Consider the following 72089-nt stretch of genomic DNA (forward strand, 5'->3'; position numbering starts at 1 on the left):
GAAATAGTTGTTTTCATATTGTCCTTCCATGTACTGAATATTTCTTTCGAAACCTGAATGATAAAAAAATCAGTTTTGTTTTTTCTTAGAGACAGTTTCTGCAACTGTTGCGTGGCGTTACTTCCCAATTATAACTTTATGATTTCACATCTGTATTGTTCAGACGTGCGTAGCACGTGCATGATGCTAGTTAATAAAGAAAAAAGTACACTGATTACTGAGGTGGGAGATATCTATGAGTCCTTAGAGCATTCCCAATGTAGGTGGATATGGTGGGTTTGTGACTTTATTCACCTCTTTTTTGTTCAAAATATTTGCTCAATGCAAAGGTGAATATGGTGGTGACTATTTTCCCAAGTCAAAACGAAGATGAAACTTTCAACCGATATAGTGGCTGAGTTGTGAACTTCGGACGGGATGTTAGATTCCATCTCGTGTGTTTTTTTAAAAAAAAATGGGGTTTTTTTTTTTCAAACTTGCATGATTTTTCGACTTTTTTTTCGATTTTTTTTTAAATTTCAAACGGGATGTTTCATTATGTCCGAGCGTTTTTTCGATTTTTACACCCAGACATAATCTAACATCCCGTCTGAGATTAATATTCACCTTTGCACTGGGCAGCCTCACCTTGTTTTTCACCAAAACGGTAGAAAAGAGGGAAAATACTGCCTACGTGGAGGTGAATAATAGTCGACTGCATTGGGAATGCTCTGATAAGGAGAGATCCTTCTCTCCTGAAATTAGAGCGCTACTTTTCCCAAACTGTCAAAATAGAGAGTGTAGTATCTCAAGATTCCACGTAGCTTAAAAAAACTAGAAGAGTTTGACGAGGCTTTTGAATGCTGACTTTTGAGTTTTGAATACACACTGAGAAAACAACCGAAGCCTTCTCTCGTCTCTATTCGTTAGCTTTGTGAACTCTCTGAGTCTTCTCTCCTCTATCTATCTTTTCATGGCGAACTGTAAATTGTTTTCATTGGTCGGAAATCTTGTCGTTGTGTATCACCGCAAATTACGAAGAAATCGAACAAAAAAAACACAACAAAATTTGCTTTGTCGTCAATTTGGCGAATTTAGATCAAATTTGAGAGTTAAAATGGTATCCGACACAGTGATGTGACAAATGATACATGTCTTGTATCATCGTGCTATAAATCATGTATCATTATGATACATGTCATGTATCTTTGTGTAAGAGAGTGATACATATCATATATCATATTGATACATGACTTATATCATCCACCACGTCACTGTGTCGGATGAATGTGTCAATTTTCTGTGTCGGTGTAGAATTATTGGTGATTGGTTTGCCCACTCTATTTTGTTGGGTTTGGCTCGTCACATATCTTTTTAGTTTTAAGTCCTCCGGGTATGAACTGTCCATTTGGACGGCTATAACCAAAGTGCGCACTAATTCAATGATCTCTCCTTATCAGTTGCCAATATCTATTTAGACATTACTGTTGCATAAATTTCTAAGAAGTTATGATTTTCTCAATAAAGAGTAAACTAATTATTTTAAGAGAAGGTGACATAAACTTCTCAATACATATCTATTGGTAAAAAAAATTCGATTGCTAGCATTGCGGCTCGACCTGTGTACATCTCTAGCTCTGCCTAGTGCCAACATGAGACAAATGTGTAATCTGGCTCCAAACCATAAGCAATCAATGTTCTGGTCCTTGAATTTTAAAATTGGTAAGGAAAAATATCTAAAATTGATTAGAATATACAAAATTAATTCCAATCGCAGGTGCCTTAAGAACCCTAGAGGTGGATATATATAACACAATTGAAATTGAAGATAACTTTAACATTATATTGCAGTTTGCTCTAGCTTATCTTAGCGGTAAGGTAGTATTAAATGAACGCAAGAAAGAAACAAGTTTAGTAATGGAATTATCTTTTACCGAACAATAAAAACACAACTAATTAAAACTCGACATGTGTTTGAAGAAACCATTTTACAAAACCACTTTTGAATTCTAAATCTGGGCCTCCTAGGGTGTCAACTGTCCGGTTCTTAGTGTTGTAATAACTAAGAACTATTTAATTTTACAGTTCCGGTTTTGGTTCTGATTATTTACAGTTCTTAAAATAGTTGAACAATATCCATAACTATCGGTTCCTAGCGGATATTTCCAGTTCCGGTTTTTCATTTCGGTTATTAAAAGATTCATTATTTACACATATTTTTTATTAGTTTTATTAAAAAAAAATGTACTAAAAATATAAAAATACTGCACGAACGAGTTGCTTTTTAAATGTTGATATAAGTAATGATGTCATTCAATAATAAGTTAAATAAAACCATATATTTCATTTTGTAAACTATATTTTTATATTATTTATAACATTAAATACTATGAAAAATATATATTATACTAATAAATAAAATTTAGTAATATATAAATGAACGTTTTGAGTTATACTATGAAAAATATATATTATACTAATAAATAAAATTTAGTAATATATAAATGAACGTTTTGAGTTTTTATATTCTTTATTTCAATATTTTTTATGTTAAAAGTATAATAACGTTCGGTTCCGGTTCTGGTCCAGTTTTTTTGTTTAAAAAATCATTCTGTTCCGGTTCTATATGGTCCGGTTTTTTTAGTATCCATTTTTAAACGGTTCCTAAAAATAGGAACTGTAACCATTATTTTTTCTACAGTTTCGGTTCCGGTTAAACGGGTACCCATCGACACCCTTAATTGAGCCAATGACCCAACTAGAAATGAAATGACCAATGCAAAGGGGTGATCTTGGACACACCCATAAAAACACTCCCCTACCCCAACTTTAAAATAAATAAATAAAATTATTTTAGACACATTTAGGTTCCTAAATTACTATTTGTTTATTAGGCATACCCAACACAAAACAAGTCATTTATTATAATATACATCATTAGACTATTAAGTACCCCATACTAAATCCTAGATACTCTACGTTCTCCACTTGAAAACTAAAAAAGAACATGTTCTTTCTTCTTCCTAAAAAAAATGCTCTTGATTTATTTTCTAATAATTTACCTCTCTAGCAACATTTCTCTCATCAATAAGTATGAGCATCTACTTTTGATTTTTTTTTTTTTTAATTTTTATTTAACACGGCTTGATCCCATGACCAAACTAGCTTTTGATTTGAATCAACTTTACCAAAGTAGTGACAATAAATACCAACCTAATGAGGAAAAAAAAAATCAAAATCAAATTTTGACGAATGAGATAACTCAAAAAATTATTATACTTTGGATTACTACAATATATAGACAAGTACAAATACCCACTATTTTTGTCCAGCCTAAGTCTCGATCAACAACTAATTATTTTGAATTCTAAAGTGCAGTGCAAGATTACAAGGTCGTGTGTTGTTTCACTTTTTTTTTTACCCCTATTGGAAATACCCTAAATAAATTTGGGAAATATTATTAGATTGAGGCCAGTGGCGGAGCCAGGTGGTCCCAATGTACGCCCTGGGCACCCTCAAATTTTCTTGAAATTTTTTATATACTTCTAAACCTGCTCATTGTCTCGTTAAAGAGGAAGATGATGGTGAGGTCATCTTTCTTTAAATCAAGTCTTACGTCCATACATTTTAAGTCTAAGCCCATACATTTGTTAAAAGTACATGACCCTTCACCTGCCCACGTAATTTTAGATCATACGAGGCTTATTTCTTCTCGACTAATAACACTCAAGTTTATTAACTGTCCAACCCATTAACTGGGACAAGGGGTACACACACACACAAAAGCCAAAACCCTCTCTCCTTTTTAGTGATCTAGTCTCAACTAATTCTTTGTCAATAAGGAGAAAAATAAAAGAAAAAAAAATCTAATTACTAATTACTCTACTTAAAGATATACCATGGACGAAGCATAAAAGCATATATGTATTGTATTGAACTATCGCGAGACCAGAAGTTATACGCTAAGTTCAGCAAATGTCACTTATGGGAGAATTAGGTCCAATCTCGCCTCATGCTTCTAGATTTGTAGGACCTGAATAACGTGGAAATAGAGTAAAATTTGTTTGTTGTCAATTTGGATTTTATAAAAAATTGGGGCGTGACATTTACTCCTACGAAGTTCAATAGATGTGAGTTTTCATCTAACACTTCCAAATTTAAAATTTTTGTTACCTAAGCTATAATATTAATTTTGATTTTCGAAAAATTGAAAACATACACTAAAAAAACATTGTTTGTTTGTATAACAGTATTTAATAAAAAATAAAATGATAGACTTAAATTTTAAACTTAAGAAAAAAAAAACAAGTGTATGTGTTAAATTCCATGTTAGTGGTGATGCTATGAGAGTTGTGACATCGATATATATTGAGAGAAACCGAGAAGAAAAATAATGGAGAAGAATAAAGATTGATTGATTGATTGATTAGGGTTAGAGTTCAGAGTGAGTTATTATTCTCTACTTAGAGTTACATATTTATACTAACCTACCTTGGGTGTAAAGTAACAAAAAATATGAGAATGGAAACTACTAGATATGAATGTCCACACTTATAAAAACGTGGGACTTTACATATAGGACATATTCTAATACCATGTTAAATTCCATGTTAGTGGTGATGCTAGGAGAGTTGTGACATTGATATATTGAGATAAACCAAGAAGAAGAACAATGGAGAAGAAAAGAGATTGATTGATTGATTGATTGATTGATTTATTAGGGTTAGAGTTCAGAGTGAGTTATTATTGTTTTCTACCCAGAGTTACATATTTATACTAACCTACCTTGGGTGTGAAGTAACCCAAAATATGATAATGGAAACTACTAGATATGGATGTCCACACTTATAGAAACGTGGGACTTTACATATATGACATATTCTAATACTCCCCCTCAAGCTGTAATGCCGCAAACTATGCAAATTACAACTTGAATGACAAAAAAATAAAAAAAAAAAAATACAGCTCTGGATATCCCCTTCGCATAGAACTGCCTTTAGTTGAAGAACTCAAACAACTGTTGAAACAAGACGTTCTGGAAAGTGAAATTATCGGTATAGACAATGGCCTAACCTGAAAACTGAAGTTGTACCACAAACACAAACTGGAAATATAACACCTGTGTGATGACTGCAACCTGAGAGATGAATCTGAATAGTGCAGTGATGATGTAACTGCAACCTGAGAGATCGATGAAAACTGAATAGGGCAGTGATGATGTGACTGCAACTTGAGAGATTAATACTGAGTACCTGGCACCACTGCGACATAAAAGGAATCAAAACCTGAAAAGTTGAACCATTAACAACAGCGTAAGATATGAGAAGCTCCTCAATAAGAAGGCTAAAACAGAAAGCCGGTGAAAACACCATAGAACTCAGAACCATGACATGAAAGGGAGTCAAATCCTTACAAACAAAAGAACTCATCAACCAACTAATAATTAGGAATTCTACCAAATCATATTAGTTGAGACGAGGAGAAACTGCTGAAGAATACGGAAAACTGGACCTAAGATATAGAGACGAATAGTCTAGAGCGCGCGCCTAGCAGCAGAAGGCTAAAACTGAGGGCGTGCGCGCCTTCCACTAGACAAACTTTGAATACTGAAGAGGGCGTGTGCGCCTGTATGAAGAAAATCTTGAGCGCGTGCGCGCCTTGATCAATTCGGAAATAGAGAGATTATGGAACCTTGAATACTAACTTCGAACCATAGTGAATAATGAGACAAAGAGATTGCGGAACCTTGAACAATACCGTGAAAACAGTAATGATGAATAGTTGTTATGAACAGTGACAATGAATAGTATTGTGAACAGGAGTGATGGACAGTACCGATGAATAGTGCTAGTGAACAGTAAATCTATCCAGAGAAAGATTGAAACTTGAATCGAGATAGAAGAACTTCATATTGTGAGAAAGATTGAAACTTGACTTGAATTGAATACTGAAAATTGAAAAAAAAAATGATTTTGATTTTGAAATTTTTGAATATTGATTTTGAGAGATTCCTCTCCTAGCATACCACTAAACTTTGATTTGAACCTGACGCTCCCCATGCTACTCACTCTGCGTTGAGGTGCCTCCACTGGCTCGGATGCTTCATTTGGGCCCAGGTATGAATCTGCGTAAGTATCTCTATCTGCATAATTGACTGCTTCAACCACTCGATCAACTGGCTCTGCTACTTGCTCAGATGTTGCTTTGAAGGGAATAATGAAGAATGCATATGTTCCCAGTGCGAAGAATGCATTGTAACATAACAGATATGTATATTGAATCTCAGTGATCCAACAATTGAGCCCACCAAGTGCTACGAGTGCTTCATACTATAGAGAAAGATGCGCATTTCTCCTTCCCTAAATGAAAGATAGATCGATTCCTTTCCTAACCCGAAGTAACCTTACCTCTCTTGCTATTGCCTTTCATATTAGGCGTGGACCTTTGCAGATATCAACCAACCTATTAAATTAATTAACTAAACTAGACCACTTGACGGAAGGATTCCTGGACTGGACTGACTTATCTAAAGCAAGGAAGGCAAGGACGGATAGGAACAAGAATAGGTTTTACTAAAGCAAAGGACAGGCAAGTCAAGACGCAGCGACAAGGCGGTTGTTAAGAGCTCGGCACTTTTTAGGAAAGGGAGGAGCTTATTGCCTTCGACAACGGAGAGGAGTGAAGCTCGCTTGAGGCGAGTAAGTGTTTCTAGTCTAAGAAGGGGTGTCCCTATATGGTCCGGCCGTGTTCATGCCATAAATAACCTTTCTACTTTTGTTATCCGCTTTATTGCACTTCTCTACTTTCTACTTTTTGTTCCTTTCCCTCTCTTTTCAAGGCGTAGGGCTGTCATATCTATTTGTTACTTATGCCGTTAACAAGCCGCTAATATCTCGACTTCGGCTTGGGAGCTCTTTCATCTTGCTTTGAAACTAGAACTCGATATCCCTTCGGCTCCTCGGACACTAGTGCTAGCTTCTTGACTTCGGCTTGGGAGCTCGATGAAAAGAGTGGTTAAGGTCCGGTTAGTTGACTTACTCGGCGGATTCCCCTTCATCGGTCGGTGCTCATCTTATCTACGTTAGGATTCGAGCTATCAATTTCAATCATAATTTAAAAATAGCAGCCAACGAGAAAACGGAAGCACGCCTCCGCGCGACACTATGGAAATTGAATTGATTGATTGATATGAAGCCGAAGTTAGAACCGAGAAGAGAAGCGTGCAAACCCAAAACCCCGCTCTGTCTTTTCTTTAACTAATAAAAGGTGCCTCAAAGGGTCGGATCCGCATTAGTCTAAGATGCTTACTCCTTTGAGTTGGACTTAAAGAAGAGAAATGCACCTCTCTTTCAAGACTTTTCAACAATCTTTCTTGAGGACTCGACTGTCTATATCTATACGGACTCTATAGTGAAATCTCGAGTTGAAACGATCTTAGAGGAGGAAAGAGTATAGGCACGGAAGGTATTGCTAAAATATTTTCTTGGGATGTAATTACACTTTTTTTCTATATAAGTATAAGTAGTCCTTATGCCAAGAAACTTCGATTTTGAAGGCAAAAAGAAATCGAAGTCGGGGATGAAACTATTTGCTTCAAAGAAAATCCATTCTTGGTATTGGAGTTTGGGAAAGCATTTATGGTAGGCTAGTTGATGCCCTCCCTTTCATTCGAGGCTGGCGATAGCAGGCTATAGGAAGGCAATAGGGGGCAATAAGGGCATAGGTCGATGGGGGCTCAAGGAAGATCATATAGAAGAGCTAAGATGCTAGTATTCCATATAGTTAGGGTGGCCGACCAGCGGAAGAGCTCTCGTATCACCTAAAAGACTACAATTAGCCTATCGGATAGAACTCTTTATGAGGATGTGACTACAATAAAGAATTCATTGAGAAAACATTCACACATTGGTAGGTCGGCTCACCGTTTTCGTTTTTTTTCTTTCTTACCAATTAGAAGGAAAAAGATGGAGCCGCCTCTCATTCAAGACCTTTGGAAAGCTGCCGCAGCCTCAAGCTTAGTAGCTATTTGGAAAAACAGGAAGAAAGTTCTCTATGATGGTGGAGCGGCAAGTTTCTCCTTCTTCGTATCTGAGGAGTTAGAAAATCGGTGTATAGAGCTTTTAGGTTAGTGGACACCACTATGGACAACTCTACCACGGGATCTTGCTACCCTTCATGCTTTCGGACTTCAAATAAAACTCGGAAAAGAACCCCTAAGATCATAGAGTGCTCTTTGGAATGCTCCACCTGCGGGAGTAATCAAAGCCAATACAAATGGATCCTCTCATGGCAATCCGGGGAACTTCGGGTTGGGGCGATCTTTAGGAAGAGTGATGGGGATGTTGTTGGTGTATACATAGGAGGTATTGGTGTAGATACTTGCTATGTTGTGGAATCTCAAGCAATTGCTCATAGTATAACTAAAGCAATTGAGATGTCATGGTCCTGCAAATGTTGATGGAAGTTCCGCTTCTAAGTGAAGTCCGGATAAAGTTGAGTTGTTAATATGTTTTGTTAAAGGTATGAACAACAACAAATAATTTCGAATAATGGCTTATTTTCGTTTGTCATTCCACCCCATGTCGCCCTCCACTCACATACTTCGATCGTCAACAAACCTCTCCGGCCAAGAGTTCACATTCGGGTGGCACTAGTACTAGACTAATGGATTACGCTATTATGAAACTCCACAATGGAGGGGGACCCTTTCTTCTTTATCGGATGGGACAACGATGCCGTTCAAACAATGATAGTTCTCTAACCCCCTTCCCGAAAATGCTAAACAACACTTTTCCGCCTTTCGGGGAAAGGGTACCTTAATGTCTATTTCCGATAGTGAGAATAGACCACTTTCGAACAAGAGCTTTGCCCTTTCTTTATCCGCCCTCTCTTCGGGTTGAGTGCTTTCACGATTGGACCTCTTCAACACGGTCGAAGTCCGACCTAGCGATCGAGTAATAAGCTCGACCGGATCCGAAATGGATCCGAAATGGACTATGGGTCTCGATCCATTGGTCTATCGCGGGATTCGCCCCCTCTCCGGTTCGGTTATGGTTCGAAAGCGGATCCTTTTCGCCTTTGAATTAGCAACTACTACTACGGATGAATGAACCTTCGCTGCACTCGGCCGACAGAGATGGGGGAAGGGTATTTCTTTGCCGTGATCCCCACGTTCAGCTGTTAATCCGTACCTATCCACCCGTTGTCATAGAGCGATACTCTGTTTGATTATCCTTTGATCCGATTCAAATTAAAGAAGAGTTGTGATATTGATATATTGAGAGAAACCAAGAAGAAGAACAATGGAGAATAATAGAGATTGATTGATTGATTGATTAGGATTAGGATTAGAGTATAGAGTTAGTTATTATTTTCTACCCAGAGTTACATATTTATACTAATCTACATTGAGTGTGAAGTAATCCAAACTATGCTAATGAAAACCACTAGATATGGATGTCCACACTTATAAAAACGTGAAACTTTACATATAGGACATATTCTACTAGTATGCGCTAATTGAATTTGCGCTGAAAGTTTGTAGTCCTAATCGGCTCACCCTGAAATAAATTTCTGGCTAAGATCACCCACGCAAAGTCTTAAGATATTTATTTTAGGGTTAACTAGTATTACCCCCACTAGATGATTTTTTCTAATTAGATGGGAAATTTCCCCACACAAAAAAGTCAAAGTGGTGGGTTGACCAAATTTTTAAATATTTACAAAATCTTTTTTTTGTCAATACTAGTTCACCATTTATTTTATTAACACACAGAAAGTATAAGCCCAATAGTTGCTCACCATGCTTCTGACAACTCCTCCACGTTTCACTCACTCATTGGTTCAAAATGTACTCGTATTCTGTGTACCCAATCAAAACTAGACAAACACAGATAGAGAAAAAGGCTAACCAGAAATAGAAAACTTAAGGAATAGCCAAAACTTTGGAATCTATCTTTATATGCTTTCTCATACCCTCATTTAGAAAATCTTCATTTCCTTGTTCTACTTCCACTTTTGTCAAGTCTTCTTTTATAGTTTTGCTTGCAAGATAATTTTAGTTTTATCCCTTCAAGGGTTTGGGTGTTCAAGAAATAATGGGGAGAGGTAGAGTTCAGCTGAAAAGGATTGAAAACAAGATCAATCGAGAAGTTACGTTCTCGAAAAGGAGGTCAGGGCTGATGAAGAAAGCTCATGAAATTTCTGTTCTTTGTGACGCTGATGTCGCGTTGATTGTTTTCTCAATCAAAGGGAAATTGTTTGAGTATAGCACTAATGACAGGTACTAATTATGTCCGACTTTTGGTTTTCAGTAGTTGTAAATATTTGTTTCCAATTTGAGTACGATGATTCAAATGAGGAAATTTGCTGAAGTCTATGATGTTTTCCGGTTTACTTCTGTTTTGGGTAAAAATACATTTTTTCCATTCTTGGGAATCGGTTGTTCCGTACTATTAACGATGAATGTAACTAAGTAAGGGTCATAGTAAGTGTGGGGTGCAGCGCGTGTTTTAAAGCGCGGTGACTGCGGTCCTTTCACTATCGGGGATTAAGTCGACTAGATTCGGTGATATACATAGTAAACCGTGCGTACGTTAAGGTTTAATTGTTTTCCATTCAACACAAATAATGACCACGTTAATATTGTATGTACTATGTATATGCAGTATTGTAGGTACTATGTAGTACACTGACAGTATTATACTTAATAAATAAATAAATTAGTTACTATTAGTAATAGTAATAATTATAATATGTTTTTTAAATATTATTATGCAGTATTGTAGGTACTATGTAGTACACTGACAGTATTATACTTAATAAATAAATAAATTAGTTACTATTAGTAATAGTAATAATTATAATATGTTTTTTAAATATTATTTTTTCAATTAATTAATTATTTCTTTTTAATGTGAAATTGCTATCATTTTTTTATTTTTTTTTATTTTGACCATTGTCATATCTTATCTACTACAGGGCTTTGTTAGTACATTTTATCTCATAGCTGGGTTGGCCTATGATACTATCGTTTACGATATATATATATATATATATATATATATATATATATATATATATATATATATATATATATATATATATATGTGTGTGTGTCAAATTTTTAAAGGAGTCGGTTAAGAATTGTTTGAACTTCAAAACCATAGGCATAATATTTTTAGTTTCTACACCAAAACCATATTAATTTGACACATGCTAACCCATTTTCAATAGCTATTGACAAAAATACATTTTTTTAATTATTTGCACCCATGGAACAACTATATTTCCTCTCCCATAATTTCTAAAATTTCATAAATTTTAAAATGCATTTGAAAGCATAGTTCAGGATTTCAGAATTATCAAAATTCCGACAAATCTAAAAACTGAAATTCATAGTATTTCGATCCATGTTATATTTGGAATTCCGACAAATTTTAGAATTATCAATATTTCGACTCTACTATTTTTTCGATTTTTTAGAAAACCGAAATATTGGGCAAAATTCCGATATTCCGTTCGGAATAATGAACACTGTTTGAAAGTAAACATTTAGTATTGCATTTTAACTCAACATTTTAAAATTTACTAAGTTATTTTGATCTCAATATTTTACAATGCATTTTAAAGTATTAGAATTCACTTATAACCAACCACCTGCTTTGCATTTTAAAATACATATGGTGTATCACAAATTAAACTTGTCGACACTAGACCCTAACACTAGACCCTAAACTTCTAAACTCTAAAACTAGACCCTAAGAATAAAATTTAAACTCTAAACCCCTGAACCCTAAAACTAGACCCTAAGAATAAAATTTAAACCCCAATAGACTAGACCCTAAGCCTGAACCCTAAAAACCTCTAGACACTAAGCCTTAAGTACATAAATCCTAAACCTCAAGACATTGAATCCTAAACTCCTATAAACTAGACCCTAAGCTTAAACCCTAAACCTCTAGACACTAAACCCTAAACCAACTCATTGCATTTCATAGTAGTTGGTCGAAATTACTAAATAATAAAATACATTTTGAGTATGTACTTTAAAATGCATATCATTATGCACAGTGGCGGAGCCAGGAAATTGAGTGAGGGTGAGCCAACCTTGACTCGCCCCATTTACATCCCTTGTCTAACACAATCTCACCCAGAGAACCATATATATGACTAATAAAAAAAAAAAATGGGAATTCTAATATGATCAATATTATCAACCTTTAAAAAAATGATATTATTACTTCTCAAGACCAAATAAGCTTAATTTGCTATACACGGATGCACGAAATCCTAATTTCAAAAGTTAAGTTTCTGATACAGCTCATTGCATGTAATATCTAATATGCTTCACCTGCCTACACAAGCAACAATAATGAAATTCAGTTCCGTTTTCACTTTAAATGAAAATAACTTTAGTGTTGAAGTTGTACGTATAGTAAGTACTTTGGAGGAATCTAAGTATCCAACTGGAAAAATTAAACTGACAGCAGGTAAGCTTGGATTAATACAAGTTGAGGTTATATACACCAAACTCGAGATCACCTGAGAATAATAATCATGCATATGGATTAAAAAAATTTACATATGAAACGCCACGACCAACACATCCAAATATGATTGATTCTAATTAAAACAGACTTCAAAACCTGAAACCGTTTTCACAAATATAGTATATATACTAATAGATTGTGGCCCTATTAGTTATTACGTGTTGTAATGACCTCTTCAGTACGAATATAATTCACGTCAGGAAAACCTTGACTGAGAGGAAAGAAAATTGAAAATAAAACCATGTAAGGATGTTAATTGTTTGAAAAAAAACACCCAAGTAGGCTAGTGGCTTAGGGGGGAAATCTAGAGTGATCAATGACAAATTGATGTGTGTGTGTGTGTGTGTGGGTGTGGGTGTGGGTGATAATAACTATTTTATATTTTTTTTGTATAAAATGTTGAGGGTACGCCAGGGCATACCCTAGGACCCCCCTGGCTCCGGCACTGATTATGCTTATACATTTTAAAATGCATTAGTATTTTAAAATAAATTTACTACGTTGGTGGTTTATATTTGTGCATATGCATTTAAAAATACAAAATAGGTGGTTATAATTGAATTATATTGTTTTTAGTGAAAATATTTAATTTGGTAGTTATATAAAGGTAAAAAAGAGAATAAAATGGTTACAAATCTCAATAACTAAATTGTCCACCTTTTAATCTTTGTTTTTTCCCGTGTACAAGTAGTTTCCACTATATAAAAAAAATAAATAGTAGTGAATCTACAAAATAGTATTCTTCAATCTTTTAAGTGTAAACTTTTCTAAAAGAAGCTCCCTAACCCAATTTCTTGATAAATAGATTTTTTCTTGTTTTTTCAATGTTTTAGCAACTCTTTGAGGGTGGCCCAGGTACTCTACCTTCTCCTTTAGATTTTGGTGTGGGATGTTCCCATAGTTTGTGAAAGCTTGTGCGCGGGGTGTGATATATAGCGACTCCCCGACCTGCTTGTGGAATCTTGTGCGCGGGGTGGATATATTGACTCCCCGACCTGTGTTGTTAGAATGTATTTTGATCTCCATTCTTGGTGTGGCTGCAACCAAGTGCGAAGGTGATGCCAGCTAGAGTGGCCTATGATACTATCGTTTACCATATATATGTTGCTATTGACCATAATTCTAATGCACCGTGTTGCTCTCTTTGCAACATAGATATACTGTTACTTTCTTGTCTTCTTGTTTCTTCAATGTTTTAGCAACTCTTTGAGGGTGGCCCAGGTACTCTACCTTCTCCTTTAGATTTTGGTGTGGGATGTTCCCACAGCTTGTGGAAGCTTGTGCGCGGGGTGTGATATATAGTGACTCCCCGACCTGCTTGTGGAATCTTGTGCGCGGGGTGGATATATTGACTCCCCGAACTGTGTTGTTAGAATGTATTTTGATCTCCATTCTTGGTGTGGCTGCAACCAAGTGCGAAGGTGATGCCAGCTAGAGTAATTCCTAAGCGTCATGGGTACTGTACACGTCCTTAATTAGAATCTTTTCTCGTGCTTTTTGCTAGTGTAAGGGTTGGAACCCCTGAAGTTTCTGTATAAATGTTACAATTAAGTTAATTAAAAGAAATGTCAATTTTTTCCACCTCTCCCTTCTTGTTTATTATACAATAGTTTTCATAATTTTGTTGAACTGCTTTCTCGAGCATCATCCATGCATCCCATATTCTCATGTTTAACCTTAGTTTCGGACTGTACCTCTAAAAATCTCTAGTATCTCAACTAGGAAGGCCAGTCTAGACTCTAGATGTCAACCCAAGAGTACTTCAACCAAATGCACAGTACAGTGCGAATTTTGAGATTTTCCGACTTAAGTTGGATCTAAACTTTTCTGAAGGGTCTGGTTCTCGTCTAATTGTTTTTTAGGCTTTATCCCCTTGACTGTGAATTGACTTTGTTGACTTGTTTAATTTTTTTTTTCTTAAAGGCCAAATGCCCTTCACGTTCATGATTAGGAAGGAAGGGCCAAAGCCTGAAATACTGAAATACTGAAATAGCTTAAAGGTAAGTTTCTTTGGTTTTTGTGGTCGTAAGAGATCTCAAAAGTTCCCCCAGTCCTACAATTGTTTTACCCATGAATGTGTTTTTTCACACAACCAGTAGCAAAAATTAACTCGAAAAGTCAGAATTAGATCTCTATTTTCTATTATTATTACATTTTATAATTAAAACTAAAATCAGTAACTCAGGCACAACTTAGTTCTAGCTCGAAGAATCCATAGTAGCACTTATTGTGAAGTATATCTAATAGTGTATTTTTCATCCAACTTGAGAACAATTAGATTCAAAACTCCTAAAAGCAGATATGTAGATATCTGATTCTTTATTTAAACTCGGACTAACCAACAGACCAAGCTCAAGTCCCAAATTAACATTAACATAGTACCTAAGCAATTAAAGACTCTGACAAACCCCAACTAGGAGTTGAGCCTAGGCCTAAGCGACAGTAGGCACTCTAGGCACGTGCCTAGGACGCATTACTCAAGAGGCTACAGAGGTGAGCCTAGGTGAGCCTTTGAATGCATAATATAGCATGTTAGGACTCAGAAGTAGTAAATAAGAAAAATCAACATTGATCAAAGAAGAAATCAGCCCAAAAGAAGAAATTAAAAAAAATAAATAAATAAAAAAAGAGAAAAGTGAACTTTAAAAAAAAAATGAGTTTGATGAGTTCTGTTCTACATCCATTTGTGTCTCATTAAACCCGTGGATCAAGCCCAATACTTTGGTCAATCCCAAGTTTGATAAATTCATCTAATTAGCCCATTTAACAATGTCCATGTTCATCATTGAAATCAATAGAAACACAATTAGATAGAAGTTCTAAATTAAACATTAAATTTCTTGTGTGATTCAAACACACAACTTTACTCTCCCCATATTCATATAAAATCTAGTTTCTTCCGCAAAAGGGAATTACATGGAGATTTGATCTTGATGAAAACTGATCTTGGGCATAGGCAACCGTTCTTAGTTGAGTCTATTCTCCCATAGTCTTCTATTCTCCTGTGATTCCCAATCTGCTACTCTTATTTGTGATGAAGCCGATTGTTGCCAAAACTTGCATGTTTTTTTTTTTTTTTTTGCAACTTAGCTCTTACGTTGAGGTGCCTTATATGACAGTGGCCCAATTAGTTTAAAGCTCCTTGAATCTTTTACAGCTTCTCTCCAGAAATTTAGAAACCCAATGATGCACCATATGCACGCTTTTATAATTAGATGTCGTTATAGCTATTTGTAGCTAGGGTGTCATGTTATTTGAAGGACCACTAAATAAGTGGCATATGGTCTGCGCAAATGTTTATCTTAATATTGTTTAGTGAAACACATGAGTTGTTGTACGTGTGAGGAAATGAGTCAACTACAGTCGATTAATGGTAGCACTAAAACCTAATATATGATTGGAGAACTTAACTTAGGTGAGCCTTTGAATGCATAATATAGCATGTTAGCACTCTCAACTAGTAAATAAGAAAAATCAACATAACATCTTTGATCAAAAGAAGAAATCAGCCCAAAAAAAAAAAAAAAAAAAAGAAAAAAGAAAAAGAAAATGAGCTTAATTTTTTTTTAAAAAAAGTTGAGTTTGATGAGTTCTGTTGGGTATCCATTTGTGTTTCATAAAGCCCGGGATCAAGCCCAATACTTTGGTCAATCACAAGTTGGATAAATTCATCTAATTGGCCCATTTAAAAATGTCTATGTTCATCATTGAAATCAATAGAAACACAATCAGATAGAAGTTCTAAATTAAACATTAAATGTGATTAAACTCTCCCCATATTCATATAAAATTGTTTTTCCCCAATTCAAAAACTATTATTAAAATCTAGTTTGAAATCGGAATTGAAAATCTTGAATGAAAATTGAAACGTTCTTAATCAATACTTCCACAGTCTTCTACTCTCCTGTGATTCCCAATCCACTACCCTTATTTGTGATGAAGCAGATTGTTGCCAAACCTTGCATGTTTTTTTTTATTGGTAAAGAATTTTATTAAGATCAATCAAGGATGGACATATTGTTGCTGCTGATTAAAAGAGGGAGGCCGGTTCTCTCATCCACCAGAAAACAGCCAAATACATGCAACTTAGCTGCATTGTGTTACCTTGTATAATAGTGGCCTAATTAATTTGAAGCTGCGCTCCTCGGATCTTCTAAATCTTCTCTCCAGAAAGTTAGAAACCCAATATGCACCATAAGCACGCCTTTATAATTAGATGTCTCGTTATAGCTATTTGTAGCTAGGGTGTCATGTTAATTTAAGAACCACTAAATAAGTGACATGTGGTCTGCGCAAATGTTTATCTTAATATTGTTCAGTGAACACATGAGTTGTTGTGTGAGGGGCATTTTGGCTTTTAAGAAAGAAGAAATGAGTCAACTACAGTCGACTAATGGTAAAGCTACAACCTAATAGACGATTGGAGAACTCCCCTCCCCCCTTTTTGATTGAGTTGGATATCATTTTGTGTTTGAGGACATAAAGCTTAAAAAGAAGTAAATAAAATGTTTATATCAAAAGATTTTTGGTTAAAAAAAATGCGTATTTTGGTGAAATCTCAAGATCTTGCTTATTTGCTTAAATATGTCTAATGAGTGCAAAATCAGATAGTATGCACGGTCTTTAAGGAATTTATACCAAAAGAAATAGTTTGTTAGTAGATTTTCAGAACTATTTGAATAATATATATATAAATTAAATATTATGTTGTTTCATTCATGATTATATGCATACAAATTAGTCCAAGATAAAAGTCGATAGCATTGCGCAAATATTTATCTTAATATTGGTCAATGAAACGCTCAAGTTACTGTGTGAGGGGCATTTTAGTCAACTAATGATAAAAGCTAAATCATAATATACGATTAGAGAACTAACTTAACTTAGAATGTAGAAATACCCCGTTTTTATTTTTTATTTTTTTTTTAGTGTTGATCACTTTATTTTTTTATTTAGTAGGATCTCTTTTTGTGTTTGAGGACAAAAACTTAAAAAAGTGTACGCAAGTCCTCTATAGAGTAATAAAATGCTTATATTAAAATATTTTAGTCCATAAATAAATTTGTGCATTTTCTAACTCGAGTGAATTCCCTATATAGAAATTTCTTGCTTATTCACTTAAATATGTCGTAATTAAGTGTAAAATCAGATAGGATGCACAATCTTTAAGGGATTAATACCGAAAGAAAGAGTATGTTAGTTGATTTTTAGAACTATTTGAAGAAAAATATTATATGCTATTGTTTCATTCATGATTATATACATACAAATTCATGCTAGTAATATTCCGAATATTTCTTGTTTAATTCATGTATTGACCATTTTAGATGCCAAACAAATAAGAAATAAAGATCATAGTTTTAAAAGACAAATCGAATAATTCATGTTTTCTATGATCAGCCAATAGTTTACGTTTAATAAGGATAGTAAATTCTAATGATTATAAATCATGTTTTATTATAGGTAGAATATAGGTTTTAGTGTGTGCATGGGCAGTATGGTCTCGAATTATATACGACTGTTTGTGCAGGATCTCAAATTATACACAAATACTTTCTGCATCAAATTTATCAATTTTTTCATGTCGCATGCTTAATGAATGTTTGTGCATAACCTTGAATTATGCGCGAATACATTCTCTTACCGAATTTTTACCGTAACACGGATTGCCAACTATGAACATGAGCTGAGTTGGAGGCCCGTGGATCTTTTAGTATCTTACTACTGAAGAGCAAAAGCCTCGCGGAGTTTTCTACAATAACTAAAAATAAAATAAAAGAGTAATTTCGCCCATTCATCAAACATTACTATATGATTACCCAAAACACCCTTGCCAATTGGTTTATATTAATATTCACAAATTGTTTTTCTTTCAAAATAATAAAAATACCCATTTAGATTTTCTATTTCATTTCTCGATTCATATCTAATCGGCTAAGGACATGGAATGGAATTGTTTTTTCGGAAAATTACCTATGAGTTGAATTTTTGAATTTCTATGACTAAAAACCAAGTGGTCTAACTTTTAGAACCAGTTAAATGGTAATCTTCAATTTTCGTTACCATAAATCAGACTAACCAAGGAGCCCAGTTATATTAACGCCAATAAAGTGTTTTATTACATTTTTTCTTTTCAAATTTTAAAACGGTGCATGATTCTCTCCCTTCTATTCTCTGTCTTTGCCGCCATTAAGCCATTTCATTTGGAAATAAGAGATTAGAAGAAAAATGGTTTCTCTCCAGCTAACTTTCCATATATTTTAATTCAGTTCTTCAAATCTACACGTACCTGCTAATATTGTTTGTAGTTTCTACATACATGTAAAGGGTAAGGTTGTTAGTTGTTGCCAAAATAAAATAAAAGAAAGATTGGAAAAAAAAACTTGGAGAAGGATATTTATGGAAAACATAGTCTTACTCGGCTCCCCCTAATTACGTACTCTAGCTGGTTTTCGGTAACAAAAATTGTAGATTACCATTTGACTGGTCCTAAAAGTTAGACTACCTAGTTTTTTGTCATAGAAATTCGAAAGTTACACCCATAGACCTTGTTAGCAATTCGCCGAATTATTCGCGAATAATTCGCTAATCGAATTTTTGAAGGGCAATACATATAATACTTCCGAATGTTTCAAAGATTCGGAATAATTCACGATTTTTTGCTTTGAAACGAATAATTCGGTTTTTGGCGAATTTTTCAAAAATTCAGCTCAAAAAGAAAAAAAAAAAAAAAAAAAAAAAAAAAAAGGAATGAAAATTCAGTTGCGCTTTTGTTATTTTTTATATATTTTATATCCTCACTCTTACTTTAAGTGCCCCACTCTTACATTCTTAGTAATAAATTAATCCAAAAGTTTTGTTTTTATATTTTTTGGGCAATATTTAAATTGTCATGTCATGGTGTGTGTATTTTGAAGTTTGGACTGCAATTTCAATTCAAGAACAAATAAATGAAGGTATGTAGACCGTTCAATTGGTTTCAATGTTTTTATAGCTAAATTGCTTGAATATGTTTGTTATGTTGTAAAGAATGATAACTATTATTAATATTTATTAATATAATATCACGAATTTTTGCAACAAAACGTTTAAAACACGTATTAATTAAACACAACATAATTGCTGTATTGTAAATTTTTTATTGAATATTTGACCATACCGTTTTTTTGAGTCGCCAAATAATTCTTGAATTATTCCCTTACCGAATTTTTGCCGTATCCCGAATTGCTAACATGGCCAATAGGTAATTTTCCATTGTTTTTTACAACTCATAGTAAATAACTATGCTTTCCAATTGTTAAAATAATCTATTTAAATAGTTAGTTGATTATGATTCTTTCTATTTGTTACTCTTTTTTTTTTCAAAGTGGCGGCCATTTTTTTTTTTTTTTTTTTTTTCGGTAAAATATACATGGGTTACACTAATGTAACGATTCGCTGTATACTACGTGTTGATACTGTCCCCACTTAGTCACTGCAGACATTCGACAGTGTGGGATTTTGACTTTAGATAGGTACTTTCCAGGAGGTCATCCATATTGGATTACTCCTTTCGAAGCACGCTTAAAATGCAGAGTTCCTATGAAACCTGCTAAACGATCCGGAAAAGGTCTCAATGTTAGGATTTCGAGCAACTTCCAGATGGTAGAATGTATACTTGGCACAACCCTCTCCCCACGGGCTAGTTGCTTTTGTAGGTACATGATGCAACCTCTCCCCAGGGGTAAGCTGATATCATTCTATAACGAAGTGCCACATAGTACACTTCAATACTGTCCCCACTTAGTCACTGGGGCTATCTGACAGGTGTGGGGTTTTGACTCCAGACAACAACTTTCTAGGAGGTCATCCATTATTGGATTACTCCCGCCGAAGCACGCTTAACTGTAGAGTTCTCAAGGAACCTACAACCAAACGATTTGAAAATGGCATCGACATTAGGATTTAGTGGATCTCAAAAAGTTTCCAGGTGGTAAAATATATACCTTGCGTAACCATTACCCACCCCACATGATAGGCGTCTTTCTAGGAACCTAACGTAACCTATCCCCACGGGATAAGTGCATTTCAGTTTAGGGGTATTAAAATCAATTGTCTAAAGTAGGTTGTAAGGGATTGCGTTTCTACACACTACTTAGAGAAAAAAAAATATGTGAATAAATTAAAGATGCGTGAATCTTGGAATGACTGTTTTGGGTAGTAAAAAGTAGGTGTGAGTAGGGGGATTTTAAGAAAGTTGAACTTCGTGGGAGGATCTGTTATAAATGGAAACATCAGGGTTTTATGAGTAAATGACTCGATATAAAAAGTAAGAAAATGGTCCCACTTAATAAAAAAAAAAAGAAAAGAAATAGACAATACTTAAATGCCTGAAGTAATTTTCAAAGCAAGTGAGCTTCTTTCCTATTTCACAACCACCACTTTTATCATGCACCCACCATCTTGCTGCCAATAACACCACCTCTACTATGCGCCCATTATGTATTTCTTGATGCCACAATTGTATCTTATTCTCGGCCGCAAGATTTTCTCTTTCTTGTATCCTCTTCCCTTTTATTCTTCTATTTTGAACTTACTTTCACGAAATCAATTTAATTTTGTTGATTTGGTGGAAAAACACAATTTCATTTTGAAAGATTGAATTATATTGTTTGATTTGATATAAAACACAACCCAATTTAAAAATTGAAAAAACTTTTGGTTGATTTTACATTGTCTAGTAATATATATTAGAATAAGGCAAGAAACGAGAATTTTATTTAAGAGTATTATTTTATTTCTATTTTGCTTATTGAGTTTCTTACCACCTAAGTAGATTACATAGATGGGTGACTTTCTGGAAAGTATTGTCCAGATAAAACCCCACAATGCAGGAGGCCTACAGTGACTAAGTGAGGATAATATGGGTATGGTAGGAAGGTATGTATCGTTACGTATCCTAGGAAACAAATGCTCAAGGGATTAGTGTTTTACGGTATCAAAGGCAAAATCTTCTTTAAGAAATCCTGTCTCTGTGGGTGAATTTTTTTTTATCTATTTTTGTTGAGATGTTTAGTATAGTCACACATGAGTTGTTTAGAGCCTTGGATTATAGTGTAAAAGGTTTAGAGCCTCTTCACTCATCACTATTTGGTTGGTTTTGAGTTCGATGCTTTAAAATTGAATATGGTATCAGAACATACTAATGTGTTTGGCCCAGAAGAACCGTGTACTCCACCTCATCCAAAAATGTTGAGCTGTTGAGCATGTGTTAGGCTCAAGTAACGCCATATGTAAGGTGGCATATTGAGATGTTTAGTATAGTCATATATGGGATGATTTAAAGCCTTATAGTATAGTATGAAAGTTTCTAGGCCTCTCCACCCATCACCAATTGATTTTGAGTTGGATGTTCCAAAATTTAAGATTTGTCATTTTTGTGCCATGAGATTAGGGTTTGAGTTGAATTCCCAAATTAAACATTTTTTTATATATAAAGGACGTTACCTACATTTCAAACAACTAGGCGATAATAATTAACCATGGAAAATGTTAGACCACCTATTTAATCTAATTACCTCCTCCATGACAAACAAGCGAACCAACCTTTATGGAAATTTAGTTTCGGTTTGGTCTACCTAAGTAGTCGCCAACTTGTATAATGGCTATTGTCTCCAGTCTTGAAGGTTTAAATAATTACACGAGAAAGTACTCTATGGCAAGGTTAGTGAGTTTTGATCCCGCAACCTCGCCTATAATGGAAGGATGCACAACCCTTGAGCTACAAGCTAAAACACAACATTATTTTCATATAAAATGTTATTATCAAACTAATTCTATGTAGTCATAGATCGTTAGGGAAGTAATGACGAGTTATAATTTACATAGATAAGGATGCCAAATATTTTGAACTGAGTAAAGGGAGAGACTATAGTCCGTAAATCTATCATATTTTGTCCTTATCTAAGATACATCTTTTACTATATAATATTTATTTTGTCTAAAAATAATTGATCTTGGTCGAAACAAAATTCACTCTTACTTCTTAATTTTTAAATGTATTTAGTTGATTAGGAAATTGAATTTCTTTATAGTCGTTGTTTAGGGGGGAAAAAATTGAATGCTTAATATGCAAGAATTGTACTTGTGTATTTTGTGTTAGTTCACAGGAATATATATGTTATAAACTTAGGTTGGGTTTGAACATTGATTTTCACTTATCTGGTGCGATGTATATTGATATATCACTTATCTGGTTTGAACATTGATATATCGCTTATTTGGCTTATATCATTAGTTTTCATGATACATTTCCACTATTATTATTAGTACATTGCATGCCTATTTTTCTCAAGGTTCTTTGTTTGAATATATTATATATAGTTTATGTTTCCCATGAAATAATTATAAATATTTTAGGAAAATAACATCTAATTTGTGTAATTATACTTTATAAATATGTTAGGGGGGGGGGGGCACAAAGACATAGGAGCTCTGTGAAGCTGGAAATTTGGAACAATTGCATATATATCTTTTATAAGATTGGGCACTTCGTAGTTGAAAAACTTTCGACCACTAATATGTGAGGAGGAAGGCCCTATATCTCGAATCTTGAGATATAGGGCACCGTATGACAATGAGTGGAGCGGCCATAAGATGTATATATTGTTGTGTGAAGCTTTAGATACCAGATACGAGTAAATAATCTCAATGTGCCTCGTACATTAGTGTACGTCGTAGTAAAAAATGTTGACATTTCTAATTTATTTATGTATTATTTATTTTTTTAAATTTGTTAATTGGAGTAACTAGGTGGGTGAGGGACATAGCTTGATACAATATTAAATTTGGCATCCAACTCAAAACCAATTGGCTATATATATATATAAAAGTACCAATACGGGTTGGCTACGTCGACATACAGAAATGACATACGCAATTCTACCTACCTACATAATGAACTAAAAGCTGATTTTATGGGAATGTGATCTCCACAATATGGATATCATCTCCACAAAAACTCACTTTCTTTGAACATGTCTAACCCTACCAAAAATTGAGTTCAAATTATAAATTTATCTGACGGTCCATAATTTTAACACTATTTTGACAAGACTAGACACATCCGATTGAGCTGATTTTTTGTGGAGATACTATTTATGGTAGGAAGATAATATCTACAAAAAATCAGCCCTTAGAGCAATGTGCAAACCTACTTTAGGATTGGACATGTCAATTCCGTATGTCATTTTTGTATGTCGACGATATATAATATATATATATATATATATATATATATATATATATATATATTATATATCGTTGGCTCGTCGACATACGTAAAATGACATATGCAATTCTACCTACCTACATAATGAACTAAAAACTGATTTTATGGGAATGTGATCTCCACAACATAGATATCATCTCCTACAAAAATTAGTTCTTTTGAACATATCTAACCCTACCAAAAATTGAGTTCAAATTATAAATTTATCTGACGGTCCATAATTTTAACACTATTTTGACACTCTTTTGACAAGACTAGACACATCCGATTGAGCTGATTTTTTGTGGAGATACTATTCATGGTAGGAAGATAATATTTATCAAAAATCAGCCCTTAGAACAATGTGGAAACCTGCTTTTAGATTGGACATTTCTGTATGTCGATGTAGCCAGCGATATATATATATATATATATATATATATATATATATATATATATATATATATATATATATTTTGTGATTTCAATATTTTACTAGAGGATTTTATAATCTTAAGGCACATGTCCCTAGTCATAATTACTAAATTTGATATATATTTTTATTTATTTAAATTGACTCATAGATCTCTGACACATCTCTCCTTAGTAATTTTGGGTATTCAACTCAAAGTACAGTATGTTCGGTTCAGAGATTCCTGGAAAAAGTTGTCACATTAACCACTTGCCGTATCACTGTATGGATTAACACCCCGCGTTCCACTGGATTCGCACCCCCGGCTTTCCATGTTTTTCTCAAAACTGAAGCTTTTCGCACGTGCCAAAATCCTCGGATAGAATCGGGTGCGAATGATTATGAAATATAAAAAAAAAAAAAAAAATGGTCGGTGTTGTTCTTGCTTTCTTTTGTTTTAATTTTGTTTCTCTGTGTGTTTAAGTTTTCTTTCATCTATGTTTTCACTGATTATACTGATGAATTTCAACGTCTGTTTGGTCTTGCAACAGCATGGAAAACATCCTTGAACGCTATCAACGGTATTCTCATACCTCTAAGGACCTTGTTGCGACTGATCTGGAATCGCAGGTATTCTCGTACTATTGAACTATTCTCGTGTACATTGTCGTAAAATCATAGTCAGAATTGCACAGTGTACGTGTACACATGTTTATCCATTTGTGAGTCTCATGGGGTCTCTGGAAGCTGTTGAAATGAATGATATGATCGACCAAAACTTACTGTAACTTTTGGCAAACAAGCTGTTCTTGGGACAAGATCTTCGTTTTCTTTCCCCACTCCTATATTTGTTTGTATTTTGGATAGATTTTGTTTGGGAAAACAGTTGGCTCTAAAAGGATCCACATTATTCTATCATTAATTCTATGAACTCTTTTACTCCGCAGGGAAGCCTTTCTTTTGAGTACAACAAACTCAAGTCTAGGCTTGAGACTTTACAGAAAAGCCAAAGGTATGTGCGTGTTATATAATAATCTGGAATAACTGATTCTGACACAATTCTCTATTTGCAGGTATTTCATGGGAGAAGAGATTGCTACCTTGAGTTTTAAAGAGCTTCAACAATTAGAGCAACGGCTTGATAATGCTCTGAGGAAAATAAGGTCAAGAAAGGTAGTTTATCTTTGTTATGTTCTTTTGCAGGAAGGGGCTACTTTACACATTTGATTTGTCTCGAATATGCGCTTCTAGAATTTATAGCTTTCAATTCATTCCTCCCTCTTTATTACTTGATCTAAACTTGTTTGAAATGTGGCCTACATATGTTATTGTATCAAATGAAAGAGAAGTTATTTTTTAACTTAATTGCTCACGACGAAAATTTTCTTCTGCAGAACAAACTCATGTTTGCATCCATCACAGATCATCAGCGTAAGGTAGACCCTTTCTAACATTCTTTTCTGTCATAAAATGTTGAACTGAAGTGAGCTGTAAAAGTCAATGAAAAAGATATGGAGTAACCGAGCCGTAGGTATGAAGATTGATTATCGACATATTGCTTTATAACTGTTACGAGCATGACCATTATCCAAAAATATTAAAATCTTTAAACATCTTCTTCTTCTGTATTTACAAAACAATTCAAGTAACTTTTTCCACTGTCATTCATTGTATATGCTATCAAGCAGCCCTGTTTCTATAGCCAAAGATCTTCCAATGTCAATCAATCACTTTTGTGTTTGATACTACTTTTAGTCATACTTAAAATCCTGTAAATTCTACATTGCATCTATTTAGGTTCACTAGAAGAACCAGCAACACTTTGTAAGAGGAAATTGATTTCTCGAAAATGTATACTATTCTCTAAGTATATGCAGTGTTGGTTCCACACTTCCATTCATAATTTTCTGTTCTATATACTATCGATCTCATGTCCCCTAATACCGGACAGGAGAAAGCACTGCAGGAGGACAATAACGATCTAAAGAAGCAGGTGAGTTGCTTCATTTATGCTTGTACATTCTTTTACCTCTCAAATTTAACTTATACAGACATGAGTCACAATTCCTATATTTAAATTCTGAAATAGATCAAAGAGATGGAGCTGACATTATCCCTTTCTGAGCAACATGTCCAAAACTCGCCATCCTTGCCTCCATTGGAGACACTTCCTATTCCAAACATCAGGTAATTCATTCTTACGAATTTTAAGAAGCAACTGTCTATAGAGTTGAATAGAGACCATCTCACTGAAAATCAAAAGATCTTTGCCTAGTGCTTGTATTGATCATTACAATTTAATGCTGGGTATTCGAATACAGAGTTGTCTTTCACTGGGGCTGTCTTTATGAATCTCTTCAAAATTTTATTTTGTAGAATTTCTCAATCATCACTTTTTTTGCTAATTCACTTATATGCACACCGTATTGAAACTTTAGTTGAAGAATAATGTGTTCTTAAGTTTGACAATAATTTTTTCCCCTATATAATAGTGTGGTCTGTCTTAAGTTCCTCTTTACAAATTAATATTACTAATTCTCTTCTGTGAAACAGCTCTGCCTTGCTACCAAAAGTTGACCTCAGTCCAAAATATTTGTAGGAGGCATGGTGCTTATAGTTGGCTGGGTTTAACTCTTTCAATTTGCAATCCTCTATAATAAAAGTTAAAACAAAATGTTTCAAGAATTTAATTTGATGCACTACAATGTCAAAGCTACTTCCAATAATTGAAAAGAACGAAGAAGACAAGGAGAAGAATTTGAACCATTTGGTTGGTAAAAGGTGGTAAAAGTACCACCGTACCCCTTTTCTAGTAGAACCGCCACCATAATGATGTCTGCTTTGCTCAGGACTTAAATGCACTACCAATAAGAGATGAGGAATTTCATGTTGTTGGGAACTTGGAGAGTTCATAAATGTCCAAAGATCCAAACTTTTTTTCCATCCTCCTGGCTATGCACCAAAAACTATTCGATGTTGTTGCTATCTCATTCTGCTACAGTGAAATGCTGAATTACAGATTTGAAAAATTCTTCACTAGTATACCATGTATGAGAATCTCGGTGGAGACCTCATTTTGGCCCTTAAACATCCTCACCGATTTCCCAGTCCAGTTTCACCTACAATGGATACTTTTTTGCAACCAACTACCCGAGAAAACCTGGATCTGGATCTTAGTACTGAATTCAGAGTCAAGTAGTCAACCCAGTCATAGATTTTTCATTAAAACACAAATTTTACAACTGCTTAAATAAGCACCATGGCCTAAAAAGTCAAAAAATCTATCTTTTTCTCTGTAACAGTGAGCTGCTGTAGTAGTAACTCTGTTGCATTTTACTGAGATGAAGCAATAAAAATGAACTACTAGAGGAGACGGCGGAAAAGGGATTGAACTATGAGAAGTTTATGGTATGAGAGGGTTGGAAATATGTATTTATTAATTTGTATATATATATTTTTTTATTCCCCTCCCCCGCCATAAGTTTCACATTTTTCCTCCCTCATCTTCCGTCTTCTCAAACCCATTCTCCTTCATCTTAGCGTGGCGGTCTTGCAGTAAAAAAATTAATAAATTACTGGTTAATTTGTGTATAAATCTTTTTGAGTTCTTTTTACTTGAGGTGATTATGTGAATAGTTGTCTAAACTCTCAAGTTGTTTTTTTTTCTTTGGGTGTATTTGTAATTATTTTTAGTAGCTTGGTTTTTGTATTGCTATGTTACGTACTCTGGTTTTCTATTTTCGTTTTAATTAGGATTTTTTAATTTTCTGATATTTTGAATCGTTTTTTTATGATAGAGAATATCTTAACCTGTTTAGGTTGTCATACTGGGTCAGTAATTTACATTATTTGGTAATTTTGGCAACAATTGATAGAGAATTATGCTGTTTAGGTAATTTAAACAACAATTTTTGCGAGTAGTTTGCTGATGTTTGATCATTGTATCCTGCCAATTGAATATGTTATGTGCGAACATGGTTGTGTCCTTGATCTTTGTCAATACTACTGTTCATTTTTATTACAACAAGACTTAGCTGAGCAACGCTTCTATTGTAGTTATCTGTATTACTATACTACCGCTTTATCGCTACTATGCTTTTGATTTTTTCCAATTGTATTCATTCTTCTCTTTGTTTGACTGAAGATTGTTGTTGTTTTAGGGTACCTCAATGGAGGGTGTAAAATTGCACCTCCACATAGGCTCCACATAAGTGTCATTAGGATTTTACAACTCATTTTACACACTAATGCACAGACTATAAATATCTACACTTGATAGTTCCTAGTGGAGTAATGTAAAAAACTTGGATTTTAAATCTTTGGCTTCACTTGGAGTGGCATCCCTCTTAGAATTAAAGAGGGTCACTCGGAGTGACGCCCAAGTTTCAAAATTACAAATGGCCACTTTTAGAACTAAAGAGGGACACCATTTGGAGTGATGTCCGGACATATTTTAAAATTGCGCATCACTCCAAGTGACGCCTGAGATTGGGCTTCACCAACTCTCATTGCTCTACCAGGTCATGTTAAACTACTTTTGTTAAAATGTGCGAAATTTGAATCGCAAAATGACATTTGAGTGGGCTTCTTAAGCTTTTGTAACCTTGCACCTAAGGTTTAGCGGTACGCAGAAACCTTTAGCAGATGCTTCGAAATTGATTCTAAAAGAAGCTATTTCTCCAAGTTATGCAAATTTGTAGGTTATTTGATTATATTCAATGATATTACCGTGGCTTTTGTTGTTCACAGTATGTGTACTCATACTCATCTATCAACTTGAAATTTTATTCATGACACTTTTTAATTCTCAGATTACAAGAGCAACCGTTGCAGTTCTTCAAGTAATATTTCAAGATTTGCTATACTACTGTAAGTTTAGGGTCTTTCTTTTTTATATATCTGATATTCACTGGAGCTAGGAATAGATTGGGTTTATTATGTAAAGTGTATGGGAATAAGGAGCATCTAATGAGATGGATGGGGACATGGTTTACGACCCAGCCGGTTTAAGTTTGAACCAGCCGATTTGACTCAGTGTCGGAGCTCCCCGGGTCGACTTTTTAATGTTAAGCTAGTTTAACATAGAACCGGTTTTCATCACCGGTTTGAGCCGTCCGATAACTTGGTGGTTCAACCATAATTAGGTTAAAAAACCGGTTCAACTCAGTGGTTTTTACTCAACTCTACCGAGTTGACTCGACCGAAACATCATATATTTTCCTCTAAATTAAATATGTAGTATTTTTTACTCAACAAAGACCGGCCGGGTTTTATTTGAATTAGTGATTTGAACCAGGACTTGTCTGACCTGATCCGGTTAAAAAACCCGGTTCTGAAAACCATGGATAGGGAGAAGTTTAATGGGTGCCTGTATATGTTTTAGTTATAGTAATCTTATGAAAGCCCATATGCTGTCAGCTGGCCAAAGATCTGTCTTTTTAAAGGTGCGGAAGATCGAAAGTCGAAACAATGTTGTGCAACTGAAGCTGAAGCTATCATGGCTATTTGCGTGCAGTGACATGATTTTCAATTTGTTTGCTATTGCTAATTGCTTATGTTTTTAATTTTTCATCAAGATTATAGTGATAGTTTGTAACAACTTAAAAAAAAAATTCATTTAATCAATAAAATTGAAGGGATAGTTGATGTTGTTACACATTTGAATGGATTTGCCCCTGACGGCGTAGAAACGTCAGTGGCAACAAGTTTGGTATCGTTCAGTATGTAACGTGGACAAGTGAGCATGAACCCCCGGTGACCTAAATAGTAAAATATTCGTTGATGCTACTCCTACTTCCATGAATTTCAGTACGAAGGTCGCGTTTGTATGCCTGTTAAAGTTTCCATTTCCATGTAAACTTGAGCGAAATCAGAGTACTTTTGAAGGAAAACAGAGGTATTTCCACCATTAAGGAGCTAAACAAAAGGTATACTTCAGAAGTTCAAAACAGCAAATTTTTACTTGCGCAACTGTTGCTCATACTTATAGACATGTAGTCCATTCCTGAGGCAGTGTACAAATAGTGTGAACACGTACAACTTTGTCTTGTAGACTATACGCTTCCAAGTATTTTCCCAGGAGTAATGCTACACTAACACAGAAAAAATGACACAGTCAATACACAGTGACGTGACATGTTGCAACATCGATGTTGCAATAGTGAAAATATGAGCCAAAATCTCTTTTCTCTATCTCAAAACACTTATTTTATTTCCAATATCATCTTCTATTATCTTTTTTTTTTCCATTCTCATCTTTTTTTCTTCATAACAAACCATTCATTTTTTGATTTTTATAGTGCAACATTGATGTTGCAGTGGTTTTTGTGATGCAGCATTGACATTGCAGTTGTATTTCTCGGTGTAATATTAATGTTGCAGTGATTTTTATAGTGCCATATTGATGTTGCATTGGTATTTCTCGAGACAACATTGATGTTGCAGTGGTTTTTATAGTGTAACATTGATGTTGCAGTGTTACTTTTCGGTACAATATTGATGTTGCAGTGGTAGTTTTTCACAGTACAACATTGATATTGCAATGCCACATCACTGTGTCGGTCAACTGTATCAGTTTTTCCGTGTCAGTGTAGAATTATTGATTTTCGCAAGTCCTGGGGGTGGTACAATGAGGCTGTCAAGCCAAGTCTAGTTTTGCTGTTCCAAAATTGTGTCCAGCTATTCAGAAACCTTGTAAACCGTAGATTTGTATTGACATACACGGCGATGAATGTGTGTATAATCTCCAAACACAACATTAATGGTTGTAAATATTTTGGAATAACTGGACACACGGTTTTATAACAACAAAACTCAATTCTGTTGATCCCAACTTCTAATCGACCTTGTGCAAACTATTGAACATGTCAATATTAAAAGAAAAATTCTATTATCTTTGTAATAAGCATAATAGGAATCTATTAAATCTGAATTAATAAATATATGCCATCTCGTAATTGGATTATTAAACTGGATTAATAGTGAAATAACGTAATCAACACACAAAAAGTTAAGAGCTTACTTATTTTCTACTCCTTAACCAAAGTTAAATATACAAAATTTTGAATTATATACAGGGGCGGACCCAGCATTTTAACTCTTTCCGGGCTAAACTTAAAAAAAAAAAAAAATAATAGACACATTCCAAAAAAACAAATGAAACACCAGAATTCACAACTAGCCAAATATATATACTAATTCATCAAAATATCTAATCAAGTTCGACTACAAATCTATTTAAAAAGCAAAACTACTTAAATGGTATTTTGCAAGTCTTGCGGGCGTCAAAATCATCTATTACCAAATCCAGATCAATATCATTAGCAAAATCTCTTTCAATGTAGATGACCATTGAATCTGCTAAAAACTCATCTTCCATCTTGTTTCAAAGCTGTGTTTTGATAAGTTTCATGGCTGAGAACGCCCTTTCTGTAGTTGCTGTAGATATGGGAAGAGTGAGTACAAGACGAACCAATCTATCAATCAAGTGGTAGGACTTCGACTTTCCAGTTTCAACTAATCTTCTACACAGCTCAGACATCGTGGACATATTATGGAAAACCAAATTACGACAAACATCAATCTCATAGTGCTGCAGCTGAGTCCTCAATATAAGTAACTCTTGATCCTTTGAAATCTCGAAGTAAAATCTCTCAAAGAAGACTGCAAATATCATCAATCTTAAATGATCTGAAAGCATCTTTAGGGGTCAAAGCAAAACTAAGAGTAAAAAGCTCTATTGTTTCCTCGGTGAATCTACTTTTCAACTCCATTAACTGAAAATCTATGACACTGTTATATATATCAACACGATACCGATGCTCAAACGTTATGCAATCATGTTGCTGACAAGAACGACCGTGCCCATCGTATAACGTGCATCCATATCAGGCATATCAATGTTATTCTTCTTGCAAAACAAGTCAACTTCACAAAAAAAAAGTGCTCCAACCATCGTCTCTCAGTTTTTGAAGGAGTACTTTTGTGGTAGAGACTAAATGCATAGCGTTAATAATGTCTTGAGATTGATCTTGCAGAGCTTTGCAAAGTATGTCAGTGATTCCCATAGTCTTATGTAGCAAATGTAACATGAAAACAAACTCAAACGATCTAAGTGCAATAAGATTACCCTTAGCTTCCCCCCGGTTAGAATTAGTTGATCCGTTTTTTGTATTGTTCTCAAGAACACGAGAAAGTGCACTAAATGAAACTATCAAACTCTTTGATCGAAAATGGGAGCTCGAGCGAGTAGACCCACTCTGCAATGTCGTAATCGATTCTCCCCTTCCTCGTCTCCAGTTCACCATAATCAATCAATTTTTGAATTTCTTCGACTTGAACAACTAGTAACTCAGCTTGGCGCTTAGGAGAAGCCTTAAAATAATTGACAATTGTGCCCAACTTCGAAAAAAACAACCAAATATCTGATACATCTTTAGCAACTGCAACCAATGCTAATTGTAAACGATGAGCTTAAACAATGCACGAATAACGCACTAGAGCACTCCCTAAGAAATAAAGCTTGCAATCCATTCCAAGCACCCCGCATGTTGCTAGCACCATCATACCCTTGACCCCTCATATCATCAACAAAGAGATTGTTTCGAACAAGAATATCACATATTTCATTCTTGAGGGTTTGTGAACAAGTGTCATAAACACAGACAACATCTAAAAACCGTTCACGTACAAAACCATCATAGTCAACAAATCTTAATACAATAGCCATTTGTTCTCTATTTGAAACATCTTGTGATTCATCAACAAGAATACAAAACTTAGCATCTCCAACTTCCTCGCGAATCTTACCCCTCACATGATCACTAATAATATTCAAAAGCTCTTTTTGAATATTCGGAGAAGTATATGTAGCTTTTTCAGAAGCATTATCTAAAACACGATCAATATTAGGATCCAATTCAGCTAAGAACTTAATAAATTCAAGAAAGTTTCCACGATTACTTGACTTGATTGATTCATCATGTCCTCTAAGTGCACAACCTTGTAATACAAGCCATCGGAGAGTCCGTAAAATAGTTTTCAACATAAACCTATTCTTCACTACCTCCTGTTTGTATTGGGCATTTAAAAGATTACCAATGTGCCGAGATGAATTCATTAGATCCTTACAAGCAGCTATAGCAGACATATGAGAGGAACAAGGACCTCCAACATGTTGCAAAAATGCACATTTAACTCCACAATGAACTCTCTTCCAACTTCGAAATCCATTAACAACAAAATTAGAACGTCTAGAACTAAAGACAAAGCAAGGAAAACAGAAAACACTATCTTTTTCTTCAGAATATTCTAGCCAAGGAAAATCGTCAAACCAATGACTATTAAAATACCGGTTTTGTTTTCCATCAATGGTGGGCAGATATTCGTCGAGTTTAGAATGAAGTGGCCCCAATGTGACATAAGCTCGCCCCGATCTCTCGTCCACGCTGATTAATAGGATATTCACTTATTTGACGGCGTAACCCTGGGTCACGTACCAAAGAACTAGTAACACTGGTTTGACTAGATTCAATCCCTTGAGATTTGGGACGAACTTGTTCAATGGGTTCAACTCTTTGGAACTTTGAACGGCCTTGATCATCCTTTTCAATAGTACTAGCAACATTGGATGTGTCGGCCGTTTCTTTTGGTTTAAAAAAAGAATCTATCTTTCGCACTCCCTTCGACATTGAATGTCTAAAAAAAAAAAAAAAAAAATCACACATTTATTTATAATTGTTTGATGAGAAACCTAAATGAGAACTACATGGTTTCAATACACTTGCACAAAAAGATCCTACCCAGTACCCATGGGAGAGGCAGAAATGGTTTTGCAATTTATGAAATATTTTATTCACCCAATTCTAATTCAAACAACCATAACAAGATTATACTATAATCAGACCAACTCATGCAACTGAAATCTATAAAAAACAACAACTAAACCAATGTAACAAATGAACAACAAATCTAATTACCTGCCAATGAGCCAATCTCGACAGTAATATCACCACGAATAGTTTCAGGAGCAGACTCAGAAAGGTTAGTTGCTCGTTGCTCCAATAATCTTTCGACCAGTAAGATAATTAGATAACTGTAAGAGTAACAACAACATTCAAAATTCCAACCATATATATTGTAATAATAATAATAATAAGCGGAACATACCTTCGAAGTTTGAACGAGTCAATGTGTAAAAAGCTTGAGGCCTTATAATTAATATCTGGAAATCATATATCTGAATAACATAATAGAATAATCCTCAAGATTCAAGAGACTGAAGAAAGAGAGAGAGCAGGGTTCGTACTTTGTAGTCGACTAGTCGTAGTCTCGTAGAGTCGGTAGAGAGAAATAAGGTAGAGAGAAAGAATGGGGTTCGTCCTTAGAAGAGTCGTAAAGTCGTTCGTAACTTTGGTTTTTTTTTTTGTTATGTAGGCTAGCTAATGGGCTTTCAGAGTTTCAGTGATGCCTACTTTTTTTTTTTAAGGAAACCACCCCGGGCTGAAGCCTGGTGCAGCCCTCTCCTTGGTCCGCCCCTGATTATATATGTAGAGGTTTGGTGTTTTGGGGTGAACGACTTGATGTTATGTTTTATGAAGAATGGCTGCACTCTTCTTGGGATAAGAGTTGTCTACATATCAACTATTTATAGATGTTTGAGCTGACCTTCCTTATTTGCTCCAGGTCGTTATCAAGTGTAGATCCATATTTTTGCTATATTAATGATTCGACATTACTCCTGATGTTACAAAGTAAACGTCTCCTTGATGGATATAATGGAGTGAAAAGAAGATGGCTTGGGCGACTGGATGCGACATAACTTAAGTTGTCCTAGTGATCTAGTAATCCTTTTTTGCCGCGTTTAGTTAAAAAACTTTAGGTTCTCTATTCTTATCCAAAACCCTTCGCTATTCTCTTCCTTTTCGGGCAAAAAACCCATTGTTGTTCGTTCGAGCTCGGTAAGGAATTGTCTTAGTTGTGAGTTCTTTTGGTTCATTTTTCCTTCCTCCGGCAAAATCCTTCACTGATTGAATGTGGAAGTTCGGAAAGGAACTATTTTGTTTCCTCTAATCTCGTTTCCTTCCTTTTCTGGGTTGTTCAGACCATCAGAGAAGTAGAGTACGGATCAATTCTGTCAAGCTTTAAGACATGGCTTCGACCTCCTCATCTCATCCCACCTCGCCCCCACCTCTCTTATGGAGTTCTTTGTTTCAAAACGCGAATTCTGCCTCAACAGCTAACATGGCGTTAAACAATTGCTCCCACATCATTGAAGATGGTGCTGCTGTAGTGCCGCAAGACCTTATTGAAGAAGGTATTAATGAATGGAAGGACACCTTGGTTGGGTATTTCCTAGATAAGAGAATGGGGTTTCCCTTTGTAAAGAGTTCTCTGGAAAAAATCTGGAAGCTTAAGGGATCTATGGAAATAACTACTGATAGGGATCTTTTTTTCATCACCTTTTCTATGAATGAGGATAAACAAATGGTGCTGGAAGGAGGACCTATTTTCATTGTAGGAAAGATTTTTGTTGTTCGGTCTTGGTCACCTGAAGTGGAAGCGCAGAGAAACAATGTTAACACTGTACCTATTTGGGCCAAACTCTATAATGTCCCAAAAGAACTTTGGACAAAGAATGGTCTTTCATACTTGGCAAGTTTGATAGGTGAGCCTCTCTGTATGGACGGCGCAACATCTTAGAAAAAAAGACTAGATTTTGAGAAGGTCTGCGTTACAATGCCTCTGACATTTGAGTTTCCCAAGTCTGTAAAACTTAAGCTAGGGGGTAAGTATGTGTATCTGGACGTGGAGTATCCTTGGAAGCCACCCTCTTGCACCTCCTGCAGTCGGTTTGGGCATGCTACAGCTAAATGCCCATCAGCTCCAACTCAAGTCTGGGTACCTAGGTCCTGAACTCCAGTAATAAGCTCTGACAGAGTTCAAGTGAGGGCAGTACCAACTACAGGATTACACGCTGACAGTGTTCAAGTGAGGGCAGCTCCTGCTATGATATTACATTCTGACAGCTCTTCCTCTCCTATCCTAAGCACCAATATTGATCAAGTGAGGGCAGCTCCGGCAAGTGCTAGTCCCTCATTGCACTTGACGAACCCCTTCTCAGCACTAGCTACTGAGGATGTTTACGGTGGCATAAATGGTAGTATAATGTCAAACCCCAGTAGCAATAGGCCACTGTTAGTCACTCCTTCTTTGTATGTAAGGAACACACCGCCTTCTAGAGGTTTATTGTTCAGCTCTCGTGGTAACACTACAGTAGCCTTGCGGGCATCCTCAAACCCTCCAGAGGTTATCGGAGACAGTCACAGGGATTCTGGTACTCGAGGAAATGAAGTTGTGATTTATAATACAACTTGAGATCAAAATGAGCTAGCAAGTAATGATGATAACATCTTGACTGAAGAGGAGTTATTCCACTTCAGTTTAGAGAATAACATATATGCAGCCCTTATACTGGAGGAAGAAGGCATAGTGGATGATGATATCTCTGAGCAGCAGGAGGAACCATTTGATGATCAGAATATGGTATCAAACCTAGCTACACCTCTGCATATGCCATCATAGGTTACTACTAGAGCGCAACTTCAAAAGTAGCAAAAATCTGGCAAAAGAAGCACTAGAAGGCCAAAGGGCTCAGGTAACAAAAACAAACAAAAACGATAGTTTTTTATGAAGATATGTATATACAATGTTAGAGGAATAAATGATCTGAAAAAAGCAAGAGATTTAAATATTTTCAGAACTCGAAATAATCTATCCTGTTTTTGCATCCTTGAAACAAAAGTCAAAATAGAAAAATTTCAAGTTATTAACAATGTCTGCTGCGCTGCTTGGTCTTTTGAGAACAATTACTCTAGTGATCGCTCTGGTCGTATTTGGATATCTTGGGATCCTTCTCAGCTATATGTTTCCAAAATTCTGGAAAGTGCTCAGTTTATTCATGCTCAAGTCATGGTACTAGCTTCTTCACAAGTGTTTCATTTTACAAGTATCTATGCAAGTAATAAAAGAGCAGAGAGGCATATTCTTGGGCAAAACCTCATCAATCTGCATGGAACAATCACTGGCCCTTGGTGTGTGATGGGCGACTTTAACAATGTCCTTTACTCTCATGAAAGGATCAGCTCAGAATTGGTGCATCCTAGGGAAACTATTCCCTTTGCTCACTGTCTTAACACTATAAGTCTTTATGATCATAGCTCTAGTGGATGTTTTTTTACTTGGACTAACAATGGAGATGGTTTATTTCGAAAGTGGTCTAAGATAGACAGGTGCTTGATTAACCCAATGTGGGTAGCTATGTTCCCTTATTCTGGAGTTGGGTTCTTACCATAGGGACTCTCTGATCACACACCGATTGTGTTAACCCTCTCTAACAGGATTATCTGCAGACCTCTGTTTTGTTTTTGCAACTACTGGTTGGTTAATCCTTTATTCAAGGAAACCCTTAGCAAATGTTGGTCTATACCACAACAAGGAAATCCCTCCTACATGCTGTCTAAGAAGCTCAAACTTCTAAAGGATGCTCTCAAAGGATGGCGAGACACCTCCCGAGATCTTGAGAATTTGGTGAACACCGCAAAAAACAAATCTTGAAGATATACAAAAAAAAGGTTGCATTCGAAACCTCTAGACATTCATCTTTTTAATCTTGAAAGAGTAAAGAGGTCGGAGCTCTGTTCTCTCATGCTCATGGAAGAACATGATCTTTTGCAAAGAACCCACACTGATTGGCTATCTTTTGGGGACAAATGCAATGCATTTTTTCACAACTCTGTCAAAGAAAGGAAGACCAGAAATAACATTTGGTCTATTATTGATGCAAAAGGAGATATGCAGGAAGGTCAAGATAATGTAGCCCAAGCATTCATATCTTATTATTCTGATCTCTTGGGTGAAACCTCTCTATCTACATGCTCTCTTCAGTTCTTAGAGCAGCTCAATCTCCCTGGGTTAACCTCAGATATGGCCAACAATCTGGTGAAGGATATCACAAACTTGGAAATCAAGGAAGCTATTTTCTCTATGGAGGACAACAAAACCCCTGGTCCAAATGGGTTTAATGCCTTCTTCTTCATGAAATCCTCGGGACATAGTGGGTAATGATTTCATTCTTGCAATTAAGCATATTTTTTATCATAAAGTCATCCAGAGAGGTAAAAACTCTACTTTACTATGCTTAATACCCAAATCTCTTGCCCTTTCTAAGGTTGATGAATTCAAACCTATTGCTTGTTGTAATACTATTTATAAATGTGTTACTAAGATTCTTACAAGCAGGATGAAGGACTGTATCACTTTCTTAATCTCTGGAGCTCAGTCTGGCTTTGTACCAGGCAGAAACATCCAAGATAATCTCATTCTGGCCCATGAATTGATTCGAGGTTACTCAAGGAAACATGGATCTAGAAACTGTGCTATCAAGATTGATATCAGGAAAGCCTTTGATTCTATTAATTGGAAGGCCATGGAAATGATTTTGCACAGCTTTGGTTTCCCCCCTCTCTTCGTAGAATGGCTTACAATGTGCTACTGCTCTCCAACATATTCCATTATGTTAAATGGCACCTCTGAAGGCTTCTTTGAAGGTGAAAAAGGTTTGCAGCAAGGTGATCCTGTCTCGCCATACTTGTTTGTTCTTGTAATGGAAATCCTCTCTGGACTACTAAGGCAAGCTCTCATCTCTGGGCAGATTCATCCCCACTTTAAGTGCAAAAAACTAAGTATCGCTCATCTGTTTTTTGTGGACGATGCCCTTCTTTTCTGCAAAGGAGACATGGACTCCATTTTAGCTATGAAGGAGATACTCCAGAAATTCTCTCAAGTTATAGGACTAAATATAAACTCGGCCAAATCCAATTTACTTGTTGGTTGTATGTCCTCAGCTGCGGGTGAAGACTTAGCAAATGCATTGGGTCTCTCTCATATCTCCCCCAATCTCCTATCTTGGACTTCCCCTGACGTCATCAAGACTTAGAATAAGAGATTGTCTCCCATTGGTGGAACGTTTAACTTCCAGAATTTTAAACTAGAAGAATAAAACCTTGTCAAGAGCAGGTAGACTTGAACTCATTCAATCAGTTCTTTCATCATTTCAAGTTTATTGGTCCAAAACTTTTGTCCTCCCAAAGAAAGTGCTTGACAAGGTTTCCAAGATTTGCAATCGATTCCTTTGGTCTGGACCTAGCATGACAAACAAAATGCATCATGCAAGTCATGAGGTTCTTAGATTCTCAAAGGAACAGGGTGGTTTGGGCATGACGGATGCATGAACATGGAATAAGGCTGCATACTGTGGCCTCGTTTTTAGAATTGCAGTGAAAGAGGACTCTTTGTGGCCAAATTGGACATGGAGCCAGCAGATCAAAAAACATTATTTATGGACTATGAGAATTCCTTCCAGCTACTCTTGGGTTTGGCGAGGAATCCTACAGCACAGAGATATAGCTAGGAATCATATTAAGTATATTATTGCAGATGGCACCAATACATGGTTCTGGCATGACCTATGGTGCTCAAGCAAACCTCTATGGGAGATATCGGAAGCAAGAAATCTTTTTAATCTTAACGAGGTAGCAAAGGTTAGTGATGTTTTGGAGCAAGGTGAATGGTCCTCAGCTATTACCTCTCTCCCAGATGGACACATCAAGAATATTATCCTGGGGACTGAAGTTAATAGATATCTGGGAAGGATGAAGTAGTATGGGCCCCTAGTACCACAGGGGATTTCACAGTGAAGTCAGCATACTCAGTGCTAAGAAAAGTGAGAACAAAGGTAAAATGGTATAAAGTGGTGTGGGGGAAGCTCTCTGTACCAAAACATTCATTCACTTTATGGCACTTACTCTCAAACTGCCTTCCTACGCAAGATAGGGTGATCTAAAAGAAAGTGCTGCAACACTCTGAATGCAGTCTCTGTAATGCTTCGACAGAGCACTCCAAGCACTTATTCTTTGATTGTTAATACTCAAAGAACATATGAGAATCTGTTAAGAGGAGACTTGGGATATGAGGGGATGTAAAGGGATCTACTGAAGAATGGTACAAGATCTTCTGTCTATGTAGAATCAACTCCACTAGAGTTGATATCTATAAGGCATGTATTTGTGCTACAGTACATGAAATATGGTGTGAGCTAAATCGAAGAAAGAAAAAAAATCTAAAGGTTTCGGCGCTGCAGTTAAGTATCAAGATCATGTCCAATATGTAGCTATATCTTCAGTGGAATCTAACTGACATGAAGGAATCTGCATCTCTTAGAATATTGGCAGCAAGATTGGGGCTGAAGCTAAATTTCAAGGATCCAATCTCCAACTAGATGGCTTGGACACCACCAGAGGAAGACTCATACATGCTCAATACTGACGGCTCTGTCCAAGACAATGGCAATGGCTTTGGAGGGATCATCAGAGATAATCTTGGGAATGTTAAATTGGCGTATGCTAGCAGCTCACCTAAAACGTCAGTTGTATATCAGGAACTTCTCGTGATAGCAAATGGTCTTCAACTTGTGATAGTGCAAGGTATCTCCAAGTTAGAAGTGAACTCGGACTCTTCAGAAGCTATCCACAGCATTCAGGATTCAGGCCAAAGCCCATGGTACGACTCTTCAGAAGCTATCCACAGCATTCAGGATTCAGGCCAAAGCCCATGGTACTGTGCAAACATTGTGGCCCAAATAGCTTTTCTAAGTAGGCTTTTTGTTAAATGCACTTTTAAGCATGTATATAGAGAGGGTAATCAGGTAGCTGACTATCTTTCAAAGTTGTACAAATCTCGGGATGAGCTTGTCATTTCTTTTACTCCACCTCTTGATCTAAAGCTACATAGTATTGTGGAGGAGGATAGAAAAGGAAGGATGTACTTGAGATTTTCTTCCAATACAGGTTGAGGTCTGCCATAACCTCTAAACTTTTGAAAAAAAATGTCTCCTTGATTGGCGTGTTGATTGAACTCCAGGATTACGCTAGATGATTTGCTTCCATATATGGCTGTAACTGAGATTTGGGGCGACTTGAGTCTGAGTCGTTACAACGTACTGGCAATGTGGTACGAGTCGATGGAGATATGACCTGGGTTGTGGACACGTGTGCTGTAGTGATATGTAATGTATGAACGGAGGGTACTTACACAACCCCCCTTTGTTTTACTTATTGTTTAGACATGTATGGTGTGAAACTAAAAGTTAAAACAAAGCTTTTTAACACGTGTTTGTATGATGGGTTTTTGTATTTTGGAAAAATGTACGGGAACAATTGGATATGACTCATGGGCCCAAAATCACGGCGGTTTGTGGGCGAGTTATGATTGTGTTTTTTGGGAATACGAAACATTTTTCTGATATCGAGGTTTTGTGCAGTTGAAGGGTTTATGGTCTCTTGGTGACTTCTCATTTTCATTATATCAGCACGAGTCAAGAAAAAGTAGAGTGAAAGAAAAAGAAAAAAACTTTTCCAACATTTCGTCTTCAAGTGTGTGTTCTTGATCTAAAAAAGTTTGATATTTTGTTTATATTATTTTCGCAATGTCTATGACCAGTAATAGTTTGAGTGGTGAAGTGGAGATTGACCAGTGGAGAGAGAACAATAAGCGAAGAAGATGTTGAAGTTAGGGCTCGTAGTAGAGTTGGGGCATCATCGTCTTCTCTATTGGAGACGATAACTGAGGAGGTGGAGTCTAGGTCGGTAGGTTGTTATGCTGCTTTGAGGGAGGAGTTTGGTTGGGTAGAGTCTGACTTGGAGATGTACGACTGGAGTGAGGAGAAGAAGATATATAAGAGTGATTATGTTCCTCTAAATAGGGGAGTGGTGGTTTGTTATGGGTAGTTGAAGGCTGGGATGAGGTTGCCGCTTTCCTGTCTTACTGTTGAGATTTTGAACTATTGTGGAAAAGCCCCTTGTTAGTTCATAGGGAATAGTTGGAGGGTTTTCCATGTGTTGGATTTGTTGAATGAGCGGGGTTATAATATCTGCTTAGGGGATGTGTTGGAGCATTTTTCTATGAAAAGGTCGTCTGCAATGAACTTTAGTTTGCAGGTCGTAAGGGGGAAGTCTTCCTTGATTATGGGGTGAGTAAGGAGGAATAGGGGTGTAGGTCGTTGTTGGTTTTGGGTAATTACACCCCCTCTGGGTGTGAGTTGAATACCCGTTCTGTAAAGTGGGATGGTAGGTAGTTATTTTGTAGGTCGTATGTAAGTATTGTATTTGATATGTTGTATGTTATGAAATTTTTGTTTCCTTTTGTGCAGAGGTTTCCATTCGGGATCATCCTCATCTTGACGTTGTAGAAAAGTTTGCTTGTTTGAGTTGGGAGGAGAAATGAGCTATTTTGGGGGAGGTTGCCCACTACTTTAAGAAGCGTGGAGGGGAGAAGATCAACCAGAAGAAGGTAGAGCAAAAGAAGAGGGCTACTAAGCTCGTTTTTGACATTTCTAATTCTAGCTTGGACGCTGAAATGGAGAGGGAGAGCCAAAGGAGGGCACCTGTTTATGGAGTGAGAATGACTGGAGGAGCTGTTGATAGCTGTTCTGCTCCTAAACGTGCTGAGGGGGGTGATGGTGACTGATTTGGTCGTGCTGCTGGTGCAAGTGCTGGGGGAGGTGGTGATGCTCCTGCTCCTTTCCGGAGGCCTCAGCTGAAGAGGCGTTCTGAGGTGGCTGAGCCTGAGGGGAGAAGAGGTCCTGAACTGAGTCTGAGGAACGACCTAGTGCTGGGGAAGGTCGTACCTTTTCAAGTCGAGTTCCTTTGAAGAAGATGAACCTGAAAGAGCTGGCTGTTGATGTGGGGGTAGCTGATGCCCGGGGCAAGAAGAAGGCTAGTGAGATTGAGCCAGATGCCCAGAAATACAAGGGGTCAGGGAGTACGGCCCCAAGTGGCAAGAGTGGTGATGCCATCCTGGACCGGGTGGTCAGCTACTACGACCCGGTGAGTGGGTTGACCAAGTTGGTGAAGAACTTGGATTGTAGTTTCAAGTCTTCATTAGTTGCTGGAGGGCTGTTGGAGAGTGTTGCCTTGGATGGGGACAGGCTCCAGCTGGAGACTGGGAAGGATTTGGGGGTGAACCTGAGAGATATGGATCGCTCATTGTGCTTCATAAGTGTCCATCCGATTTGTGTTTGTGCTCTGTTTGTATCTTTACAATCTAACTTATTTTGTTGGTTTTGTCAAGTTCTGGCCATGTCCAGGAAGTTGAGGGAGATGACCACTATCTCTGACCTGTACAAGAAGGAGCTGGATGCGGCCAAGGAGGCTTATGACAAGTTGGTGTCTGTGCAAGAGGTGGAGAGGGCTGAAGTGATGGGGCTGAGGTCGCAGGTCGGGGATCTAGCTGGGAAGGTGGCCTTGCTGCAACCAACACTTGATGCTTCTAAGGTGGAGGTTCAACATTGGGTTAATGAGACCAAGCGAGCTCAGGACGTTGCTAAAAGAGCTCAAAAAGAATACATCGACTTGGTAGAGAGTGGGGATGTTTACGTTATAGTGGATGACTTCATGGAGCTAGAACGTAAATACAAAACCCTCAAGAGGTCGGTTGAAGGTGGGGCTGCAATAGTAGATGTGGATAGTGCTGTTGCAGATGCTAGTAGATGACCTGATCTACCATCCGTGCTGGATGCGGGTGGTGATTTGGCTAGCAGCTCTGTTGGAGAAGAGAGCTGCCAACTGGATCCCTTGAATGTAAGGAATCTTCCTTGTGTCAATTGATCTTTGCTTTTCTTGTCAGTTGTTTTGATGATAGATGAACTATATTTTCTTACTTACTGTGTTTGATAATGATAACTGATATTGACAATTTTGATTTTTGATGGAATACTGAGGTCGTTTTCTCAGGATAACCTGGGGGCCTCTAGTATCTAACCAAATTTGTATGTAAGTAGAAATATTTAAATTACTTACTTGTTGAGATTGTGTTTGAATTTTGCATGCCAGTGATTGCTTTTATTGCTATTTGATTTGTTGTTCGACGACCTGTGCTGCATGGTAGTGGACTTGACGTCCTGTTTGAACTATGGTAGATCATCAAATGTTCTAAGGTCGTAACTTGTTTGGTTCACGACCTGATTAGATGAGCGTAGCTGTCACTTAGGTCTCCTCGTGTGTGTTGATTGGGTCGTTCCTTTAGGGGGAACTTCTTATTGACTGATAACTAACCTATGAATGGTAGTTATAGTTGAGCCGAACTTAACCCTTTTCAAAAGCCTTAAGTTGGCATTAGGTCCTTTTGGGGGTCCCTTTTGTTTGTATTTGACTGATGATTGCGTGACAATTACAGTTGAATCATGCTTGGCATTGGTGTTAAATTGATTTAGGGTCCTTTTGGGTTACCTTGGGTTGGATTTGATTGGTAATTAACCATTGTGTGGTAATTATAGTTGTGTCGTTCGTAACTCCGGCTTTGGTATATGACCTGTCATTGTGATGTCTCAGATCGGGTAGCTTAGTGCAAAATGCGTGGTACTCATGTAATGCAAAGATGACATTTGTACGCGAAATGTTGATGAAATGTTATTCATATTGACTGATACATGTGGAGAAAGATTATTGATAAAATCGCTTGAGGAGAGTTGTGTTCCAAGGTCGAGTAAGCATATCACCGAGCTTAGTTTTAATCCAGTATGCTCCATTTCCAACAACTTTGTCTACAATATAGGGGTCCTCCCATGTTGGGTCGAGCTTAACTGGAGCTAGTGTCTTTTTAGAGGACTAGGTCGCCAGCTTGGAAAGATCTTGGGACGACCTTCTTGTTGTAAGATCATTGGATTGTTTGGTGGTACTAAGCTAGGGATATTGCAGCTGTTTCCCTTCTCTTTTCTAGGAGATCGACTTCTTTTGCCAAGATGTTGTCATTGTCTTTTGATTCAACGATTTCAGATCATGTGGTGGTAATTGTGAGCTCCGATGGTATGACTGGTTCTGTTCCGAAGCAAAGTGTGAAAAGAGACTCATTGGTACTGGCTCTGGCTGTTGTTCATTATGCCCATAGGATGTTCTCGAGTTGTTCTGGCCATTGGCTTTTCTTGCTTTCCAACTTCTTTTGGAGATTTTCTTTGATTGATTTGTTAGTAGCCTCTACTTGACCATTGCTTTGTGCATATCTAGCTGTAGAAAATGCTTGAATGATGCGCCATTTTTATAGAAATGCCTTTACTTGTGAGCCAGCAAATAGGGTTCCGTTGTCCATGACAAGGGTGTGGGGTAGGCCAAATCTTGTGATGATATTGGTCCATATGAAGTTGATGATGTGGACTTCTTTAACTTGAACTAGTGGGATTGCTTCAACCCATTTGGTGAAGTAATCTGTGGCTGTTAGAACGTATTTGAGTCATGTTTTCTTTTGTTGAATGATTGGTCCCATGATGTCTTGCCCTTATATATGAAAAGGCTATGGGTTGCTATGTTGATCAATTCCCGTGCCGGACTTAGATGGTTGTGACCAAATGTTTGACATTGGTGGCATTTGAGAACGTACTTCTTTGCCTCGATGTGCATGCCTGGCCAATAATACCCATGGGCGATTGCTTTATAAGCTAAAGATTGTGCTCCTGCATGGTTGCCACATTCACCTTTGTGAATTTCGTCGAAGATGAGTTGGCCTTCACGTGGAGTTATGCACCTTAGGTGGGGTCCTCCTAGGGCAGGGATCGGGTTGGGTTCGGGTCAGATATGGCTATATCCGAATCTGAATCCGAATAGTTTCATAATATCCGAATCCGAATAGTTTCATAATATCCGAACCCGATTATATCCGAAATTTAATATCCGAACCCTAAACCAAACCTGATTATATCCGACTAACCCGATCGGATAACACTAAAAATTAAAAAAAAGCCCAAAAATATATCCGAACCCGAATCCAACAGACCCGACCCAAACCCGACCCGAATAAGTAAACGGATATAAAAATGACCCGAATCCGAACTATTCGGGTTTGGGTCGGGTCGGATTCGGGTCAAACCCAACCCGATTCCCTACCCTAGGTCCTCCTATGGATTTACGGAACAATCGTCCGCTAATTATGGTGTATCTAGGAGCTCGGAATTGTATGGCATGAGCGTTCTTTGCTTATGTTGGGAGTTCCCCATGTAGGATAAATTTTAGAAATGGGACTATCCAAGATTGAGTGATCTCTTCTTCATATGAGGGCTGAAAGTCTGTGAGGTTGTTGACACTATTCTTGCTGGTAGGCGAGCCTTTCCAGGATGTCAATGTAGACTGTGTTGGGACATGCCTCTTGGGTTTTTGAGGCTAAGAAAGCCAAACTGTCTGCATGTCTATTGTCTTCTCGGGGAATGTGTTCCAAGGAGAATGTTTTGAACGAGCTGATGATGTCATTGACGACCTGAGTATATTTGGCCAGGTTTGCTCCGTTTCTTACATACTCTTTTGTGATCTGCTTGACGATTAGTTGTGAGTCACTGTAAGCCTTTAGCTTCTAGACTTGTAGCTATTGTGCCATGCGAAGGCCTATGATCAATCATCATGCCTCATATTTCGCTTCATTGTTTGATGTTGCAAAATCGATCTTGATTGACTTCTGTAGATGTGTTCCTTTTGGTGAAGTTAACACAACCCCCAGTCCACTGCCGCTATTGTTGCATGCTCCATCTACGTAGAGGTGCCATGTGTCTGGGGTGGTTGGTTGTTGGAATGTTATGATGGGCTCGGGTTCCCAGTGGACATCCTTATGGGAAGTCAGCAATGACCTGGCCTTTGCGAGACGTTATGGGAACGAACTTGGTGTGATGCTCACCAAGTTCTTTAGCCCATTTGGCCATGTGAGATGTTTTGTTGTTAGAACTCAAGACCTGTTTGATGGGTACATCTTTGATGACCTTGATACTGTGAGCTTGGAAGTAAGGTCGGAACTTTTGAGCAGAGTAGAGCAAAGACAGTATTGTTTTCTCTAATGTTGAGTAATGTTTTTCTGCATCTTCTAATGTCTTGCTGGTGAAGTAGACTGGTTTTTCGATTCCCTCGCTTTCGCAAAATAGGACCGAGCTGAATGCGAAGTCGGTAGTTGTAAGGTAAAGCCCCAACGTCTCTCCTTCAGTTGGTTTGGACATGACGGGCGGAGTTGATAGGTAAGCTTTCAGGTCGTTGAAAGCTTTGTGGCATTCGTCTGTCCATGTGAATGTTGCGCCTTTCTTCAGTATTTGCAGGAATGGTCTGCACTTGTCAGATGCACGTGAGATGAATCTGTTGAGGGCTGAAACCATGCCAGATAACTTGTAGATTTGTTGTTTGGAAGTTGGTTCTGGCATTTCAAGGAGAGCTCGTATCTGTTATGGGTTGGCTTCAATGCGCCTTTGTGAAACGAGGTATCCTAGGAATTTCCCTGAAGCTACCCTAAATACACATTTTGCTGGATTGAGCTTCATTTTGTTTTGGCGCAATCTTTCAAAGGGTTCTTGTAGGTGGGAAATGTGATCTTTAGCCTTTTCACTTTTGACTACCATGTCATCTATGTAGACTTCCATAGTGTCTCCCAGCAAGTCTTTAAACATCTTTATGACAAGTTTTTGGTAGGTTGCCCCTGCGTTCTTAGCTGAATAGTAGAACGTTGTAGCAGAACGTTTCTTGTTCGGTTATGAAGGGCATCTTTTCTTGGTCTTCCTCTACAAGTGGTATTTGATTGTACCTACTATATGTGATAAGAGCCCAAAACTATAGTTTTAACCCCTTAATAATATTACATTTAGACCAATTATGTGTATAATAAATAAGAGTTAGTACTGTTTACGTGCTTTTGTGTATTTTAGGTCTTGGATCGGAGTCAAATATGTGAAGAAACATGTCACTTTTGCAAGAGAAAGGAGCAAATGTTGGTTGCTAAGAAGTTCTAAGACTAAAGGCCAAGATTCAAGGAGAAAAAGCTTTTTTAAAGCCCGGTCAGAAATAGAGTATAAAAGTCAATAGAACTTCCGCAAGCCGTATCTTTGTACTCAGACCTCGGAATTGGGTCTATTATATGTCAAAACAACTGGCTCAGAAAGAGCTTTCTAATGGTCTAGGCCTTGACCCAATCAAAGGAGTAGAAGTTGAAGAAAATGCTGTTGCAATAATTTCCAGCTGAGAATCCCTTTTTAGACTTAAGTAATTAGGTTTTAGGCTTGATTTAAGGGCCCAAAACATGACTCCAAAGCCCATGCACGAAATTGTAAACCTAGCCCTCTCTTATATAAAGAGGACTAAGGCATAACTCTCAATTACTTAGTTATTATTTAGTTTAGTTATCTAGGATTTAATTCATATAACTTTTCATTGGTTTTAAGTTAGTTAATTATTCAATACTTAGTTTTTAATATAGTGTTCAATTCTTAGACTCTCTTCCATTAGATTAATAAAGTCAAGTATTGTTCTTCATTATGTCTTCTTCTTATTTCTCTATTAATGATAGTCTAATGACTTCTAGCTAAACCTCCATTAGAGGGGTTTGATGAAGCTTTGATGAAGATTTGATGTGTTAGTAAGAATTATTGCATTAAGAGTTTCACTCTAGTAGGTTAGTTGATTCGCCATGAGAATGGGTTGAACTTCCTCACATGCTAATTATTAGTTGGTAGATATTGCCATGAAGAATTAGGGATCAAATACTTAATCTTAATTGGCTAGAATTGCAATAATCTACACTAGCATATTAGGAATCAATCAAAGTGGAATCAAATTCCTTAATTCCTTCTCCATGCATATTCACATTTTCATATTTAATTGCTATAGTATAAGTTAAAATATCTTAATTAGTTCAATCCCCATATTAGTATAATTATAATCCATTACTCTCATTCGTTTTGTTAGAATCGATTAAACTAGGGAAATTTACGTTTAAGAAACTAAGAGTGGAACGAATTCTCTACTCCACATATTGCATGATAAACGAGAGTAGATAACCTTGATCATCTAGTAGTAAATAGCTTTAGTTTTACTTATTCATAGCATAACTAGTTAAGAGTAGGTAAAACTATTGTTTTACGCTTTATCAAATGGCGTCGTTGCCATCTTAGTTTTGTTTAGATTTGTTTCTATTCGTATTTTCGATCTACCAAAACCCCATTAAACCCGCCCACCCTTGTTTGGTTCTAAATGTGTTTATTTGGTTTAGTATATAATTTTTTTTCAAAATTATACCTTGAGCGCGCCCGCCCTAGGTACTCTATTTCGTGAGTGCGCACGCCCTCAAAGTACTAGAATTCGTGTCAAGCAGGAGCGCGCCCGCGCCTTTGTAAGCCTGTTTCCAAGCGCATGCACCCTTCTGACGAAAGCCCGATTTTTCACAGGTTAGTTCCAGCTTTCTTCGTTCAAGTTATTCAATGTTTCCAACTTCGTAAATACACTGAGATTGCGTATACAAGATGCTATTCAAATGCATAGCAAGGAAGCATTCAGGTACTCCTTCTTCAACTCCTCGCATCTTTTGGCAGAGGAGTTTTTAATTCTAGCATGTCAGGGTTGTTTTGACTGCTGTTAGTGGGTTATATTTATTTTGGCCTTAGCCTAGCTTGCATGAGATTAAAGTCCGGTACTAGTAAACCATCTTCTGTTATTTATCGTAAGCGTCAACACACACGCCTATCTAGAATACCACACACTACACCTGCATCAATGGTTAACTAAATAGAGACTCCTCTCTCTGATTTTTACAAGGCCCTTAGCGATAGCCCTAAGTCTTGCATCGTTCTTGCAGGCCCAGTGGGGGATTTTCGAATTCCCCCGAATATATTTAATTTGTTACCGGTTTTTCATGGTTTGGACCACGAGAAACCTTATCAGCATATGCGTAGGATTGAACAAGTTCTTACCACATTTCATCATCCTACCGTTGGTTCGGAGCAAATTAAGCTTAGGGTGTTTCCTTTCACCTTAGCCGATAAGGCGATATCTTGGTTAACTTCACCTAATTCTGTGGATTCATGGGCCAACCTCGTTCAATTGTTCATGGAACAGTTTTACCCACCTTTGAAGACAGATGAAATGCTTCAAAAGATTCATTTCTTCCGCCAGAATCCTCATGAATCCTTTTCAGAGGCCTGGAATCGTTTCATTGATCTTCTCATCAAGTGTCCACATCATAACCTTGCAAAAGACACGCTTGTTTGTGCCTTTTTCAAAGGGCTTTTACATCACCATAAAGAGGTTCTTGACATAATGACTGGGGATAGTTTCCTTAGTAAAGGTGCCTCAGAGGCTTATATGTTTTAGAAGATCAATCTAAACATTAAAATAACTGGGGAGGGTGGGTAATAACATCCCCTGGTCCAGTAATTCTTCTTCCACAGTTAAGGCTGCCAGTATGTTTGAGGTTAAATCTGATCCCGAGCTTAGAACTCTAATCAAATCTCTCACTAAAAAGGTAGAAGCCATTTCTATTCAATATAAGCCTACTTCTGTCATGAACATCAACACTCTTCCATGTAATTTCTGTTACAGCAAAATAATCACCAAGTTACACCTCCAGGGTTTAATAATTAAAATGTTAGGCCAACAAACATTTACAACCAAGCTCCACAAAGACAAGGACAAGGGCAAGGTAATTATAATAATTATAATGCTAATCGAGGTATCGTTCCGGTTAATAATAACTATCGCATCCGACCCGTTAATAATCAACGTGAGATAGTTCCAGTCACACCACCTGTGGCCACTACACCTTCCCAACCGGATAGCTTCGAACACTACATGCAGGCTAACAAGCAGATTTTACAATCCATTAATCATTCCCTACAACAGTTAACCTAGGAGAAAAACCAACCAAAAGGTGTGTTTCCAGGTCAAGCCATACCTAATCTTAAAATGCCAAACACAGCCTTTGAGGTAAACGGTAATACTAGTAATGAAAATATAAACGTAGGTGAGTTAAATGTCATTACCACTCTCTGTTCTGGCAGGGTAGTTGATAACACCGTAACTATGCCAGTTGTTACCCCACCAGTGGTCATTACACCTGATATTTTACTAGATACTGAAGTAGTAACTGACGATCCTACTCCTGTATAGGTACCAGTTAAACCTCGACCCAAGAGGAAAGCAACCAAGGTTAAAACTCCTATTGATCCATATGCTAAATATAGAGAGAACCTACCATTTCCCCAGAGACTAGCCATGTTACACAAGGATACAAATTTTGATGAGATTAGGAAAGTTTTAAAAAATCTAATGATAAACCTACCTTTTCTTGACGTTATTAAAAAGTTGCCACAACATGCTAAGTTTCTAAAAGAGTTGTGCACTAATAGGCGGAATACCAACATACCTAAATACGCCTTTTTATCTGAACAATTTCCAACTCTATCTGAACATAATAGAATCGTTAAGTACAAAGACCCTGGTCGTTATACTGTACAATACACCTTAGGGGATACCCACACGACGACTGCGCTATTAGACATGGGGGCGAGTGTTAACTTACTCCTTTATTATTTATATAAACAAATAGGTCTACATGAGATGCAACCAACTAAAATGACGTTGCAATTAGCTGACCGTTCTATTAAGTATCCTAAGGGTGTTGTTGAAAACGTTTTTGTTAAAGTTCAAGATTTTTACTACCCAACATACAACGTTATCCTAGACACAGAAGTTGCTAACGACTTTGTTACTATCATTTTAGGGCACCCTTTTTTGGCAACTGCCAACGCGCTCATAAACTGCCGTGATGGTTCGATGTCCATGTCCTTTGGCCATCTTTTTGTTAAGGTAAATGTTTTCAAAATGATGAAACAATTACCTGATTCGTCTATAGATGGGGAAGTTAGCATGATCGAGAGCTTAGCTCAAAATTATTTCAACAATACATTTCCAGAAAATCAGATGCACCAATTCCTTTCCTTTGGTAGTTCCGACTTCGACGATGACTCCTACTTAGAGAAAGTCAACGCCCTTTCCGAGTCTACCCCTATCTTAGATCCTTCTGTAGCTCCATCTTCCGAGTTTGAAGACCTCTTACCTAAACAGGTTTTCACTACTCAAGACGAGGACCATCCGGAATCCTTTTACCCATTCATCCCACCCCTGTGCCTAAACCTCTTCCTGCTGAGTTGAAATATATCCTGCTTGATCTGGATGGTAGTCATCCGGTGATCATATCTTCTCAGTTATCTGCTGATGAAGAGGCACGTTTGATTAGGGTGATTAGGGAACATCATTCCACGATCGGTTGGTCCCTAGACGATATTAAAGGGATTGCCCCTGGTGTATGCACGCATCACATACATTTGGAGGATAATGCGAAGACTTCACGCGAACCTCAGCGTCGCTTGAACCCTGCCATGAAAGAGGTGGTAAGGGAAGAAGTGTTACGATTACTCGATACGGGGATCATATATCCCATCTCCGATAGTAAATGGGTAAGCCCTATTCACGTAGTCCCTAAGAAATCGGGGGTTACCGTTGTACGTAATGCTGCGGGTGAATATGTTGATTACAGATGCTTAAATGCTATAACATGAAATGATCACTTTCCTTTACCCTTTATAGATTAGATGCTCGAATGTTTAGCTGGTCATGCTTATTATTGTTTTTTAGATGGCTATTCTGGCTATTTTCATATCATTATCGATCCTGATGACCAAGACAAGACTACCTTCACATGTTCTTTTGGAACATATGCTTATAAACGGATGCCTTTTGGTATCTATAATGCTCCTGGTACCTTCTAGCGGTGTATGCTTCATATCTTTAGTGACATGGTGGAGCGCTTCATGGAAGTTTTCATAGATGGTTTTTCTATCTATGGAGACTCTTTCAGTGACTGCTTGTCTAACCTCTTTAAGGCGTTGACACGGTGTGAGGAGATGAATCTGGTTTTAAATTGGAAAAAATGTCATTTTATGGTTAAAAAAGGAATAATGCTAGGTCATATTGTATCTAGTGACGACATAGAAGTAGATAAGACCAAATTAGATAAAATAGCGTCTTTACCCATACCACAGACTTTCTGTGACATTAGAGCCTTTTTAGGCCATGCATGTTTTATAGACGTTTTATTAAGGATTTTTCAAAATTAGCTAGGCCTTTAACTAATCTGCTTTTAAAAGATGCCATATTTGATTTTAATTATGACTGCAAACAAGCTTTTGAAACTTTAAAAGCCATTCTAAAATCTGCACCGATTATACAGCCTCTTGATTGGTCTAAACCATTCGAGCTTATGTGCGACGTTAGTGATTATGCTGTTAGTGCTAGTTTTAGGCCAGAAACTAGATGATAAGTCCACTGTTATTTATTATGCTAGTAAGACTTTAAATGATGCTCAGCGAAATTACACTACTAATGAAAAGAAATTTTTAGCTGTGGTTTATGCTTTAGATAAGTTCCGCCCTTATTTGGTTGGTTCAAAGACCTTAGTCTACACCGACCATGCAGCTCTTAGGTACCTTCTCGCCAAGAAGGATGCTAAATAGAGATTGATTCGATGGATTCTTCTCCTGCAAAGAGTTTACCCTAAAAATTAAAGATAAACGAGGGGTCAAAAATGTAGTTGCCGACCACTTTTATAGACTAACCAATGACAGTGATAGTGATTATGAGTCCATACTTGACGCTTTTCCTGATGAGCATCTTTATGCTATTTTTTCTGCACCTTGGTATGCCGACATTGTGAATTATTTAACTTCTGATATTATTCCTGATGTTTGGTCAAGAAATGAATGTAAGAAATTTTTGGCCAAAGTTAAGCTCTACTACTGGGATGAGCCCTACCTTTTTAAGTATTGTGTGGATCAGATTATTCGTCAATGTATCCCTCAGTGGGAATATAATGAGGTTTTATCATTCTGCCATGACAAAGAGTGTGGTGGCCGTTTTAGTGGTATGAAAACGGTAGCTAAAGTTCTACAATGTGATTTTTATTGGCCTACTCTTTTTAAAGATGCCCAGGTTCACTGCAATATGTGTGTTCGCTGCCAACAACTTGGGCGTATCACTAAACGTATTATGATGCCTTTAAATCCCATTATGGTGGTAGAAATTTTTGATGTCTGGGGCATTGATTTCATGGGTCCCTTTCCTGTTTTCCACAATTTTATTTATATTCTTGTTGCCGTGGACTACGTTTCCAAATGGATAGAGGCCATGACTTGCCGTAGCAATGACAATAAGATAATTGTGTTTTTTGTTAAGGAATACATTTTCTATCGTTTTGGCATCCCTAAAGCCATCATTAGTGATGACGACACCCATTTTTGCAATCGAGTTGTTGCTTCATTAGTGAAGAAGTACGGAGTTACCCATAAGGTGGTTACTCCTTATCATCCACAGACTAGTGGCCAAGTAGAAGTTTCTAATAGGGAAATTAAAAAAATGTTAGAAGCGACTATAAATCCTGATAGGAAAGATTGGTCTAAGTGACTAACTGATGCCTTATGGGCATATCGGACGGCTTTTAAAACTCCTATAGGAATGTCTCCCTTTAGACTTGTGTTTAGAAAACCTTGTCACTTGCCCGTTGAATTGGAGCACCGTGCTATGTGGGCTATAAAGAGCCTTAACTTCAATATGGATGAGGCAGGTGTCAAGCGTAAATTACAATTAAATGAGCTTGAAGAAATCCGTAGCGATTCTTATGATCTCGCGAAAGATTATAAAGCTAATATGAAACGTGTTCATGATAAACAAATTTTGCGTAAAGAGTTTGTGGTTGGTCAAAAGTCTTGCTTTACAACTCCTATTTGCATATTTTCCCTGGAAAATTTAAAACCCGTTGGTCTGGTCCTTTCCTGGTTACTGAAGTCACCCCTTACGGGGCAATCACCTTGGTAAATCCCAAGGACAATAGTACCTTTCAAGTTAATGGCTAACAGTTAAAATATTTTCACGAGTTAATGTCCCCAGATGTGGAGGATGTCCTTTTGTAGGACCCTGTCTATGAGGACTGACCTTTGATGTTTGGTATACTCCCTTTCATTTCCATATATTGGTGAGTGCACCATTCAGGTAACCGGGCCCTCCCTTTGGAGTGTGTGGCTGTAAGTACCGGATCTTAAGTCCACGTTTAACATAATTCACGTTTTCCACTCTTGTATGTTTTCTCAGTTTTTGAGTGATGTTTCTTTATAGAGTGAATTATGTTTTTATTGCTTTATTGTTTTCCTTTCTATTAAACCTTATTCATAACAATTAAAAAATATTAAAACCCTATAAAAATAGTAATCTAGCAAGTCTCGGGAATTTGACTTTAAAAGACCCACGTGTTTAAACAAATTTTCTAAACCCTGTTTTAAAAAATTTGTTTTGGGGTGGGGTGTTTGGTCTTTTCCATTCTTGATCTCTCAACTTCCTATTCTTGTTATTTATGCAGTTTAGTCGTATTTTGATTCGGGTTGACACTATCTATGAATTTAGATTTCTTTTGATCACATAACTTATTTCATTCACGCGCTTTGAGGTGTTTCTATTTTCTTATATGTCAGCCACGGTTAGATTTGAGTTCTTTTTATAGATCATTAGATTGTACTCTCTTTGATGATCGTTTTCATAACTCATTCGCAAATATCGGACCGTTAACGAATTGGGTATTTCAGTTTTAAGATATACTAGGCATGGGACAGGATGGGTATTATCTGTATTATTTTGGGCTTGGGCCCAACTAACTAAACCCTATGCGGTCACACTTTTAAACCCTCGCGTTCTTCTCCTCCGCCTCTATCAAACAAAACTCATGAACAAACTAACCAAGAAAAGCTAAAGCACGCTCGCCTTTGAGTCGCGCCTTAACCTCTACATAAACCATACTCAAATCTCGATCGAGTGATCCTTTCCCTAAACCCCTCTTTGCTTTAACTCCAATTTTCGAAATCCAAACCATGGTTCCATCACAACCCAAGATTCTTCCGGAACAAGCTTTTGATTTTAATCAATTCTCACCCCTTTTATGGTAATTAGATGATTAGTAGGAAGTGGCAAAAGTTGTGGTATTTGACAAATGATTTTGATCACACCGACTTGGTGTATAGTTTTTATAAAAAAAAGGAGACTGAGGGTTGTCGGGTTTTTGTGAAAGTGGGTGGTAGTAGGAGGGAGTTGGATACAGCTGTGCTGTCTGAGATTCTTGGCATTGGGCAAAGGCCACTCGTACACACACTGCAAGAATCTCAGTTTGGTGGGATTGGACCTTTGATGACGGAGACCGTATTGGAAGGACAGTACAATGCTGGCTCGCATTGTGTCCGACAATCGTCTCTGAGAAAGAACCAGTTGGCTGTCACTCAGTAGGTTGGTCGTAATATATATATTTTTTAAAGATAAGCTAGGGTTAGGCTGACCCTCACCTATATAAATCAACCAAGTCTTACATAGATCGTACCTATAGCATCCTCCTCTATGAGTCTATACAATTCTCTATCTAGGGGAGGAGTAAACTTTACTAAGTCATTACAATCAGAAATCTTAATCCCTGCAAGCAAATCTGCCGGCTTGTTAGCTTCCCTGAAGACATGTGCGAAAGAGCAGTAGCTGAATGTGGCAGCTAACTTTGATATCATGGCTTCCAAATTCGAACACGTCCATGGTGGTTTTGTAATTTTTGTGATGATATTCACTCTTTGTAAGGGAATCGGTTTCAACTTCCACCTTTTTATATCCTAATTCGGTGCATAGCTCAAGTCAATCGCGATTGCTTTTCAGCTCGATAGAAACGGCTTGTACATCACCGCTTCCCGTATAGGCTGCGACCACCTCTCCTTGATCGTTCTCGATTATACCTCCATGGCGGACCCTCTGCCGTCAAAGCACCATCTGCGTTTAGCTTTACTCTGCCTTCCTCCGGAAGAAGCCACTTGCACTCTCGCCTCTTCCTTTCTCTGAACTTTACTCGAATTCCTAATGTCTGACAAAGCTGTCTTGCTTCCATCGAATCTTCAATCTCAGCTATTTGCGTCTAAACATACCTCTTTGTTTCTCTGCTGATTTTCCTCAGGACTATTTTTGCTGGTCTCTCCCTACTCTTGAACCTTCTCCCGTTCCTTTCTTTCCATATCCCATCAACTGCCGCACATATATAGACCTTATACGTATCTGCCACGAAGCTGGATTCTCTACATAACCGCAGCAGCGATGACCACTCCCTATTTGAACTTCTAACATCCGTTATAATGCCCAGGATTGATTTTATACCATCAAAGATCTCTCGCGAATACACACATTCAAAGAAGAGATGATTTGAATATTCTCGACTTTGGTTACATAAGCAACAACAAGAGGAAGTAAGGATTTTTTTTCGCATCAGCCTATCTTGCGTTGATAAGCTATTCGAGAACAGCTGCCAGGTCGTAAAGGAGTGTCTTGGGATAACCCATTTGCCCCACACAAGTCTCTGCCATCTGACTTTTACATCTTTTACCCTCAGGGCTTCATATGCACTTCTCGACGTGAATTTCCCACCGGCAGCTTTCTCATTGACCATTGGGAGATGTTGGATCATACTATTTCGGTGCTTTGAGCCCCCAAGCTATACTAGATGCTACTGATATATAAGAAAGATTGAAAACTACCTTCCGAGGAACGAAGCGGTTTTCGATCTTGAACTAGATGCTTTGTAATTCGCGGTACTCAAGATATCCTCTCGTAGCCTATTACACTGGATATTCTGTACCACTTCATTCCAATCTCCTTCTGTTAAGAGTTGATCCACTGTGGCATTTAGTGGTAGCTGTATTTCAGCAACTGCCTGCGCATTGAACAAAAGAGGGCTACTATGACACCATAGATCGTGCCATACTAATGTATCTCTACCATTGGTGATCGAGTACTGAATGAGCTCTCTCGCTTCTTTTCTGCTCTGTAAAATGTTCCGCCATGACCATGAGCAGTCTTGCGGGATTGTCATCGTCCACAAGTATTTGTGGGCCAAAAGGTTCTTCCATACCCAGTCAACCCAGATGCTACTTTCCTTCGCTGCTACTTTGAAGACCAAACCACAGTATGCTCCTTTGTTCCATACTTCCATATTCATGATCCCCAAAAGTGAGTGACGTCAATACGAATTGCCTGCACGTTCTCTGGATACTTCAGAAAAAGAGGTATGATTTTTGTATCATCAACTTTTGTTGAGTGAGATTAGATCAGTTGGTGCATATACCGCCCCTTTACCTACTTTGATTACCAAGATTATGATGCTATGGGGCTGTGTTCCGAAGACTGATAGGATTAAATTGAAGGAGCATTCAAATCCATGGATTTATAAGGAATGTATTAAGAAGAGGTGGAATGTGCCTGAGGTTTTGGCTGCAGAGACAGCCCGTGCCTTCTTACTTCATCATGACATGCGAACTCTCCATACTCAGTATGAGGAGATTCAGATGAGGCAGGGTAACATTACCCGTAACCAGACCGAGCTTTAAAACAATTTTCAGCAGCTAGTAGATTGTCATAAGGATCTCCACGCTAACATGGAGATTCTCGTCCAGCGGGATAATGAGCGTGGGGAAACCATGAATGCATTTATGGAGCAACAATGAAGATTTCAAGTCAAAGTTCTCCGATGTTTGCCACCTCACGGGGGTTCTTCTTCTGATGAATCTGGGAGGCATGAGCGTCGTAGGCGCAGGAAAGATGATTTTGGCCCATCTTCGTCTCGTGGCTAGTTTTTAGTGTATTATTGTTGTGTTAAGATTATTTTCCCTGTTTTAGTAGATTTTGATTCCGAATTGTTTAAGTTAAGTAGTTAATATTGAATTCGGTATTTGTTATGTTAAATTTGAAGTTGTTTTAAATTCCGACATATGCTATGTTTTGTATCGTGAATCCCACCCTTCCAACTTGTTTGGGGGTAGACTTATTTTTTAAAATGCCTCTAATCATATCCACGAATATTTTTTGAAATATTAATGCATGCTTGATAATGATCGGGTTATGTGAGTATGTTGCTAAATTAGTGTAGCTAGAATTAGCTAGTGTTGTTTGGTGCAACCTCAAGGAGTAGTGATTAGATGATTGCTATTTTAATTCCAACCAAAAAGCTATTGGTTTGGTTTTGGAGTATGCATTTGGTTTGTTTCTATTTTGGATTTAGCAATGTTCTTTTTCCATCATGTTGCCTTAACTATTTAGGCAATTTGTGGAACTTAGAAATTAGTCCTCTATAAATATAGGGTTCACTTTCAACTTAACATCACACCTCTCACTTTACACCTCTCACTTTTCCTTTCACTTTCACTTCATAGCACTTTTCATACATGGAGCGAGCACACCCCTTATTATGCCTATACTCAGAGCGCGCACGCCCCCAAAACACTGGAATTCTTGCCAAGCCAAAGCACTCCCGCGCCTTTCTATAGGCTATCCGAAGCGCGCCCGCGCCTTCACCTCTTCACAACACAAGTTCTGCTTTGTGGGATCTTCCGCAGTCACTTCCAGGAGTTCCGTGGTGAGTTTGTTTGCTATGAAATCACCTAGAATCATTCTGGAGCAGTCCTTCGAAGATTTGTTCATGAGCGACACGTATGGATCTTGGTTCCGCAACTTGATTATAAAGGCGGGATGGCAGCCTCTAATGGTAAGCTCTGATGAGGACAACGTTTAAATGCTGGATATGAGGTAAGTTTTTTTTTTTGTTAGTATCTACTTATGTCCCAAGCAATTTAATTTTTTGTTATCCCCATAACAGGTGGAACTCATATAAAGTTGTGTCTGTTTTTATTTATATATATTAGTATGTTCTAAATTTGTTTTGTAGGTGTTCTTCAATTTTCACGCATTTCCATGATATTTCTTACCATTCTTATTTTAATACTTTGATGACAAAGCATGTTCTTGTTTGGGGGTGACATAGAAACACGCGTAATTTAAGGCACATATTAGGATAATACATGTATAATATGCACTTGCTTTCTAGTTAAAAAAAATCAAAAATTTAAAAATATAAATAAAAAGTTTATGCTATACACTTAGGAATATTGGTTTATGATATTAATCTAGAAGTTTCATGTTAGCTCTTAAATTAGAATAGTTTTTAGAAATTTATGTTAATATATATGTAATAATCATTGCATCTTTTCATAAATATATTGCATGAGCATCTATGTTTGTATTGGCAGTAAGTTTATGAAATCTAGGCTAGAGTACTTATTCTACAAATCCTGTGAGAATATAGCCTAAAACCTTATATGAGTGAAATATTTGAGAAATGACACAAGGGAGAAGTAAATTTCGAATAAAGAAATCACACGTCCACTTGCTTGATCACTATACCATATCCTAAGCGAGAATTTAGGCTCTTTTTGGATCGATATAGTCATAAATTCAAACCTATATGAAATTATTTTCCGATAGTTGCTCCTCTGAGCCTTTCTTTAGCCTTCCATAAACCGTAAATCTTTTACCCTTTTACAAAACAAAATAAAAATAAAAATCAGTCTACCCACTTTTGAATGAGTCTGAGAATAGAGATGAAATAAAGAATAGAAAAGAGAAAGACCTGTGAAACTAAGAATTTGTTAGTTGCTTCAAATAAGAAAAGAAAGTTTCCATCCAAAGAAAAGAAAATAAATAAATAAATAAAATAAAAGTTAGAACTCCAAAAACATAATCAAATGAGTCAAAAGCCAAAAAAAAGAAAAGAAAAAGAAAAAATGGATAAGGATGGAAACAAAGTATAGAAGCAAAATAAGAACAAGGTTTTCTCTAGTTACATAATATGGAGACTCTATTATCTCAGACTTGTCCTTTTTGAATATTCATTTCTTTCATTCTTAAACCATCACCTAATCCCCACAACACCTAATAAAGAACTCTAGCTCAATTAGGAATAGGTTAGTGTGATAGTAAGTGGCAGATGTATTTGATCGACTTCGGATTCTTTGTGTGTTATTGAGATTGTAAGGTAAAGTGTGCCCACTGCGCATTGGAGTGAGCGAATCTTGAGTGGAAAAATCAGAGTGTTTTTGTGCCAACTATTGAACATGTCAATATTAAAAGAAAAATTATATTATATTTGTAATAAGCATAATAGGAATCTATTAAATCTGAATTAATAAATACATGCCATCTCGTAATTGGATTATTAAACTAGATTAATAGTGAAATAACGTAATCAACACACAAAAAGCTAAGAGCTTAGTTATTTTCTACTCTTTGACCAAAGTTAAATATACAAAATTTTGAATTATATATGTAGAGGTTTGGTGTTTTGGGGTGAATGACTTGATGTTATGTTTTATGGGGAATGGCTGCACTCTTTTTGGGATAAAAGTTGCCTACGTATCAAGTTTATTGGGGTCAACTTGGATCAAGCCTTGCATAGTTCATCTCTCTCTATTTATAGATGTTTGAGCTGACCTTCCTTATTTGCTCCAGACCGTTATCAAGTGTAGATCCATATTTTGTGCTATCTTGATGATTCGACATTACTCCTGATATTACAAAGTAAATGTCTCCTTGATTGGCTTGTTGACTGAGCTCCAGGATTGCGCTAGATGATTTGCTTCCATATATGGCTGTAACTGAGATTTGGGACAACCTGAGTCTGAGTCGTTACAATGTACTGGCAATGTGGTACGAGTCGATAGAGATACGACCTGGGTTGTGGACACGTGTGCTGTAGTGATATGTAATATAGAACGGAGGGTACTTACAATATATCTTTCTAATAAGGGTGGCAATGGGTCGTGTCAGGTCGTGTTAGGTTAAAATTGGATCACAGGTTGAAGGAGCAAATCCAAACCCAACCAATTTGATAAACAGGTCAAGATTGTCCAACCCACCAAATTATTGGGTTACCCGACCCGTGACTCGTTAGGCTAGCGGGTTAAACTCAAATCGGGCTTGTAAAAGGTTCATTTTGGGTAGAACCTTACAATTTTGGGGAAATGACTCAGATCTTTGTGAGTTGCTTATGTATCCAGTTTGCCGATAAACTAGAATCAACTCAGTCGTAGTTCATGTTTGGAATAGGGTTGTTTGATTTGGGATGGAGATTCCAGTCCCCTCTTAGAAAAGATCTAGGGAAGATTGAGTATGGTTGTGGGGTGTAGAGCCTGGAGAAGCGGGAGAACTGAGTATTCTTCTCCTCATCCAGGAGTTGGAGAATGGAGAGGAGAATGAACCTACTTTTATATATATTTGCTTGATGATCTTTCCTCTTCCTTTCCGTCAAGTCAGATCTCATTGATGGGACACTTTATGGAGCTTTGATGGAGAGCTAATAATGAGCGTAGCTGATGTCCTGATATTGATATGAACATATGTATATAACGTTACTAACCATTACCTTTGTCATGTGGTGATGCCAGTACTGCTTGGTGAATGTTTTCGGAACTCGCGTGAGGTCATTTACTAAATAGGCTAGTCGGCTTGTTATGTAGTTCGACAAGAGAAATGAATTGCAATGTAGTGTGTTGGACACGTGTATAATTATATATATTTATTGTGTATATTAGTCTCTCACAGGGTTAACAGATAATCCGTACGAAATTTTTAATTTTTGCAAATATATAAACTGATAAACAACAATAAATTAAGTCTGAATTTATTAAAAAGTATGATTTTTTTATTAAAAAAAAACATACTTAATTGTTACACAACATGATACTACTACTGATATGTCTTTTTTGTTTTAGGTAGTTGGGATGATGATATCTAATTATTAGGAAACATATCTTAAGCACATGTCATACGGATCACGGGTTGATGACCCAACCCATTAGACCTGATAACTAGTTGGGTCTACTCAAGGGTTGTTGATATCTAATTATTAGGAAACATATCTTAAACACGGGTCTACTCATGGGTTACTCTTAAATGACCAAAAAACCATTTTTTCTAACCTAAACCCGCTAATTTCGTGTCGGGTTAGCGGGTTTTTTACAAAACTATCAACCCTACTTTCTAATATATTCTCTTCTCTCCCCTTTGAGTATGAATGTATGATGACCAATTACGCCCGATGAACCAGAATAGAGAAAAAAGGATGATGCTGCTCCAATCTAGTTTGCTATCTACAACAAGTGTATTTCAACACGTATTGTCCCTAAGGGAGCACAACGACTCAACAATGATTGTTGAAATCACAAGCTTCTACATGCCTGCATGTTGCTTTAAAATTTGGAACCAAAGCCGTGATTGTTATTAACTTTAAGCTTGCATGGACTTGTCTTTGGAGTTATCCCTCACATGAGGATGAGGATGAAGGAGAGAAACAGTACTGTTCGTGTGAAGAAGTCTGAGCGCGCTCTCAGATTGGCCTTGCCCAAGGCGTGCCCGCGCCCTTGCCATGAAAAAGAAGATAATTTTTTTTTTAGCCTCTCACGAAACAAAGTTACTAGACTTTTGAGTTGGGAAAATAAAAGGGCACTCGCGTTCTCGAATTGGCCTTGCCGAGAGTGTGCTCACACTCATGCCTAAACTTATCAGTTTCTATTTTTGTATAGTAACCACGAGATTGCAGTTTACTATAAAAATAGAAGTTAGGTTTTGGAAAACCAAGTCTTGAATAGAAACCCAATTTTGAAAGCAATCAAAATTGAGAGAAAACTCTTGCAAAGAGAAAAGCTTGTAAGGAGAAATGAGTGATCTAGTAAGGTGGAGAGACTTGAGAGGAGTGATTGTAATATTCCTTCTCATACTTATAAAAGGATTAGCTCTTGTGGAAGTAGACATCTGATAAGAGCCCAAAACTGTAGTTTTAACCCTGTAACAGTCATACTATTAGACCAATTATGTGAGTAATAATTAAAAGTTAACACTGATTACGTGTTTTTATGCATTTCAGGCTTCAAAGTCCATTATGTGCAGAAATGTGCCACTTTAAGGAGATAAAGGAGCAAATGTCGGTTACTAAGGAGTTCCGTGATTAAAGGCCAAGATTCAAGAAGATAAAACCTTTCTAAAGCCCGGTCAAAAGCTGAAAAGTCGACGCGGGCAGAAACAGGACACAAGTCAGCAGAACTTCCAAAGGCCGTATCTTTGGACTCAAACCTCAGAATGGGGCCTACCTTATGTCAAAACGACCGCTCGGAAAGAGATGTCCAATGGTATAAGCCTTGATCTAATCAGAGGAGCAAAAGTGGACGAAAAGTCTGTTGAAGACAACTGCAGCTGAAGAGGCCTTTTTGGACTGAAAGAATTGGGTTTTGGGCCTGATTCTTTGGCCCAAAACATGGCCCCAAGCCCATGCACGATTTTTGGATCTGAACATATAAAAACCAAAGCTTAGCTCTTTGTTAATGGTAGATAGTTAATGGTAGCTAGTTAGACCTAAAACAATAGATAATTATATATCTAGTTTTTATTTAATTAAATTAAGTTTAGTTTATATTCAATTCTTGTTTTAGATTAAACTCTTAGAATCATTATTCTTAATTAGTTTGATAAATAAAATAGCTATTTGTCAATTTCGATTCTTGTCATTTACAATTGTTTAGATCTAATTTCCCTTATTACGTAGATAGCTAGACTTAGATTAGTTAGATTATTAATTTAGTATTTGAACCATTGTTTTATTATTCATTAGATTAATAAAATAGTGTTCTCCATAAGTTAGTTTCATTTCCATTAATTGTTTAGTTTCAATTAAGTAGATTCAAGTAATTGCCATTATTAGTTTAATTCAATTATTGCATTAGTAGTTTTGATTTGGGTTTAAACAAGCAAAGTTTCAATCTTTATATCATGTCTTGTTTGAATTCCATTGGGAATGATAAGCGTGATGATTCTCGGCTAACCTCTTCCATTGAGAAGCCTTGATGAAAGCTTGATTCGATTATCGTAGAGTCGGTAAATTCCTTTCCACTCTAGAAATGATTAGTTCACCATGAGAATGGGTTTAATCGTTCACATACTAGTTATAAATTGGTAGAAATTCCATGTGTAATTAGGGATTAGGAGTAACCATATTGTTTGAAGGGATTCAATTCGGATTCTGACGATTAAATCGTTAGTAGGATTAAGTCGAAGTTAAGGTGGAATCAATCCCCCTCTAACTCCTTATCATAGAATCAACGTAGCATTCCCATAGTTGTTCTGATAGTCGACTAGTTGCATCTTGTGGGTAGTTGTATCGTAGTCAAGTTGCCACTTCGTAAATCTCTCATTAGACTTTTTAGTTAAGAGTACTTATACGTAGAGAACACAGCATGCGGAAGGACTAGGAGTGGAACGAATCACTCTACTCCACTATATCTTATAGGATTGAGAGTAGAATCTTTGATAAATATAGACACGTAAAATAGTTTTAGTTTACTTACGTTTTGAGTTTTATCGTTCATTTCGTAGGTAAACTACCAATTTTATGTTTTATCAACATCATTGGCCAAACCACATTACATCTTTGTGTTGTGGTATGTTGTACTTGCTTTATATTTCTATTGCCTGTTTGTGATAGTTATATCCATATATTAGGATTGTGGTTGTTGGTTATAGTGAAAGATTAGATTTTTTATTATAGTATATTGTCTAAGTACAAGGTATTTTAGTTAGGATCGATTGGTATCATTTCCCCAACAATTGGTATCAGAGCCAGGTTGGATTAAGCCCAACAACGTTGTTATCCAAACCTTGCCCAGAAGGTGTTTGAAAAAATTCCTGAGAGGAGATTTGAGTTGAAATAGCTTATGGAGATGGACCATTATGTAAACATTCACATGACTAGTTTGAATATAGCTAACTATACTATTTGGAAAGCTAGGATGGAAGACTTGCTCTATTGCATGGACTTGGCACAACCCATTGAAAATGGAGGAGTAAAACCAGACGCAATTGCCACGACTGAGTGGAAGACGCTTGATGAAAAAGTGATTGGGTGCATTAGACAACGGATTGACAATAATGTAGTTCGCCTTGTATCCTAAAAGACCACCGCTTTCAGCCTATGGAAGACATTAGAAGTCCTTTTCGAGAAGACAAGAAAGGACGCATAGAATAGCTCCTATCACTTAGAGATCCTTGTTACAGAAAAGCAAGAGAGAGGCAAAAGCAGAAAACCATCTCATTCTAGAGGTGATGACAAAAGAAAATCTAAGAGCGCGAGCAGACCTCCTAAGAAAGACTTGTCGTGTAATCATTGCGGTATCCATGTCCATTTCAAGTATGAATGCATAGAATTGAAGAGGGATGAGAAGACTAGTACTGTACATGAAGTAAAGTTAGAGTTTAAAGAAAGCACCACCAATAGAGATGCCATAAACATCGCTTCAGAAGGTGAAGTAAGAATTGTGTCAGACTGTGACGAGTTATGCTTGAGCACTTCATGCCAGGGTACAGAGTGGGTGGTAGATACAGGTGCTTCCTACCACATCACACCCCCATAAGAGTTTCTTCACTACCTACAAATCTAGTGATTTTGGTAAGGTGAAGATGGGCAATAATGAAGTCTCAAAGATTATAGGCATTGGGGATATTTATGTAGAAACCAATGTTGGTTACACCTTGACACTCAAGGATGTAAGAGATGTCCCTGACATTCAGCTAAGCCTAATTTCCGCTGGGAAGTTAGATGATGATGGCTTTCAAAACTCGTTTGGTAACGAGGTATGTAAACTGAGCAGATGTTCTATTGTAGTAGCCAAAGGGAAGAAAACTTGCTCGCTTTACAAAAAACAAGCTAGTTTGTATAAAGCAGAGTTAAATGCGGCACAAGAAGAAGCGTCCTCCGAACTATGGCATAAGAGACTGTGTCATATGGGAGAAAAAGGCATGTAAGTTCTTGCCAAGCAAAAGGCCTTGCCAAACATCAAAAGTACGTATTTAAATAGATGTACTCATTGTTTAGTAGGAAAGCAACACAGGGTGTCTTTCCAAAGATTCCCCTATCATAGAAAGGACAATGTCTTTGAGTTTGTACACACAAATTTATGTGGTCCTATGAAAGTGAAGTCCCATGGGGGAGCTTTATACTTCTTGACTTTCATTGATGATGCGTCAAGAAAGATATGGGCATATAGTCTGAAGACCAAGGATGAAGTACTTGGAATGTTCAAGACTTTCCATAGTATAATGGAAAGAGAGACAGGGAAGCCTTCGAAGTGTATTTGCTCAGATAATAGGGGTGAGTACATTGGGCCATTTAAAGAGTATTGCAAGAGTCATGGGATTCGTCATGAGCAGACTGTTCCAAAGACTCCGCAATACAATGGTATAGCCGAGAGGATGAACTGGACCATTGTAGAGAGGATGAGATTCATGTTGTCTCACTCTAAGTTACTTAGAAGTTACTGGGTATAAGCAATGCGCACAGCCGTACATGTGATCAACCTATCGCCTTCGAAGCCTCTGAATAGTGATTATCCAGAGAGAGTATGGTCAGGCAGAGATGTTTATTATGGATACTTGAGGGTATTTGGGTGCAGAGCATTTGTTCATATTCCCAAGGATGAAAGATCCAAGCTTGATGACAAAGCTAAGCAGTGCATTTTTTTGGGTTATGGGGATGAGAAGTTTGGCTACAAACTTTATGATCCAATTAGCAAGAAGGTAATCCGAAGTTGAAATGTTGTGTTCTTGGAAGACCAAACCATAGCAGACTTTGAAGATGGTGAGAAGCTAGAAGCTTTCATTAATGATCTTGTTGATTCAGAACCAAAAGTTCCTACTGTGGAACATGCAGAAGGCATTGAGAATGCAGATAACTATGGGTTTGAAGCTCATGATGATGATCCTATTACTCATGATGGGATAAAACCTATTACTATAAAAGATGCAGATGAAGTGCATGAACCACCACCTGAGTAAGCAGAAGTGCATCCTCCTGAGGCACAAGAAGATGGGGCAAGGAGGTCTAAGAGAGAAAGACAAGCTTTAACCAGGTATGCACCATATACGTATGTTTTACTATATGATGGTGGAGAACCTATGTACTATCAAGAGGCTCTTGAAGGTATAGATAAAGAGAAGTGGTTGAAGGCCATGCATGATGAGATAAATTATTTGCATAAGAATCACACTTATGACTTAGTTGAGAAACCGAAAGAAAGAAAAGTTCTCAAGAATAAGTGGATCTTCAAAGTCAAGCATGAGGAGAATAATCCACAACCAAGGCACAAAGCTCGCCTTGTTGTGAAGGGATTCGATCAAAGGAAAAGTATTGACTTTGATGAAATTTTCTCCTCCTGTAGTTAAGATGACTTCCATCAGGGTGGTATTGGATCTGACCACAAGTATGAACCTAGAGGTTGAGCAACTAGATGTCAAGACAACTTTTTTTCATGGAGACCTTGAATAATATGTCTACATGGACCAGCTAGAGGGGTTTGAGGTCAAAGGCAAGGAGCACCTAGTATGCAAGCTGATAAAGAGTTTGTATGGGTTAAAACAAGCACCGAGAAAGTGGTACATAAAGTTTGATTCCTTTATGGTGAAACATGCTAGAGGGTTTGAGGTCAAAGGCAAGGAGCACCTAGTAAGCAAGCTGATAAAGAGTTTGTATGGGTTGAAGCAGGCACCAGGAAAGTGGTACATAAAGTTTGATTCCTTTATGGTGAATAATGGCTACATGAAATCTGCTTCCGATCATTGTGTGTTTGTTTAGAAATTTCTAGATGGAGATTTCATAGTGCTCTTGTTGTATGTGATGATATGTTGATAGTTGGCTAGAACATCAACAAGATATCCAAGCTGAAGAAAAACTTGAGTAAGTCCTTTGAGATGAAGGATTTGAGTCAAGTAAAGTGGATACTTGGTATGTAGATCACTCGTGATAGATAGAGTGGGAGTTGTGGCTTTCTCAAGAAAGCTACATTGAGAAGGTGTTGAAAAGATTCAACATGGATCAAGCGAAGCTAATCAATTGTCCGCTTGGTAGCCAGTTCTACGTGACCAAAGATATGTGTCCAAAGGGTAAGCATGAGCAGAGTCAAATGGAAAAGATTCCTTATGCATCCGTTGTAGGTAGCTTGATGTATGCAATGGTGTGTACAATACCAGATATTGCTTTAGCCGTTGGTGTTGTAAGCCGATTTTGTCAAATCCGAATAATGAGCATTGGGAAGGTGTTTAAGTGGATATTGAGATATCTCAAGGGCACTTCCAAAGCGTGTTTTGGTGGGAGTAAGAAAAACTCTAACCTAATGGTGAGAAATTACGGCATCTAACCCCTTCATACACTACAATCTATTATCAGACGAACCAGGTAAACCTCCTATTGGTCTATTTTTTTTTTCTCATCTAATTTGTTTGAGAACTAATTCTATCTATTTTTCTTTTTGGGTTTTTAAATTTGGGAATTACAGAAGCATACTGTGTTCAATTTGGAAATTATATGAACCCTTAGCTTAAATGAGGCATCTTTGGAATTTGAGGTACACTTTTTTCTTCTCTTCCAGCTACTTTTTTCATTTATGTTTTGCAAGAGGAACTATTGTCTTCCTCTCTTTAGCAAAAAAAGATGAAAAATTAGTGTTTGTGTTGAAGGATGGGTATTTTGTGCTATGACAGACCGGGGACTAAAAACCCGACCGAAAAGTCTCCAGCTTACTTAAATATACAAGGTTTGCTTCGCTAGTAGTTATAAAGTATAGTTGTGAAAGCAAGTGAATTACTTAAAGTCTGAATACTTTGAAACTAATTGTTTATTCTTAGAGCACAATTGTCTCTAATGTTAACTAACCCCCTCCCCCCCACTAGATGAGGCCAATTAGAATTTCCCCCTTACTAGATGGGGAAATTAGGGTCTCTCCCCTTAAGTACACAAAAAAAAAATCAACTTGGGCTGACCGTGTTTTTTTTGTGTGTATTTGGGGGGGCGGGGGCTCATTTCCCATCTAGTGGGGGGTAATATTAGTTAACCCTTTATTTTTAAAAGCATTTTTGTTCAGATGGTCGGGTTTTATATCCTTATCTTCACAATTACAACTTTACAATTGGTTATACATGACCAAGTGAATTTGAGAATGGAAACCAAGACATGTGCGCCATTGGACACTTTCATAGGTCTACCTTTTCAATTGGAATGAAGTAATACAATTTTGGTACCAAAGTTTTCGTATATGCTCGTTCTTTATTGTATTGTTCCTCATTGTATGAATCTCTGGCTTCTTATTTTTATTGGACTATCAAAAGATATATTCAGAGCTTGCTAGATTTAAGTTCACCATGGAGTAAATTTAATGAATTAATGAACAACATTTTCTAAAGCAACTTTCTTATATGTTTGAGAGGTTCTGGATGAATCTAATCATAGTGGCAACAACTGGTTGTTTGAGTTGGACACAAGACTACTCTTGTTAATATCTTTTAGTAATTTCAGTTGTCATTGATAGGACAGTTGGTTCCTCATTCATTAAGGATAAATTATAGATAAAGGGAGGTCCACCAAAAAGGGCAGTAGTTGTATATATTTACTCCATTTATATAAAAGGTTTTTTGGTACTTATATCTAATAGTTGTTGAAGAAGATAGAATAGTGTTGAGAAGGGTTGTGTTGTTCATCTTAGATTCTTTTGTTTAGAGGATGGGTTTGATGGATGGAAACTACTCTCTCTACTATTTTCTAATATTTCTTATGGTTCTTAAGTTCAAATGGTAGAAACACTAGTTCTTATCTAGAGTAGTTTGAACTCTTAAACACATTTTAATGGAGAAATTTGTATGAAAATGGATTAGATGGTTATATTGCTCACAAAGTTATACTCATTTGAACTTGTCAAATAAGTATGATTTGTGTTTGTAGGATTTAATCAAAGTTGAGATAAGTAGAGAAAACTTGTAGATAAGAGAGGATGAAAAATTTGTATTGAAAAGACTAAGAACTTGTACTGAAAAGATTAAGGACTTGTATTGAAAACACTAAAGCTTGAAGAACATGAAAATGGAAAATAAGTAAATAACAATTTAAATTAAAACATTTAATCTACTCCTAATGACCAAAGATTAGCTCTAAGGTTTCTACTTTTAACAAACCAAATGGTTTGGACCTTAAAACATTGGATAACTAATGGTTTAACAAACCAAATGGTTTATATAGGACACCATTTACAATTATGCCCTTCCTTCTAGAAACAACCTTATGGGCTTTTGACCTAAGCCCATATAATTGAAGTCATGATTTTGGCTTTAGGTCCCTGAGTCTGTAGCTTTCACCCTTGAGTCTTTGACTTTGACTTTGACTTTGACTTTTAGCACTTTTCCTCCTAAGCTGGAATCTTCCCAAATAGCATAAATAGCCATCCTTTTTGCGCTAAAATACACGTATTAGGAATATGCGTGTCCTAAATGGCCTGTATCTTGTAAACGGTAGCAAAAGCTATAAGTTGTCTGTTCATTAAGCATAAGAAGGGCATAATTAAAAGATTATAAAAGTAATAAAATGCACATTTGGGCTGATCAACTACCCCCAAACAGCATTTTGCTTGTCCTTAAGCAAAGATGAGAGAGAAAAAACTAAGATCACAAATGTGTGATTTATTATACTAGTCTCGTTTTGTGGAGTGCGATTATATTAACCATATGCAACAATGCCTTAAACCACTAGGAATTCCCTAGTGGACGAGCTTAAGTCTCGTGAGAGTTTTCTAGAGAAGGTACTCACAAACTTCCTCTATTTAGTACAAAAGTCTTGTTTCTTTATTTATTCTTAGAGGTTTATACATCTTATTAGCTGGGGAATAAAGAAAAGCTCATTTGAACTAAGTACATATATATATATATATATATATATATCACAACTCTCTAATAGATTCACTCAAGTTTCATTTTCTCAAGTGCAGAAGGCATTTTGTATTCCTCACATACTCAAATGACGTCCAAAGAAACTGGGGTCGATTGATCACAATATCCACTTACTACCACACCATCCTATTCCTAGTTGAGCTAGATGTCTTTTATTAGGAATTACGGGGCTAAGGTAGTGGTTTAGAAATAAAGGGAAGGGAAAAAAAACTCTGATAAGTTGAAAAATTGGGTCTTCAGGATATTTGTAACTAGAGAAGAACCTCGTTTTGTTATTTGCTTCCGAATTTTTTCCT

At 36.9% G+C, this 72089-nt stretch overlaps 3 protein-coding genes and 1 long non-coding RNA gene across 15 annotated transcripts; 3 read left to right on the forward strand and 1 right to left on the reverse strand.

Annotated features, from left to right (window-relative positions):
* The first annotated feature begins 9761 nt into the window (after nt 1-9761).
* On the forward strand, nt 9762-29844 carry LOC147480147 (agamous-like MADS-box protein AP1). Of its 12 annotated transcripts, none has more exons than XM_086581325.1 (10): nt 10199-10261; nt 14454-14530; nt 24742-24820; nt 25138-25202; nt 25264-25363; nt 25585-25626; nt 26142-26183; nt 26280-26377; nt 29002-29059; nt 29474-29844. In XM_086581325.1, exons 3-9 carry the CDS (start codon nt 24743-24745, stop codon nt 29033-29035), a joined length of 459 nt encoding a protein of 152 aa, XP_086437451.1. In that variant the 5' UTR covers nt 10199-10261; nt 14454-14530; nt 24742; the 3' UTR covers nt 29036-29059; nt 29474-29844. The 12 variants fall into 12 exon arrangements, with proteins under 12 accessions (XP_086437444.1, XP_086437441.1, XP_086437440.1 ...); XM_086581323.1 differs by having other exon boundaries at nt 29487-29844; XM_086581322.1 differs by having other exon boundaries at nt 29574-29844.
* LOC147480148 (uncharacterized) lies at nt 10797-16080 on the forward strand. Its single transcript, XR_015206835.1, has 3 exons — nt 10797-10991; nt 13602-15023; nt 15946-16080. It is a non-coding gene; the product is annotated as an uncharacterized LOC147480148 (long non-coding RNA).
* Nucleotides 29845-32389: 2545 nt separating the features above from the next.
* On the reverse strand, nt 32390-33338 carry LOC147480149 (uncharacterized). Its single transcript, XM_086578571.1, has 2 exons — nt 32732-33338; nt 32390-32631 (listed from the first exon to the last, which is right to left on the reverse strand). The coding sequence occupies exons 1-2, from the start codon at nt 33336-33338 to the stop codon at nt 32390-32392; spliced, it is 849 nt and encodes a 282-aa protein (XP_086434697.1).
* A 7188-nt stretch (nt 33339-40526) lies between these two features.
* On the forward strand, nt 40527-42529 carry LOC147480150 (uncharacterized). Its single transcript, XM_086578572.1, has 2 exons — nt 40527-41094; nt 42456-42529. Exons 1-2 carry the CDS (start codon nt 40527-40529, stop codon nt 42527-42529), a joined length of 642 nt encoding a protein of 213 aa, XP_086434698.1.
* Nucleotides 42530-72089: the final 29560 nt, after the last annotated feature.

Source organism: Coptis chinensis, chromosome 8, assembly GCF_015680905.1.
Source record: "Coptis chinensis isolate HL-2020 chromosome 8, ASM1568090v1, whole genome shotgun sequence".
Classification (NCBI taxonomy): Eukaryota; Viridiplantae; Streptophyta; class Magnoliopsida; order Ranunculales; family Ranunculaceae; genus Coptis; species Coptis chinensis.

Excerpts from the sequence above, each read along its gene's own strand:
- LOC147480150 (XM_086578572.1), top strand. The coding sequence starts at position 40,527 with ATGGCTTGGACACCACCAGAGGAAGACTCATACATGCTCAATACTGAC. Across the intron at positions 41,095-42,455 it reads GAGATTTTCTTCCAATACAG|AGGTTTCCATTCGGGATCAT; the intron begins GTTGAGGTCTGC and ends CCTTTTGTGCAG.
- LOC147480147 (XM_086581318.1), top strand. The coding sequence starts at position 10,077 with ATGGGGAGAGGTAGAGTTCAGCTGAAAAGGATTGAAAACAAGATCAAT. Across the intron at positions 10,262-24,741 it reads GAGTATAGCACTAATGACAG|CATGGAAAACATCCTTGAAC; the intron begins GTACTAATTATG and ends GTCTTGCAACAG. Across the intron at positions 25,627-26,141 it reads TCACAGATCATCAGCGTAAG|GAGAAAGCACTGCAGGAGGA; the intron begins GTAGACCCTTTC and ends AATACCGGACAG.
- LOC147480149 (XM_086578571.1), bottom strand. The coding sequence starts at position 33,338 with ATGTCTGCTATAGCTGCTTGTAAGGATCTAATGAATTCATCTCGGCAC. Across the intron at positions 32,632-32,731 it reads TGGTGCTAGCAACATGCGGG|TTGCTAAAGATGTATCAGAT; the intron begins GTGCTTGGAATG and ends CATTGGTTGCAG.